At 39.1% G+C, this 72089-nt stretch overlaps 4 protein-coding genes across 4 annotated transcripts; 2 read left to right on the forward strand and 2 right to left on the reverse strand.

The window, feature by feature from the left end:
• The first annotated feature begins 35145 nt into the window (after positions 1–35145).
• On the forward strand, positions 35146–36982 carry LOC130728063 (transcription repressor OFP1-like). The gene has a single exon (XM_057579395.1). The coding sequence runs from the start codon at positions 35482–35484 to the stop codon at positions 36628–36630; it is 1149 nt and encodes a 382-aa protein (XP_057435378.1). The 5' UTR covers positions 35146–35481; the 3' UTR covers positions 36631–36982.
• Positions 36983–44271: 7289 nt separating this feature from the next.
• Positions 44272–44772, forward strand: LOC130713282 (uncharacterized). Its single transcript, XM_057563063.1, has one exon. The coding sequence runs from the start codon at positions 44272–44274 to the stop codon at positions 44770–44772; it is 501 nt and encodes a 166-aa protein (XP_057419046.1).
• Positions 44773–57217: 12445 nt separating this feature from the next.
• LOC130728065 (uncharacterized) lies at positions 57218–59913 on the reverse strand. The gene is made up of 2 exons (XM_057579396.1): positions 57602–59913; positions 57218–57353 (listed from the first exon to the last, which is right to left on the reverse strand). Exons 1-2 carry the CDS (start codon positions 58833–58835, stop codon positions 57328–57330), a joined length of 1260 nt encoding a protein of 419 aa, XP_057435379.1. The 5' UTR covers positions 58836–59913; the 3' UTR covers positions 57218–57327.
• A 124-nt stretch (positions 59914–60037) lies between these two features.
• Positions 60038–64044, reverse strand: LOC130728066 (uncharacterized). The gene is made up of 3 exons (XM_057579397.1): positions 63168–64044; positions 61217–61544; positions 60038–60608 (listed from the first exon to the last, which is right to left on the reverse strand). Exons 1-3 carry the CDS (start codon positions 63614–63616, stop codon positions 60384–60386), a joined length of 1002 nt encoding a protein of 333 aa, XP_057435380.1. The 5' UTR covers positions 63617–64044; the 3' UTR covers positions 60038–60383.
• Between the last annotated feature and the right edge of the window lie 8045 nt (positions 64045–72089).

The raw sequence follows: 72089 nt of genomic DNA on the forward strand, positions 1-72089 counted from the left end.
CACTTTATGACGTCTTAAAAGATGAGACAATTATGTGGGACAAAATCACCTCATTGCCACTTTATAACGTCTCAAAAGACGGGACAATCACGTGGGACAAGACTACCTCATGCTATTTCACGTGGAAAGGTAGGAAAACTTAAGTTTTCACGTGAAATTGCCCAAGTTTCACGTGGGAAAGCTATGAAAGCTTAAGTTTCATGTGAAATTGTCCAGGTTTTACGTGGAAAGCTAGGAAAACTCAAGTTTTCACGTGACCATTTTCTTGGTTGGGGATGACCTACCGAGGTGAACGTGTGTTCAATGCCAAGTTCTGCGCAAAAAAAATTTCATGAGCTGTTATCAAATTGTTTCCCATTGTCGGTAACTAAGATCTGCGGTGCCTCGAAGCGGCACACAATAGACTTCCAAACAAAGTTATTGGCCAAGTATCACGTACGTGGAAAACTAGGAAAACTCAAGTTTTCACGTGAAATTGACCAACAAACCAAGTTTCACGTGGAAAGCTAGAAAAACTCAAGTTTTCACGTGTAAAGTTAGAAAAATTTAAATTTTCATGTGAAATTGCCCAAGTTAGTGATCAAGCAAAATATATAGAATATTATTGTAATATATTATCGTGTTATACATACGTTATGTATCATTCTAGTTTATGTTTGGTTCAGTTATTGTTGGTAAATCCGCAAGTGTACGGAATCCACCCCGTTTTAAATATCGAACCACAGGGATTGTGAGTGAATAGATTCAGTTTAAGCTTTGAGTTTGAAGGTTGGTTTTATTGAATAAGAGATATGTTGAAGTAGTAATAAGGAAAAAGGAAAATAAAAAGACAATTCAGAAAATAACATGCTTTGGGTTCTTGTTCAACTAGTCAATTTAAGCACATCATTCTATGCACATGTTCTCATGGATCTCTCCTTGATGATATAGCCTAGTTACTCACTTATTGATTCCTCACATAAGCAATTCTCTCATACTAAAAGCTAAGCCCAATTCCTTGTGTACTTAGTCATTTATATGAGGTTTTAGATCATGCAATTTCAGGCCATCAAACCCCAACCCTTCCTCTATTCCTAGTAGCAAGTATAGAAGGGGTAATCCCAAATCGGTTCCCTAATCTATAACAAACTTCCGTTCTGATTATAGAATAGTATAAAGCAAGCATGCATACAAGCTTAGATTGAAATTCAGAAAATGGGATTCAAGGGAAGAAGGAGAACATGTGGGAAAGAACTTAAGATTATAACTCAAATATAAAAAGTCTTACAAAGAAATCCAAAGCAAAAGAAGAGAGATTAGCCAAGCATGCTTGGCTAAGAACCTGAATTACAAGCTTAGAAGCCCTCTCGCACTCTCCTAGATGCTCCTCTACCTCTGAGTTTATGTAAAAATGAAAGTAGTATCAAAGATTACAAAAGAAAATGACTAAAATCCTATTTATAGGCAAAAATCCCAAATTTGGGCTGTTCCGGGCGCTCAGGCGCCAATTCAGAGCGCCTGAGCGCCAATTCCATGCTAAAAATATGGCCCCTGGAGGTAATTGGCGCCTAGGCGCCAATTAAGCACACCTAGGCGCCAATTCCAGAACCCTGGAAAAAGCAATTGGCGCCTAGGCGCCAATGGAGCACGCCTAGGCGCTCTGACTCGCTGGAAAACCTTTTGATCTTCATTTTAACTCCTCTTTAAGCCCCTTTAAGCCTCCCTTCAATTCTCCAAACCTCTAGACACTCCATCTTCAGCTGTTACAACCTGAAAACTTGGTGACAAAGCTAGGAAAATATCTAGAAATTCAGAGGTTAGTTTTGCACAAAGGCTCCAAAACAAGTGGAAATTGCCTATGACTCTTAAACTCTAATCAAATGCAACTAAAGCCCTTATAAAACTACAAAATTACTAAACTAATGCAAATGCACAAATAAAAGTTAAAATGCATGAGAATGCATGAAACACTACATGAGACATAAGAAAAAGACTCAAAACTAACAAAGAAAAACCCTAAAAACATCATATAAACCCGGGTCATCCGTTATCAAACACAACCTAAGTTTAATAATATATAAAACTTAATTTTTTAGATTTGAACTTTGATGTTTTCCGGAAGTGTGTGACTCCAGTATTATTGTATTCAACCATAATTGGTAGTTGGGAGACAATTTTATTTTTTGTTTCACCAGTATTACAACTATTGTTATTAAAACGAAAGCTACCTATAAATAACAAACAACTTTTTAATGTAGGATATCAGTTACCTTTAACTCTAGTGTGGATCACGCAGCATGCTTGCATGTATATATTCAGATTAAACAATGAATAATGTTACCTACACACCTCTAAGAGACTTAGAGGTGTGTAGAGGTGGAAGGAAGAGAGAGATAGGAAGAAAAGAAAAAGTAAGAGAGAGAAAGTATGAGATGTGATAAATGATAAGAGGAGAGAGATAGAAATAAAAATAGGTAGAAATTTTTTTTTTGAAAGTAAACATGAAATATATTAAACGCCAACTGGCTCAAGGTTTATTACATCAGCATCAAGCAACGGGAACGCGGCTAAAGGAACCTCTTCCACCCAAACCATATTGGCATAAGTGTCCGCGTTCCGAGCTAAAAAATCAGCAACGGCATTACCCGTACGACGGACAAAACAAAGAGAAACAAACTCAAAAGCAGAAATTAACAAACGACAATCTCTAATAAGAATACTCAAATAAGACCGATCCTCCTCAATCATCCTCCAAGCGTTAAAGAGATTCAAGCAATCCGTCTCTAAGATAATCCGACGAAATCCCAAATCAATTGCTAACTGCATCGTCCATCGCATAGCCATAGCTTCCGCCAAAAGAGGGGAGCTAATAGGGACAGGAAAAGAGCATGCTGCAGCCATTGCCTCGCCCTCTAAGTTGCGAGCAACCATGCCAAGGCCCGCGGTGCCACCCCCTCGGAAAGAGGCATCAAAATTGCACTTTATGGTACCTGGTTGTGGCCTCCTCCACCGTGCTGGCCTGGAACCCGTCCGTGGACCATCGTCGCTCTTTTGAGACGCACTATTCATGGCAGCAACGCGTTGGAGGACACCGGTGACAGAGAAAGTGCGCTGTTGGAACTGCACCTGGTTTCTGGCCTCCCATATTGCATAAATAATCGTCTGGACGGTGGAAATGAATTCGGAATCGCCTTGCTCGACCACCCACGTCCAGAAATCTGCAAAAGCAATGAAGCTGTCGACTCGAAGAGACAAGGAGGACGCGTACCAGACCTGCTTCGCTGCTGGGCAAAGCATGAAAAGATGCTCCGCGGTCTCGTTCTCACCCGAGCACAAACAACAACCTGGATCAACATCAACGTGTCGCCGGAACAGCCTATCTCTCAGAGGCAAGTAACCCGAGACAGCTCTCCAGCATGTCTCCTTGCATCTAGGCAATGCAGAGGTAGCCCAAAAACCTTTCCAGAACCTGGGACTAAAGCCAACCGCCGTGGACGAGGAAGGAGCCTCAATGCTTGCTAACTTTCTCAGAAAAACATACCCAGCCTTGGATGTGTAGTGTCCATTGGAGGCTTCTGGCCAATATAAAATATCACGACCCCCATTAAAGCTCAAAGGAATGGAAAGGATAATCTCCGCTGTGCTTGGACTAAAGACCAACTCTACCAAGTCCCTCCGCCAACAGTGCCTCTCATGATCAATCAACGATGCAACTTTTGATAGAGCCATCACATTAACAAGATCATGTCCATAAACGAGGGGTGCTCCATTCGGCATCCATTTATCAGTCCAAATATTGACCTGTGTTCCATCACCAATGCGCCACATACCTCCCCGTTCAAAAATCCAACTAGTCTTCATAATGCTTGTCCATGCAAAGCTTGGACGGTAACCTTTCTTAGCCCCACGAATGTCACCACTATTAAAATATACCGCCTTGAAGACACGGGCCATCAAACAATCCGGATGTGTATAAATTCGCCACCAATTCTTGCCCACTAAGGCCAAATTAAAAGATTTGAAATCTCGAAAGCCAAGGCCACCTTCCATTTTTCCTTTACAAAGATTTTCCCACTTGGTCCAATGTAAGCTTTGGCGAGCTGGATCGCCGCCCCAGAAAAATTTGGAAATCATGCGGTCAATATCTGCACAAATACCATCAGGCAAGACAAAGCAAGACATAACATAAGAAGGAATTGCTTGTGCCACAGATTTAATTAAAATTTCCCTCCCAGCTCTTGAAAGAAACTTTTCCTTCCACCCTTTAAGCTTTTTCCAAACTCTTTCCTTGACAAAATTAAATATTTGTGTTTTGGACTTACCGATAATGGTCGGTAAACCCAAATACTTGTCATAGCCTTCAACCGCCTTAACATTCAACAGCTGCTTAAGCTCATGGAAACAATTATCATGCACATTTCGGCTCACGGAAAGCATAGACTTATCAAGGTTGATCATCTGGCCAGAAGCTCGTTCATAGGTAGCAAGGATCTGCTTCAAACACTGGGCCTCTTCCACCCTCGCACGTGCAAACAACACACTATCATCTGCAAAGAGCAAGTGTGAAATAACAGGAGCACGCCTACTAATTTTAATGCCACTAAGCTGAGAGGACATAATAGATTTTTCAATCATGGCTGAGAAAACCTCGCCACATAAAATAAACAAGTATGGGGACAAAGGATCCCCTTGCCTCAGCCCCCTCTGCGGGGTGAAGCTAGGCTGAGGGTTCCCATTCAGCATAATAGAAAAGGACACTGATGTCACACAATTCATAATTAAACTTACCCACGCTGCTGGAAAACCCATACTCTTAAGAACCGACTCCAAAAAGGACCATTCAATACGGTCATACGCTTTGGACATGTCCAATTTAAGCGCCATAATGCCATTGCGGCCAGTGATTTTCTTCTTCATAAAATGAAAGCACTCATATGCTATCAAAGCATTATCGGTTATCAGACTTAATTTGTGAAAACCAGAGTGCCTTTGTTATAGGTAGAAATTAAGTGTTTAAAAAGGAGGTGTGTATATATCATTACTCTTAAACAATATCAAGATTGACTAATAATACACGTAAGATTGTTAAGGGAATATTAAATTTTTACTTTAGAAAATGTCCCAACCTACTAATGAAGAGCCTCTTCTAGTCTTCTAGTCTTATTATATATAGGGTCGCATACTGTTTAGAACCTACAGAGACACAGACTGAACGGTTTGATCCCATATCCTTTTTTATTTTTGTTAATATATTTTAGCAAAATAAAATATGTTGCGGGCGAAAAGTATGTGAAGATTGTTTTTAATAATTTTAATTCAAATTTAATTATAATGAAACTATTTAAAATATTAATACTCTTCTTTACGTATGTACCAAAAGAATACTCTTATTTACGTTTGAAAATTCTTTTGATGCTTTGGAAAACTACTTTTGAAGATTCTACCCTGAATTAGATGTAAAGGTGTGGAAAAAAAATTTGTTAGAAGAAATTTGTCCACTTAACGTGATCTCAAAGTCTCGAAGGATTAGTCGCATGACTGTCGGCTGTGGGATACCTTGGGAAACCAAAAGATATAAAGGTGAAAAAAGTTATTTAATTTATATCTAGTTGAGATTTATCCACAGAAAATTATTGTTGTTGTGGTAGTTGTTGTTTTGACAAACAAAAAATTATCACAATGAACAATGATCTTGTAACGGCATATATAAGGAAAAACATTATCCATCACATGCAAAATGTAACTATGATTGGACGAATACAAAGAAAGCTATTAATAAATACATTTTTATGATAGGTAAGAATTGTTGCGAGTTTCAAAAAAAATAAAAATTTGTTGCGAGAAGAGGAGTTCCATATTGCATATGATAATCCAATTAAAAAGGTATTTATATGAATAGCCTAGGTAGGGATTGAGAGAAGTACGTATTCTGAATAGTTAATTATATCTTTTTTTATTTCAACTCATTCTATTTTACCTGCTAGTCAGGGGGAGTAGGTTGGGAGATTTAACTCACCAATTCACCCTACTTTAATTCACTAACTAGCAAGATAGCATGGGCGGCCTGTCCGACCATCATTTTCTTTAGAAAATATAAATTTGTTAAAAAAAAGTTTTGATCTTTAGTTTCGATGAGCTAAATTTTAAATTATATTACCTTTTTTTTAATTTTCTCGTGGGTCAATCCGCCCTTAAGGAAAAGGTTACATATCTCAACCCACTCTCGCGATTAGGTCAATTAACCATGTCCTACTTAAGGTACGTGGTTTAAAAATGGGTCAAAATGAGCCAACTCATCATTTTTTTCACGCATACATCTAATACTAGGAATATTGTAGATGATGAATAACTTATATTAGTGCTAGATAATATCAATTAATACTTTAGTTTCTCAATATATCGTACAACTGGAAACTATGATACTAGTCCTCTTGAAACTCGAAAATCATATTAATTTCTAATTTATTATAAAAGAACGAAAATATCTTTTTAAATATTTTTATCATTATATTATTTAAAGTTGATCTAATGTTTACTTATTATAAATTTATTTTCTTACAATTTTTTTGGTATATATCCAATGAGTAAAAGCATGCTACACTCTTAAGTTAGAACAATGATGTGGTTGATTACTCGACCAAGAGCTCTTCTTTCTACCTTAATATGGTGTGGATTGAAGATGTGCCGCAAGAAATTTTTGTTTAGGTTCAGAATGATGTAATTGCCTTTATGGTTCCTTGATTTCTCTTTAATATTTTGACCACTTGAAAAAGAATAAAAAAGGCTAGAACAAAGAATATGCAGTTTTTTGTTTGTCAAACAAGGAATATGCAGCTTAACACATACAAAAGCTAAGATAGAAGTTATTTGTAGCCACCATTTGTGGGCTGAGGGTAGGCCTGCTTTTGACATGTTTCTTTTTTATTTTCAAAAGCTAAGATAGGAGTTAAAAACTTAAAGTACCACTCTATCCTTCGAAAAAAAAGGGTACCACTCTATCCGGCCTGGTTTATTCTTGGACAAAAATTTAAACCTGGTTTGTTTGACCAGAAGAAAATTTCCAACCATATGGGATATGGAGACTTTTCAACTCCATTGCAAATTAGGGTGATCAATTTCGTACCACAAACTTTTTATTTCCAACCGCACTTTAATGTGGTAATTTTCTAAATTGTCATTTTTTATTTTGCTTTTTCGGTTTTTAAAATGAGGAAATATATTTTAACATGCTAGGATTTAAAATTTGACACCCTGAGTGCGTGTTTCTTAACATATCAATTACAGAAAACCCTGAATGCATTTTTAATATTTTGAGATTTTAAAATCGGATTTGTATTTTTTAAAATCTAGATGTAGAATAGTGAATGCATTTTTAATGTTGTTTTTTTTATAAGGCCATTTTTGAGTTTTTTTTTCCCCTAAATATAAGTCCATTTACAATATCAATGGAGCATTAATTATTTTTTTCCAAAACTATCCTCATATTTAATATGAAAGAGACAATGAGATTTCGAAATAATAACTTGGAGATAAAATTTTATATGAAATTAAATAAGGGTAATCTAGGAAAGTGAATAAATTATTTTACAAATTTATTGCTTGTAACTACTTTTCTTAATCTAAGAGAATTAGGTAAAATTGTCTTATATATAGGAACGGAAGAAGTATGTATTATTGTTGACTGTTTGATTTTTCTTTAACCGATGTGGGACTTTCAATGCCCCTTTCCAAGGACTAAGACACCAACTAAGGCCCCGTTTGGAAGAGTTTATTTGAGTTTATCTGATAACATAAGTGCTTATGCCAGTGTTTGGGAGAGCTTATGCAAACAACTTATGATCTGCCATAAGCTGTTTTGAGGTTATTTTCATAAGTTATTCAAGATAGCTTATGAAAAAGGGCTTATGCTTATATATAGCTTATTTTCAATTTATTTCAATAAATTTTTTAAAATAACTTATGAATAAGCGCTTATGATCATAAACGCTTAATTAAGCTGCTTTTCCAAACGAAGCCTAAGGCCCCATTTGAAAACACAGCTTAATTAAGCGCTTGGTGTCCACTGTCCATGAACCTACCAAGTTTTAAATTAACATATTTTTATAAATATTTAGTTTGTTAAAAGTTTAAAACTTAATCTTTTCCTTCTTTTCATAAATGAGTACTCCCTTCGTTTTAATATACTGTAAATGTTTAAAAAGAGAAGAAATACACATATTAAAAAATGTAATAAATATTGTTTACTTTTAAAATATATTAGTATTTATTTTTCTAGTTTGGCCCTTAGAGCATCTATATCCATCATACTCAAAAAATATCTACACTACTTTACTATAGTGGATCAATCTAGTAGTAACTTTTTTACTCCAACTCAATAACTCTTAAAAGTTTCTATAGTGGATCTCACCATCGACATCACATTTGTATATTTTATTATTTATCATTATTTTAATTAATTGTAAGTGGTTGTAATAAATACAAACTCACTTTTCAAGTCTAATTTAGAGTATCTATTCCCACACACTCATCTTTGGCATGTTTGAATTGAATATGTACTCCAATGGTAATAGATACTCATATGAGTATGTATTTAACACTAGATACTACCATTGGAGATGCTCTTAAAGTGAGTTTTTAAATATCTCTCTTCATTTATTGTTCTCATATGGGTATTATATGGAAAAACATCAATTATGCAACATTAGAATTTCAAGTGCACATTTATTTTGAAACAAATATTTTTGCTCTAAGTCAAGACTTACATGAAACGGAGGGGGTATTATTTTGAAAATTTGCATTTTGTTTAATAAATATTAAAATTATGTAGACATTAAATTAATTTTAATTTAGTAGTACCAGTAATAAATAGTAAAAAAATTAAACAAAAATATTTCTGAAATATTTTTTGGTACATCAGAAAGTTAAATTGCACATGTCAAAAATTGATCAGGATTGTTATAATATAAAAGTTTCTTATATAAATTTGTCTACTTTTCAATCATAAAATTACATGAATAGAAAAGTAATTTTAACTATGTAATAGCCCGTCAAAGAGAAAATTAATCTAATTTTACTACTACTAAAACATTTTTAAGTTATTCTTTGGTCAGGCAGGTGCAATCTGTTCGAGTTGGGAAAATCCATATTTTTGTGGAACTAACTTTCCTATTAATTTTTTTTTTCATCCATAAGACTTGAGCCTGAGACATTAAATAATTATCAATCTAGTTGAATCAACCACATGTTGGTGAAAGATTAAGCAATTAGTCTAGTAATAAACTGTTACAAAATAATATTTTTATTTATTAACAAATGACTTAAATTGAGAAATACAATTATTTGATTTGTGCATGTAGGAAGATAAATTTTCCTATATTTACATTTGTTCATTATTATAGAAAGTTTGGGTGAGTTCAATTTCGGTCATTATTACGAATTATGATATGTCTTCTTAACAGGGGAAGGAAAAAACAAAGGTTTCAGGTTGTTGGCTCTGATGTTGGAGAGGCATCAGGTGTGTCTGACATTGCGTCCGATAGAGTGGATCCTGTGGGTATGTCTCCTTCTCAGTCCCAGGATTGTGTTTATGAGCGCGCTCAGAAGATGTGGAAGGTTGGCAAAGAGTTAGCTCTTGTTTGAGATGGTTTTGATGAGGAGGCCATTAAAGAATGTGTGCAACATCTCAGACGTACTCACCTTGATAAGTATGAGTCCCCGTGAGGCTTTAGTTCTTTGTGGTTTGTGTTGTTTTTCTTTCGCCTTGTTTGTTTCAGTGGTGATGGTAGGGTTGTTATTGTTAGATTATTTTGGTTAGATTTGGGTTTTTATGTCTTATTGGTCAGGGTTTTGCTTATGGGGTTTCAAAGGCACATTCAGGGGATGTTGTACTATTTTTCCTTCTCTAGAGTTTTTTCACTGGGTTTCTCCTAAGAAGGTTTTAATGAGGCACATGTCCTAGGTGTGGCCTTTTAGGGTGGTTTTGTTTGGTTGGGTTTGTTGGTTATGTCATACTCGTGAGAGAGTTATTCTCATGATATCTTATTCAATAATATATATCTTTTGCTTTAAAAAAAAAATTCTCACCAACACAACCTCATATCGATAAAGGGCTGATAAAATGCAAAAGAAATAATGACACTGACCCATTAGTGAGTTGAGGCTTAACCTCTTTATCTCATTGAATTCAGATCCATTCCGCTGTTGCACTGTTCAACAAGTATAGAGGAGAGATGATATACATGTAATCATCATTTAGTTTTTTCTTAAATTAATTTCAACCATTGGATTGTAAAATTAGTGGCCCAAAATGTGCTAGAGGAGCCTGTGAGAAAGAATAACTCAAGACTCAAGAGGATCCAATCATCAACCGACTTTAATTAATTACTAAATTAACATGTCAAAAATAAATAGAGGTAAATTATCATACAAGCTCTCTTTATTTCTTAACTTTTTTAGAGTCAAGATAACCAACATTTATTTTTTATAAGCTCAAGATAACCAACATATATCTTATATACCAGTGTGCTAAATTTAGTAACTTATCCTACTTTGATATGTCAATTGTTTGTTGTTTACAGTTTTTAAACGTGTAGACCCGCTATGAACCTACAAAATATACTTCCCTTGTTGAGGGGTCTCAATCTTTTTAATTTTTGACGTGTAAATATTATTTAAAAAACTGTAGCAGTCATTTTAAAAGATATTACACTCATTCTTATTTAACTGTTTAGAGAGAAAAAAAAACACATATTAAAAAACGTAATTAATTTTATTAATTTTCTGAATAGTGTTGACCATTTACAATGGTTCAACACTTTCAACACCACTTTTCCTCTTCCCAACACTCCACATAATTTTCTCTCTCCAATTCAACACTCATTCAACTTTTACCCACTCCAATGGTTTTTCATTCAACACCCTACCCTTCACTTTTTTATTTCATATTTTTATTTAATTTTATATTTTTGTTTTTATGATTACATAAAATTACAATTATAGATTTAAATTAAATTAAAACAATAAACACTTAACAATTTAATTTTTTTTTTTAAATATAGACAATAATTTATTTTATTTAGAAGAATTCTGGGTGTTGAAATGGTAATTGTTGGGATCCATTTCAAAACAAAGGCTAATAGAAAGATAATAATAATAGTGAAAAACTTGGTTTTTTTTTCCTGTGTCCAAATCAAACGAACCAAGTCTCTATTTATAGAAGAAAAAAAATAATGAATTTTGGTTAAAAAAAATTTCCAGAAATTTTTTTTTGCAATGAAATAATTGAGTTCAAAAGATTAAGATGATAAAAATTCAGACATCCAATCACACGTTGCCACGTGTCCCAACCTTAGCAGATTCAACATGTTGAGAGTTTTCATCACCTCTCTCCACCACATCATCTTTCAACAAACCATTATACCCATTCAACCCCAAATTCTTCCCCTTTCAACACACCATTGTAAATGGTCTTACTTGTTTTTCTATTTTACTCCCTAAAATATATTTTATTTTTCTTCATTTATTGCTCATACAATGACACTATTAGGAAAAATATTATTTAATGCTCTCTTGAAATGTTAAGTGACAGATATAAAGAAATACATTTTCTTTTCTTAATATAGTTGATAGTTAATAAGGAATATAGGTAGTAATTATTTATTATTTCATCCGTTCTTTTTTATAAGAACCAAATGAAGGGTGAAGATTGTTTCTTTTTATAAGATCCAGATAAAAATTTGTGTCATATTAATTACGTTCTCACAATTTTACTCTTATTCAATTCTAGAAATATGGAAATGCATTAATGATAAAAATTGATTAAAAATAATTACACCCTCCGGTCACATATATAAGCAAAACACACATTTTAGGTTCATTCATTTAATGAATGAATCTAAAATGTCATTTTTGCTTATATATGTGACCGGAGGGTGTATGTTAAGGATAACTTTGGATATTGAATAGATTATGGACCAGTTTTTTTGGTCTATAGTTACACCACCTGCCTTTTAACCTGCTATTGCAGGTTTCTCGGTTTTTTTTTTAAATAAAAATACATATTTATTAATCACAAAAATTAATTTGTGATAATTTTAATTAAGTTAATTGAAACCTAATTTCCCATAATCTCTCCTTTCACCTTCATCTTCTACCTCCCAATTTCAGAAATCAAAACCTCTCATACTCTCATCATCCACCCAACCACCACTGCCCCCACCCTACCGCCCAAGCCACAACCCCCTCCGGCACCCAACCACCACTGCCCCACCACCACCACCCATTGGTTCGACCTTCACCCCCCAGATATGAAACCCAACTCACCAAACACGATTTTGTGCTCGGTGGTCGGCGTCGATGGAGGTGCGACTCTGTTGCTGGTGGGTTGGGGTTTCGTGGAGGAGCTTTGGTTTGATCTGCAGAGGGTGTGTTACCGGTTGCAGAGAAGTCGGCGAAGGTGAGTGGAACGCGCGAGAGCGATTGTGGGTCTGCGTTTTCGTCGCCGTCATGGTGGTAGTAGTGGGTGGTAGTTTGCAACTTCGTGATTTCCTCTCAGGATCTCATCCAAGCTGGTTAATTCATGTTGGGTTTGATTTTAAAAAATGTTGGCAACTTTTTAGGTTTCATTTCCTCTCCAGATCTCCTCCAAGCTTGCAACTTTCTGGGTTTGATTTTTAAAAGATAATATGGGTTTGTATGTGGTTGGGGTGATGGTGCTGTGTGGTTGGGGGTGTTGGCTGGGGTTTCAATATGGGTTGCGGGTGGGGTGGGTTGTGATGGGTTCTGGGTGGGGGTGATTTATGTGGTGGGTTGCGGGTGAGGGTGGGTTTTTGGGTGGGGGTGGGGATAGGTTTCTGGATTTTTGGGATTTTGGTGGTTGGCGGTGATGGTGGGGGTGGGTTGCTGATGACCCGGGATTTAGGGTTATTTTTCTAGTTTATTTGCATGCATTTTAATATATTATTTATGATATTTTAGTCATTTTAGGACACTTTAGGTTTATTTCATGCATTTTAATGTTTTTATTTATTTTTATTATTTTTCTAAGTTTATATTATTTTCTAGATATTATTAGGATTTATTTCGTTTAATTTAGGCTTAGATAAGTTTATTTTAAGTTGTTATCTTATTTTTATCTTTTATTTATTTCATGTTATTGTTATTTTAGGAGAAAATATGAGGAGAGAGAGAAAACCAGAAAAAAAAGGAAAAAAAATAAAAATTCGTAGCTGGCAGGAGGTTTTATTCAGTGCATCGCGGACCCAGCAGCTTACCGTGTGCCCGCTCAGTAGATCGCGCCACGTGTCGTTTCCAGTGATCCAATGCGCAAGATTCGTGAGCGTGCACAGACTTACGGTGCGCGCGGCTGCACTCGATCATAAACAGCATCAGAAAAAGACGAAAAACGCACAGAACACGAAATTCACAATAAAATCAGTTTTTAACCTATTTTTTGAGATCTTTTCATCTTTTCTTTTCTCCTAAACCTAATAAACACCTTTGGGAGACTTGGAGGCAATTTCTTGGAGGAGAGGAAGGCTAGGCCCTTAAGGGCCGGTGTTAGGGCCATGGAGGAGGTGACAGCTTCTCCGGACGTCCATGACTCCGTCTTATTTTGGGTTTTGTTTTCCTCTTTACCTATTTTTGTGTTGACTCTCTTTTGGTATTTGGAATGACTTAATTTGATTTTCTTTCTTGTTCAATATATTTTTATGCAATTATAAGTATGAATTTTCATTATTTGGTGTTTCTCTCTATACTTAATGCTTCAATTGGTTAATTGGTGATTTAAAGAGTTCATATTAATTCGTAAATAGATTGGGAAATTGATATGAATTGATGTAGCTTAGTTCATAGAAAGGAGAAAAATTCCTATGTCTTAGGTTATTAATTCACTTTGCGCGTTCAAGTATCTTTTGCCAATATGATGCTTTTTAGGATTTGCATGACAATCGAGAAGTTGGTGTGAATTTAGTTAATGAGAGAAACCACCATTGCATCAGTCATTTTAAGAAAGGCATGTCTTAGGTAGGGTTTAGGTTTTCTAGGTGACAATAGGAAACATTAACTCTTAGGTATGAATATCATGAGTTGGAAAAGAGATCTATATCGAGTGACAAGTCGGGATACTCACCTCTCTATGATATGATTATCTAGTAGGAGCTGTTAGGATTTCTTGAGTGACAGTCAGAGATTCTATCCACTAGGACATGAACTTCTTGGGTTACGAACAGAGCTTGGGAATGTCTTAATCGAGTAGGTATGTGCTATAATGCTCCTTTTATGATCACTAGGGCTTAAGAGATTAAGGCTAGGTTCTTAATGGGTAGATTCGCTTAGCTAAGAAATTAGTGGGTGAATAGCTCTTATCGGCATCTTAAATGTCAATTTCATCTTATAAGAGTATATTGGTTGAGAATAAGTTGTAAATCAAATGAACTCATTTTCCAAATACATTTTCTTCTTTGTTTGCCTCTGTGAAACTTCTTTTATCGCTTTAATTATAGTTTTTCCTTTATTTAAATAAACCCACATTTTACTATTTAAGTCATTCATCCAACATCTAGCTAGTAAGATTAATACGTAGCAACACAATCCTTGTGGAGACGACAAAACCCGATACTATACTACGATTGAGTCTTGAAAGGGATTTGATAGTAGTTAGTGGAGGAAAACCTCTTCATTAAATATCCTTTCATCAGTTGCGATGGTGATGAGTGTTGGTTGGGCGGTGGAAGTGGGGGCGGGGGGGGGTTGTGGTGGTTGCAGACTTGCGGGGGATGATAAGAGGTTGAGATGGTGAGATGTTGAAGATGATGACAGGGTGAGAGATGATGAAGATGATGGATTGCAACCTCTGATTCAGTTTTCTAATTTCATGAATTAATTGTTGGGAGGCCGATTTGACTTGAACAGGGCTCAAAACAAAGAGGAATGGATGAGAAAAAATTGGTGTTCTAATGGAATGAAAAATAAGGACGATGAAGATCTTGCTTTTTGGGATGAGTATGCAGATGGACGTGAGGAAGGTCTACTTATTTCTCTGCAAATCCAGTGGATAGAGAGAGGGGTTGTAATTAATTTTACCTAATTCGACTAACCTAATAATTAACTAAAGATTAAGAAAATATGTTTTTTGATTTTTTTTTTAAAACTTGCTATTGTGGGTCAAAAGGGAGTGGTGCATCTTTGCACCACACAAAAGTGGTCCATAGTAAATTTTCCCATTGAATAGCTTTTGAGAACAAATTTAATGCAAGAAACTATACTAGTAACCAACTTTCTTAAGAGGTGTGCCAAGTTAATTTGTTTCTTATAAAAAGGAACGGAGGAAGTACTATTATATCTTACCGCTAAGTTTCTAGAACAGTTAGTGGCCTAATTCAAGTAGACTAAAATTTATTCAACTATCATTATGATATATGCTGTGAGGTTTTGACACATGTATCAAGAAATTGTATTGATGTCTTGTTTATTGTTAAAATTACCTATAACTTCCTAATTTATCCTTCTATTGATTTTGACTCTTCAATTTTCTTTTCAATATAAATCATATAAAGTTAAGGGTATAATTGGTAAAATATATTAATTTTCTCTTCAAATTAGAAAAGTACAGATAAATAAAAACAAAATAACTCTTAAAATAGTGACGGATGTTCTCTGCTATTTTTTCCAAACCTTTTTGTGCACAATTATTCTGAATCTGTTTTGGGCCAACAACAACAATGTTGTAGGAATCACGATATAATAAATGGGCCAAGAGGTGGAATTCTTCATCCAAGTCTCATCCAAGTCCAAACTTAAATTTACATGTGTAACAAAAAACATCCAATAATTCAACCAAAAAACAATCCAAAAGTAATTAACATTGTATTTTCTGGCATCAATCAAATATCACTCTTGTTTGGTGCCTCTGTGCTTGTGATTGACCTCGTACTGGAGAAAAAATTGGGTACTCCGGTAATACTGAACACTTGAACTAATTCTCACGTATAACATAAGTAGTAACTGCATTCGATTATTTGAATGCAGGAGTACTAAACACTTCATTATACAGAAGGACCATATATGAATTTTTTCCTTGTTCTGATAGAGTCACTTGGTTCCTAAATATTGAGTTTTGAAGAAAATGTGAAGGACACGATGTAAGAATATGATTACCTAAAGACATAGTTTAATCAATGAGGTAGAATACTTTCCCTATGTAGGGGATCTAGATCGATAAGATAGTCTTCCATAAGAGTTTTTTTGTCTTCCAGAAGAGTTTTTTTCCCTACTTATTTAGTTACAGTGTTTATCCTCAGAAAAAAACGAGACGAACCATTTAAGTTGGGAAGTTTGATTGAAGATGATTTATTTGTTTGCAAAAGTTTTAATTTTTGTTTAGTTGTCCCGTGGTATGCACTAAAACAATGATTTACCCCTAGATGTCCAGTCAACAGGATTTTAGGGAGAACTTAGCTAGCCCTGAGTTCGAATGACATTTTTCCCCTAACCACAACTTATCTGTTGATTCTTCAACAACGTAAATTGAATTTTACACTTGAATATTTTCTTTATAGACAAAAAATTAATGCAGAAGCCTTCTCTGTTTAAAATAATTTTTTTTAAAACATTTTCTGAACTTACACTCGAATATTTGGTTTGATAGCCTGCTACTAATTCTTCTTCCGCTTCAGACAAATATAAAAGGTAATCTTTCACATTTCAGTTAAAGAAGAAATTAGAAAAAAAGGGCAAAACCTATGTTGACGCCACAGATTCCATATCCAAAACTTATTTTTTAAATCTCACTAATGACTTTAATCTAATTACCATTAAAAAATTGTTGTCTAAATCAGTTGTGATTTTTTTTTTTGGGTTACAAGAGGAAATTTAATAGAAGACCAAAACTAACTAATAGCATCTAGATACATAGATGCATAAAGAAAGGAGGGAGGTGTAGCCCAAACTTGAATCAGTTGTGATTTAACTGCACCATAGGTATCCGATATAATCATTTTTAAAAAATAAAGAAAATATCATGAAATTATTTATCTTAAATATTATCTGTTCACATAGGATGAAGTATAAGATAACCGAAAAAAATAAAAATGAATCACACACGGAAGTATGAATAAGGGCTAGCATTGCATTACTGGCAGGCCGTATAATACCAATAAGAGGTACCCAACAAGGTGGATAATATAGCACGAGGTACATCCTGTCCTTCCTAAAAATACAAACAGTCTCAAAACATTTAAATCATGAAAGAAACACTCTTTGGTCCCCCCCAACGGCCATGCCTAAACCCTCTTTCTCTAATTAACTTGAGTCCAGTTTAGTCACGCACACACCATCACCCTAAACCGTTAGGATCATGACCTTTCCACAGTCCATGGAGGGGGACCAGTTATGACCATGTTCAACCATTACTCCCCAAAGCCAAATTAAAGGCTACAACACAGCCACATCTTCTGGGTGCATGTTTGAATAAACTGTGAAAAATTTCCATGAGTTAAAATCTCTATTGATAGAAGAAATCTATCTTTTCCTACTGTCCATAATGGTTTTAGTATGCATCCAAAGTCCAAACATGTAGACATAGGAAGAGAACATTGGATGTACCTCATCCATAACATGATGGTGCCCATTATATGTTTATGTTGTTGAGTGAAGCAATAATTGTGTAAATTACGTTCCCAATGCAAATTTAGAAGATTATAGTCAGCAGCATTAATTTCCCTGGTACGATTCATGTACAGTGTGTACTAATATCAATCAAACATCTACGGATATCTTGACCAAGAAAAGAAAAGCCCTACGGATAGGAATTTATCAATTTCAAATTATAGTCTTGTGTTTTGTTTAGATGATAGTATGATACTACTTCCGTTTCTATTCAACTGTTTAGAAAGAGAAGAAATATATATTAAAGAGTGCAATTAATAATTATAGTATTTATTTTCCATTTTATCCTTTAGAATGCATTTTATTTTTCCTCATTTATTATTTCCACAAATGTATTATTTGGGAAAACATTATTTAATGCTCTATTAAAATTATAAGTGGACAGACATATATGATAAAATAATCTTCAAAATGGACAATTAGTAAAGAACGGAGGTAGTATATAGTTTCCTTACTATGATTTGATAAATGAGATAGTAACTTTTTTTCCCTTTTACTTAAGTATAGATTCAAAATCATGTTAAGAATGAAGTATCATTTGCTAAATATATCTTTGGTGGATAGAACTCACTTTAGTCACTTTTGATTAAGGTTTGTTAAAAGCTTCATCTCCCTTGATGGTGAAGCACTAGCTTTCCGGCTCTATTTTTGGCTTTTGATTTATGCTTTTGACTGTTTGTTTTGAAATTAATTGTTTGCAGTTGTTTGAAGCTTGGAACCATCTTCAGTATGGATCTTCTTATTTTAATTTTTTTGTTACAGGCCGTAGAGACCTTGTTTTGCATTTTGATTATCTTGCTTAGGAATGTTCGCGGTTCGGTTTGGACCGGTTTTAGGTGAAACTTGTAACACCCCGATTTCGGTGGCGTCACTTTAGTAACCAAAAGAAAATACTTTAAGCGGAAAAACGTGAATTATTTTTTTTTCGACAATATAACTAAAGACAGAAAGCAATAAAACTCCCCAACAAAAGATAAAAGGAACTACTATACAACTATATATACATGCCTCGCTAAATACTACCACGTCACGAGTAACCTCCAGTGACGGGTGACAGAAAAGAGTAACGCCCGAAGGCAATATGTACAGTCCAAGATAAAGATACTGTGTCCGCAACACTAAACTACAAAATCTGAGAGCAAGTTGGCCCAGCGGCCTAAGAAAAGACCCCCCTAAATCCAACCAGCTCTCTGTGATCACCATAGGAAACCACACAAAAGCTACCGGTAGGAAAACTACCCTGTCCCCAAAAACGGAAGCATGACGGTCAGAGCATCGACACTACTCCTACACTATCCCTACCCGAGGAGCCCACACTAGCACTCGATCCTACACGCTAGCGCGGTCGTCATCCGAATCTGCATCCAGGACTACTAGGTCGACGTACTCAACACTGCCCTCTCTGTCCACCCTAATGCGCTCCCGCACTGGACTCTCGGGCTCAGGGCCCGGAACGAGATCCGCGACGACAGCAGCAGCAGTAGACGGACTAGACTCCGTCGAAGCCCCACCTACTGGCACCTCCTCAGAAGGGTCCTCATCATCTGAAGGAGATGGTGGCGGTGGAGGTACTCCCAAGCCGGGTCCACAGTGTACTCCTGGAGGCAGGTTGAAGCTCACTATGTGCCTCCTCATCACTCCCTCCGTCAAGCGTCCAAATCGATCGACACGGTCCTCCATGATCCGACCGGTGTAGGTCGCACGGTGGCCCTCGGGATCGACCACCCATGCACCTGGGTCGTCTTGGTCAAGCATCTCGTACCTGGTCCCCCCCGATGGGCTGACCATGGTAAACCAATCCCCCATACTCATCTGACAAATGGCGTAGTCCGCCCAAACACACACAGCAGACGCGAGGGTCAACTCCAAAGAATTATATAATTAATAAAACCAGATATAATTATAGGATAATAAATACTCGCCTCTCAGGCTTATAAGTTTTGGGATAGCTTCCTAGGGTTGCATGTATCACAATGAATATAAAGAGCCATAAAAACAAGTAGCATGCCTCAAAAATAGGATAAACAGTTACCAATCACACTCAGCAACTAAGTTAGCATGTATGTTGCATGAAATGCAATGCTGGGTAACAAAATGCATTCCGGAAGAAGGATGGACATCAACGAGGCGGCCCTAACACCAGCCACGGTGGGTACCTTCCTGCTCGCGTGTCTCTTACACCACACAAAAGTAGTCAGATCAGCAGTGAACCCGTAGGTCTGCCATTCCGTCTGCTACTGAGGACCACCGTAGTGTCCTAAATATGGAAATCCGGGTCTTATGACCATTTTGGAATCCACCGAGGTCCGGTATCACGCCGTGTATTAACCTCAAAATGAGTGCATGAATGCAAGTGATTAGCCAAACAACGTCTCCGACCTCACCCGACACGTCGCCACGTGTTCTAGATAACTTAAAGTCTCTAAAAGAATACCCTAAGGTAAATGTCGATTCTGCGACAAAATACAATTAATCATAAACAAAAGAGTGCAACCACTCACGACAACTCTTCGAGTCATCAATGCTCTCACGAAGTCTCCCGCTTCTGTGGAGTCTCACACATTCACAAAGTCTCACGCTTCAGTGAAGTTTTATGCTTTCACAAGGTCTCACGCCTCAGTGAATTTACACACTTGCACGAAGTCTCACGCTTCAATGAAGTTTCATGCTGTTCACGAGGTCTCACGCCTCAGTGAAGATCCATGCTTTCCACAAGGTCTCACGCCTCAGTGGAGTATCACGCATTCACAAGGTCTCACACCTCCGTGAAGCTTCTCGGCTCATCCCTTGGATGGCTAAACAAACTGCTCCCAGAGCGAATGAGTATCAACATACCCAAAACTCGAAATCTTCCCAACACTTGGATCCGACGACACTTCTCGTTTTCCAAAACTAAACTTCAATCCAAAGCTTGCATCCGAGATTGTTATCTTTATTTAAAGGTTTAGAGGTTGTTTAATATCTTATGAATTTCTTTATAAAAATAGCTCTTTTTAGTCTTATCGTATTCCCTATGAGTTTCAAAGTTCCCATAAACCCAAGTAATTCCCTGAGAAGGTCTCGATCCATTGGAGCATGACAAGGTCCGAACTCCGTTCGTCCTTTTAAAACTCTCTCAAAATCTCATAAAAATTCGGCATGACCTGCCCGTAATCCTCACTTTCCGGAAACATAGGCACGAGTGGAATAGCATCATTGAAACAGCTCAACCAAAAGACATAAACAGCATATTCCAACACATCCTAAGTTAACCATGTAGCACATAGCATGTGAATCATTTAGCACACAATATCATGGCATCAAGTACTCAACAAGTTCGGCCGAAGCCTCAGAAATCATTTCAGACATTTAGCAATTAGGTGCATAACACATAAATCAAGTCGAATTTCATCGACACCTAAAGCATTATCTAGTAATTCAGAGAGTAGCCCTCACCGGTGGGTCTTCCAGCTTCTTCCTCAATATGTTCTCCAAACTCTTCTCCTTGATTTCTTGGAATCTCCTCAAACGAACCTTAAGCAAAAATCACAGAAATCAACACCAAGAGTCAGAAACTCAGCAATCAAAGGGTCCTAGGGTTACACAGTACACTACTACCTCCTTGGTACGACAATCTAACGCGTTAAGACAAGTTTTCGAAAAATCGGATTCTCCTCCCCCCCTTGATATAGCTCTCGGCCACTTTCCTTAATTGGGAGGGTCGATTTTTCTTCGATCAAACTTGGTTCCTAGGTTAACATAAGCCGTAACTAAGACGGTTCTAGGCTCGGAAAAATTTTCGGATTGAAAACTGATATAGGGGCAGTTTGGTCATTATTTTTAGCTCAGAATTTCAAAATTGGATTTTTGAAAAACAAATTGGATGGGGACGTCCACAACGACGTTTATGACGACAAATCCTACTAGCACTAAGCCAAGTCGATAGATTAGAGCGTAAAGGTTGCGACTTTGCCGAAAAATGGGTATTTAGGGTAGAAATTGATCCCGGCGGCATTTCGTCGACATTTGACAAAATCTAATCCGCAGAACACGCTCAGGAGCATGCAGGGAAGGAGTTTAGACGCTGAAATCAGCTGATTTGAACAGTTTTTCAAAAACCTCAAAATTTTGAACTCGGAAAGTCGCAGGAGAAATGGACAGAAACGACGATTCGAAGGAGAGTATAGATTACCTACCTCGAGGTCTTCGATTAGTGACGAACGGTGAAGCAAACGGGCAAGAAACGACGAAGATCCGGATCTCTCTCTCTCTCTAGGAACTCGCGGTTTTGGGGGTGGGGAAAATGGGTTTTTGCAAAAAAATCTAATTTTTCAAGCTATTTATAGGTTTTGGAAAAAACGGAAAAATGATTTTTTTGCGATTCCGATTTTTCCTGCGCGTTCCTCTGCGCATTCTAAGATAGGTTCTGGCGACAGAATTCCAGAACTCAAAATAGAATTCTTGGAATTAAACCAAAAGATCCAAAATCGGCATAAGTCGGTGTAAGTCGGTTTATCCCGAAAAACTACTTTTTGCAGTGATCGTCGGACGAGAAAACTTCCTTCTGAAGAAAGATTAGGAATGATGAGAGAAGTAGGTGAACGCGGGTGGAATCTTCATTAGAGTTTCCGGATAGAAAAAGTCTTCATCGTCTGTCGATCTTAGGTTTTTCGAACTATCAGGGATTCCGTTTCGGCAAACTTCCGAGAATTGGAATTTGACGTTCGTACTTTCCAGGATTTCGCATCGAAATGGTTGTTTAAGGACGGAAAAGAGAAGTTCTAACATTTCTCTGAGGATTTTTGGAATTAGTTTCCATCGTGTCCTAAAGCGTAAATTAACTATTCACTAATACCTTCGACCTAGGATTAAGCGTATGTTAGTCGTGCTATAACTCTTTCGGTTTTTCGATACATTCTTGGACTTTTCCTGAACCTCTTTCCTTCCCAAATTTATCTTAATCAAATAACTCTTTTATTTTATTCACTTATCAAAAGCGTTAAAACTTGGGCCTTACATTACTACCCTCCAAAAAGAAAGTTTCGACCTCGAAACTTAAGGGTCAGTAAAAAGTTCTGGATACTGTTCCTTGATCTTTTCCTTCAGCTCCCACGTTGCATCGCCGGTGTCCTTGTTCCAAATAACCTTCACTAACTCGATCTCTTTACCCCTCAACTGCTTTACCCTTGTGTCACCAATGCTGATTGGCGGTGTCTCGAAAGACAAGTTATCCTTCAACTCAATGTCATCCAGCTCGATGACGTGCGTCGGATCAGCAATATACTTCCGCAGTTGTGACACATGGAATACATCGTGAACGTTTGATAGAAAAGGCGGTAGTGCGATCTGGTAAGCTACCGGTCCTACACGACGAGTAATCTGATAAGGTCCAATGAACTTTGGCGTCAGCTTTCTTGACTTGATTGCTCGACCAACTCCTGTAGTCTGGGTAACTCGCAGGAACACATGATCTCCTTCTTCGAATTCCAGGGTTCTGCGCCTTTGATCTGCATAGCTCTTCTGTCTACTCTGAGAAGCCTTCATCTTCTCCCTGATCTGTTTAATCTTCTCAGTTGTCTGTTGCAGAAGTTCCGGTCCTACTAACAAATTCTCTCCATCTTGATACCAACATAAAGGTGTTCTACACTTGCGGCCATACAATGCCTCATACGGTGCCATACCTATGGTCGTATGAAAACTGTTGTTATATGTGAATTCAATCAGTGGCAATAGGGTGTCCCAACTGCCCTTATTGTCTAACACGCAAGCTCGTAGCAAATCCTCCAATGATTGGATAGTTCTCTCAGTTTGCCCATCAGTCTGTGGATGATAAGCAGAGCTTAATCTCAGCCTCGTTCCCAAAGCCTCATGAAGAGCTCCCCACAGATGTGAAGTAAACTTCGGGTCTCTATCGGAAACGATACTTGTTGGCACTCCATGAAGTCGCACAATCTCAGCTATATAAATCTCTGATAGCTTATCCACGTTGTACGTAGTTCTCACCGGTATGAAATGAGCCGACTTAGTCAGTCGATCCACGATTACCCAAATCGAGTCATATCCTCTTTGAGTTCTTGGTAATGCCACGACAAAATCCATCGATATGCTATCCCATTTCCATTGAGGTACATCCAAGCTTTGTAGCATACCCGCAGATTTCTGATGTTCCACCTTCGCCTTTTGACAGGTCAAACATGCAGCTACATATTCTGCCACTTGTCTTTTCATTCCTGGCCACCAAAAATTCACCTTCAAGTCCTGGTGCATCTTTTTCATTCCAGGGTGAATGCTCAGCTTACTTTTGTGACCTTCGTCCAGTATCAACCTCCTTAGGTCAGGGTTGTTGGGTACGCAAACTCTACCCTTACACCGTAGGATATTGTCACTTCCTACCTTGAATTCCGGGTCCTTACCCTGAATTACCAAATTCTTTTTTCCGAGTAAAAATTCATCTTGTAACTGTTGGTCTCGGATTTCTTCCATCAATCCATTGGTAATCCTGATCATCCCGAACCTCAGTTCTCCCTCGGATACTCTTACGTCCAAACTCAAATCTCGGAATTGTTCCAGCAGTTGTAGCTCCTTCACCATCATTGACGAGATATGCATTTTCCTGCTCAATGCATCAGCAACAACATTAGCTTTTCCAGGATGGTATTGTAAGGTAAAATCGTAATCCTTGAGAAACTCCATCCAACGTCGTTGTCTCATGTTCAACTCCTTCTGGTCAAACAAGTACTTCAAGCTCTTGTGATCGCTAAATATGGTGAAATTGCATCCATATAAGTGATGTCTCCAGATCTTCAACGAAAACACAATGGCAGCAAGTTCTAAGTCATGAGTCGGATAGTTCTTCTCATGAGTCTTCAGTTGTCGTGAAGCATAAGCCACCACTTTCCGATGCTGCATCAGCACACATCCCAAACCTTGATGCGAAGCATCACAGTACACTTCATACGGTTCCTCTGGTTGCGGTAAGACGAGTACAGGTGACGTCGTCAAACGTTCCTTCATTGTCTGAAAGCTAGTTTCGCACGCTTCGGTCCATGCAAAAGGTTGATCCTTTCTCGTAAGTTGAGTCAAGGGTCCAACGATCTTGGCGAAATTCTCAATGAAGCGACGATAGTACCCCGCCAAACCGACAAAACTCCTGATCTCAGTCACGGTCTTTGGCCGTTCCCATGACAACACCGTCTCTACCTTTGCTGGATCCACAGCTATACCTTCTTTAGAAATCACATGGCCCAAGAATTTTACCTCTTCGAGCCAAAATTCACACTTAGAAGGGTTGGCGTACAACTTTGTCTCTCTCAACACTTGTAAAACCTGACGCAAGTGCCCTTCATGATCTTCAGCGTTCTTTGAGTAGATCAGAATGTCGTCGATAAACACCACGACGAATCGATCCAAGAACGGATGGAATGTCCTGTTCATGTAATCCATGAAGATAGCAGGTGCGTTTGTCACCCCAAATGGCATCACTAGATACTCATAGTGTCCATAACGAGTCCGGAATGCCGTCTTCTGGATATCCTCAGTCTTTACTCTGATCTGATGGTAACCCGACTTCAGGTCTATCTTTGAGAATATCGCAGCTCCTCGTAGTTGATCCATCAAATCATCAATTCTGGGTAGCGGATACCTATTCTTGACGGTTACTTTGTTCAGTTGTCGATAGTCGACACAAAGTCTAGATTTCCCATCCTTCTTTTTCACCAATAAGACGGGTGCTCCCCAAGGTGAAACGCTTGGTCGGATGAATCCTTTCGACAGAAGATCCTCAAGTTGAGACTTCAACTCCACCAATTCCGCAGGTGCCATCCGATATGGTGCAATCGAAATCGGTCCTGTTCCCGGTACGATGTCAATAGCAAACTCAATGTCGCGTACAGGCGGCAAACCAGGTACATCGCCAGGAAAAACATCCGCGAAGTCCCTCACAACTGGAATATTACTCACTTCCGAATTTCCTTTACTCTCCAAGCTCAACAAAACTGAATACTCTTGAGATCCTTCATTCAGAGAGACATTAATATGATTGGCGGATAGATACTCGGAAAGGTCCGAGTCAGGAAATACCACTCTCTTTCGGCTACAGTCCAGAAGACAATGGTAGTGGGACAACCAGTCCATCCCTAGGATAACATCTAGGTTCTTGAGAGTTAGGCACACTAGGTTAGCATGGTAAACTTTATCCCTATAGGTTACTGGGCAATACATGCATGCAGTATTGGCAAGCAGAGTTTTGGCAGGTGTGGTAACTATAAGATCGAAACTCAAAGCAGTAACGGGAAGTTTTAATCTAGTAGCACATTCCCTAGAGATAAAAGAGTGCGTTGCTCCGGAATCAAAAAGTACAGTTAGGAGATTACCGTCAATCTCGCAATCTCCCCTGATAAGACCATCAACCCCTTCAGCTTCTTCACCATCCATGGTGTAGACTCTTGCCTTGGCAGCAGGACGCTTCCCACGAGCAGTGTTTACAGCTGGTTCTGTCTTGGGTGCTCTGCATTGAGCAGCAGTATGCCCCAACTTGTTACAGTTAAAGCATTTGGGCCTCATGTCAGTACAAGCATTGGCATAGTGCCCAGGCTGCCCACATCTGTAACAGGTCATCTCCCTGTTCACAGTCTGACCTCCAGAACCTCCAGCAGTACCCACCATGGGCCTATAAGATCCTGAAGCAATTCCTCTACCTGCAGGACGTTGATACGGCTTCCTACTCTGAAATCTCCCTCTGCCTTGAAAATTTTGAGAGCCCGACCTCATCGGCCCTCCTGTCCCAACACGGTTCAGTCTCCTGTTCTTCATTATCTCCACCTCAGTGGCTTTCTCAACCAAAGTCTGAAAACGAGTGATCCCCAACGGTTTCACCGAGTCTTCAATATCGGGCCTCAGCCCATTCACAAAGCGCTTGCACATGTAGGGTTCATCGACCCCATTGCGGAAGAATCGAAAGTGCTTGGCCAACGATTCCAGCTTGGCAGCATATTCCGGGATGGACATGCTACCCTGACGAAGTGTCAGGAATTGCGACTCACGCTCGTCCCGCGCACTATCTGGAAAATACTTTTCCAGAAAAGCAGCACGAAACGAAACCCAGTTCACTTCCAAGTTGTTTGCTTCCATCATTCCTCTGGCGCCTCTCCACCAGTACTCAGCATCACCCAACAGTAGAAAGGTTGCCATTCCCACCTTGGCCCCCTCAGCAGTCTGCAATACACCGAAGATCTTTTCAATCTCCTGGATCCAGAGATCCGCTTTGTCCGGGTCCGTACCCCCCGAGAACTTAGGTGGATCCTGTCTCCTAAAATCATTCAGGCCTCTGTTCTGATCCATTGTCACTTCCCTCTGGCGTTGGTGCTGATCACGTGCCTCCTCAGCAGCACGCCTCATAGCATTATCGTTTGCCTGTGCAGTCACAGCTTGGGCCATAGTGGCCATCATCTCAGCTAGTTGGTTAGCGTTCACCATGTTCTGCTAAATTAACAAACAGTTAGTGCCCATCATAAGATAGCATCCAATATAACTATACAATATGATTAAGCAATAACTTCAAACAATTCTAAGCGAAAAATCGCTTGGCAGACAATCAATTTTTACTCTTTGCAGAGTCACACAACCTAGCACAGAAGACCTATTCCCCAAAGACTCCCGAAGGACTCGACAAGCTCTGATACCACAAATGTAACACCCCGATTTCGGTGGCGTCACTTTAGTAACCAAAAGAAAATACTTTAAGCGGAAAAACGTGAATTATTTTTTTTTCGACAATATAACTAAAGACAGAAAGCAATAAAACTCCCCAACAAAAGATAAAAGGAACTACTATACAACTATATATACATGCCTCGCTAAATACTACCACGTCACGAGTAACCTCCAGTGACGGGTGACAGAAAAGAGTAACGCCCGAAGGCAATATGTACAGTCCAAGATAAAGATACTGTGTCCGCAACACTAAACTACAAAATCTGAGAGCAAGTTGGCCCAGCGGCCTAAGAAAAGACCCCCCTAAATCCAACCAGCTCTCTGTGATCTCCATAGGAAACCACACAAAAGCTACCGGTAGGAAAACTACCCTGTCCCCAAAAACGGAAGCATGACGGTCAGAGCATCGACACTACTCCTACACTATCCCTACCCGAGGAGCCCACACTAGCACTCGATCCTACACGCTAGCGCGGTCGTCATCCGAATCTGCATCCAGGACTACTAGGTCGACGTACTCAACACTGCCCTCTCTGTCCACCCTAATGCGCTCCCGCACTGGACTCTCGGGCTCAGGGCCCGGAACGAGATCCGCGACGACAGCAGCAGCAGTAGACGGACTAGACTCCGTCGAAGCCCCACCTACTGGCACCTCCTCAGAAGGGTCCTCATCATCTGAAGGAGATGGTGGCGGTGGAGGTACTCCCAAGCCGGGTCCACAGTGTACTCCTGGAGGCAGGTTGAAGCTCACTATGTGCCTCCTCATCACTCCCTCCGTCAAGCGTCCAAATCGATCGACACGGTCCTCCATGATCCGACCGGTGTAGGTCGCACGGTGGCCCTCGGGATCGACCACCCATGCACCTGGGTCGTCTTGGTCAAGCATCTCGTACCTGGTCCCCCCCGATGGGCTGACCATGGTAAACCAATCCCCCATACTCATCTGACAAATGGCGTAGTCCGCCCAAACACACACAGCAGACGCGAGGGTCAACTCCAAAGAATTATATAATTAATAAAACCAGATATAATTATAGGATAATAAATACTCGCCTCTCAGGCTTATAAGTTTTGGGATAGCTTCCTAGGGTTGCATGTATCACAATGAATATAAAGAGCCATAAAAACAAGTAGCATGCCTCAAAAATAGGATAAACAGTTACCAATCACACTCAGCAACTAAGTTAGCATGTATGTTGCATGAAATGCAATGCTGGGTAACAAAATGCATTCCGGAAGAAGGATGGACATCAACGAGGCGGCCCTAACACCAGCCACGGTGGGTACCTTCCTGCTCGCGTGTCTCTTACACCACACAAAAGTAGTCAGATCAGCAGTGAACCCGTAGGTCTGCCATTCCGTCTGCTACTGAGGACCACCGTAGTGTCCTAAATATGGAAATCCGGGTCTTATGACCATTTTGGAATCCACCGAGGTCCGGTATCACGCCGTGTATTAACCTCAAAATGAGTGCATGAATGCAAGTGATTAGCCAAACAACGTCTCCGACCTCACCCGACACGTCGCCACGTGTTCTAGATAACTTAAAGTCTCTAAAAGAATACCCTAAGGTAAATGTCGATTCTGCGACAAAATACAATTAATCATAAACAAAAGAGTGCAACCACTCACGACAACTCTTCGAGTCATCAATGCTCTCACGAAGTCTCCCGCTTCTGTGGAGTCTCACACATTCACAAAGTCTCACGCTTCAGTGAAGTTTTATGCTTTCACAAGGTCTCACGCCTCAGTGAATTTACACACTTGCACGAAGTCTCACGCTTCAATGAAGTTTCATGCTGTTCACGAGGTCTCACGCCTCAGTGAAGATCCATGCTTTCCACAAGGTCTCACGCCTCAGTGGAGTATCACGCATTCACAAGGTCTCACACCTCCGTGAAGCTTCTCGGCTCATCCCTTGGATGGCTAAACAAACTGCTCCCAGAGCGAATGAGTATCAACATACCCAAAACTCGAAATCTTCCCAACACTTGGATCCGACGACACTTCTCGTTTTCCAAAACTAAACTTCAATCCAAAGCTTGCATCCGAGATTGTTATCTTTATTTAAAGGTTTAGAGGTTGTTTAATATCTTATGAATTTCTTTATAAAAATAGCTCTTTTTAGTCTTATCGTATTCCCTATGAGTTTCAAAGTTCCCATAAACCCAAGTAATTCCCTGAGAAGGTCTCGATCCATTGGAGCATGACAAGGTCCGAACTCCGTTCGTCCTTTTAAAACTCTCTCAAAATCTCATAAAAATTCGGCATGACCTGCCCGTAATCCTCACTTTCCGGAAACATAGGCACGAGTGGAATAGCATCATTGAAACAGCTCAACCAAAAGACATAAACAGCATATTCCAACACATCCTAAGTTAACCATGTAGCACATAGCATGTGAATCATTTAGCACACAATATCATGGCATCAAGTACTCAACAAGTTCGGCCGAAGCCTCAGAAATCATTTCAGACATTTAGCAATTAGGTGCATAACACATAAATCAAGTCGAATTTCATCGACACCTAAAGCATTATCTAGTAATTCAGAGAGTAGCCCTCACCGGTGGGTCTTCCAGCTTCTTCCTCAATATGTTCTCCAAACTCTTCTCCTTGATTTCTTGGAATCTCCTCAAACGAACCTTAAGCAAAAATCACAGAAATCAACACCAAGAGTCAGAAACTCAGCAATCAAAGGGTCCTAGGGTTACACAGTACACTACTACCTCCTTGGTACGACAATCTAACGCGTTAAGACAAGTTTTCGAAAAATCGGATTCTCCTCCCCCCCTTGATATAGCTCTCGGCCACTTTCCTTAATTGGGAGGGTCGATTTTTCTTCGATCAAACTTGGTTCCTAGGTTAACATAAGCCGTAACTAAGACGGTTCTAGGCTCGGAAAAATTTTCGGATTGAAAACTGATATAGGGGCAGTTTGGTCATTATTTTTAGCTCAGAATTTCAAAATTGGATTTTTGAAAAACAAATTGGATGGGGACGTCCACAACGACGTTTATGACGACAAATCCTACTAGCACTAAGCCAAGTCGATAGATTAGAGCGTAAAGGTTGCGACTTTGCCGAAAAATGGGTATTTAGGGTAGAAATTGATCCCGGCGGCATTTCGTCGACATTTGACAAAATCTAATCCGCAGAACACGCTCAGGAGCATGCAGGGAAGGAGTTTAGACGCTGAAATCAGCTGATTTGAACAGTTTTTCAAAAACCTCAAAATTTTGAACTCGGAAAGTCGCAGGAGAAATGGACAGAAACGACGATTCGAAGGAGAGTATAGATTACCTACCTCGAGGTCTTCGATTAGTGACGAACGGTGAAGCAAACGGGCAAGAAACGACGAAGATCCGGATCTCTCTCTCTCTCTAGGAACTCGCGGTTTTGGGGGTGGGGAAAATGGGTTTTTGCAAAAAAATCTAATTTTTCAAGCTATTTATAGGTTTTGGAAAAAACGGAAAAATGATTTTTTTGCGATTCCGATTTTTCCTGCGCGTTCCTCTGCGCATTCTAAGATAGGTTCTGGCGACAGAATTCCAGAACTCAAAATAGAATTCTTGGAATTAAACCAAAAGATCCAAAATCGGCATAAGTCGGTGTAAGTCGGTTTATCCCGAAAAACTACTTTTTGCAGTGATCGTCGGACGAGAAAACTTCCTTCTGAAGAAAGATTAGGAATGATGAGAGAAGTAGGTGAACGCGGGTGGAATCTTCATTAGAGTTTCCGGATAGAAAAAGTCTTCATCGTCTGTCGATCTTAGGTTTTTCGAACTATCAGGGATTCCGTTTCGGCAAACTTCCGAGAATTGGAATTTGACGTTCGTACTTTCCAGGATTTCGCATCGAAATGGTTGTTTAAGGACGGAAAAGAGAAGTTCTAACATTTCTCTGAGGATTTTTGGAATTAGTTTCCATCGTGTCCTAAAGCGTAAATTAACTATTCACTAATACCTTCGACCTAGGATTAAGCGTATGTTAGTCGTGCTATAACTCTTTCGGTTTTTCGATACATTCTTGGACTTTTCCTGAACCTCTTTCCTTCCCAAATTTATCTTAATCAAATAACTCTTTTATTTTATTCACTTATCCAAAGCGTTAAAACTTGGGCCTTACAAAACTAAAAATCGATCCAATCAAAATTCATTGGTTCGGTTTCTATCCATTGTTAGCAACAATGATTCCAAAACCAAACCAAACCAATGATGAACGATTTGGATCAGATCGGTTCATGGGTTTCACAACATTAGTGTGGTCAATATCAATACCACAACTTTAAATAAATAACAATCACATATAATTCATTACTTAACAATGCATAAAAATGACAAATTAGTAACTCAATCATAGTTAATCACAAATTCATAATGCATAATCAACAACTTAAGTACTTAACAATGTAGAAATGATTAAAATAGTGTTTAGTATAAGTATCATTACAAATTATCAAAGTTTTCAATCAATAAGAGGGTGCTTTTATTGTAAACAAAAACATTACCAATTAATAATAGAAAACAAAACATAATAAGTATAACTAACATAAACAATATTTCTTCAAAATATTTCTTTAATATATATATATATATATATACACATATTTTATAAATAAATATATATCATCAGTTCGGTTCATCGGTTCATTGATTTTTAATTTTTCAAACCATGAACCGAACCAATCTTCATTGGTTTTTATCAATTTGGATCGATTTAAAACCGAATAATAAAAAAAATCAATCCAATTGTTTTAGTTCAGTTCGGTTCGTCGGTTTCATCGGATTAATCCAATCCGATGAACACCCTGCTTATCGTTGAGCTGGATGTAATGCCTCATGACCTTCTTAGTTTCATGAAATAATTTTTTTACAATAATACCAATATGAGTCAATTTTTATTAATGAAACAATTTTCTAGGTATTTTTGGTTTGATGCATTGAAAATTCAACTTTTCTAACTTACATTTATGCAATTTTTACAACTATTGATGAACTTTTTTTATAAAATAAAAGTGAGTTGGCTCACCAAATTCACCACCAATTTGTGGTGGGTTGAGCCGGATCATAATTTCAAAGTCACACCATTTATAAAAGTAAGTTAGCTCAACTCAACTCATTTTTCTTTCAATTTGTGGTGACCCAATTTGAGTAAGTCAAATTGACGCACTTTGACATGCTTGATTATAACTATTAATATTGATTCTTCAATATCAGAGTAAATATTTGGGTGTTTGGATGATTCTTTTCTCAAATAGGAATTCTAGCCACAACTCTAACTTTTGGGGAACATGTGAGATTTCACAATTGAGTTTACAATATTACCAAATAAAAATGATTTTCTTATAAATATATTCAAATATAAGTTATTTCACTTTCATTCAACACACTTTTATCATAATCAATTTTACTAAAATCAAAATTTTCACAATTAATTTTGGCAAATGCTGATCAAAACACGATATCTTAGTCATCTGGAAAATTTCATGTGTGCAATTTAAGGATAAAATTTAGGTACAATTTCATGTGTGCAATTTTTTACTGTTGCCCAATTAAAATATGACAAAAAATTAAAAAAAACTAGTTCAACAAATTATTACAATTAAGTTAACGGGTAACTTGATTTTCCTTTTAGTTTGAGACTCAAAATTATATCCAAAAATTTCATAAAAAAAACTATATCCAAAAATAAATTAACATAATTTTGTCAATGAAACTCGATTTTTATTTGTTTAACATAAGCATGCTCTTTGAGGTAATTAATCTCGTTTGGCCCAAGTATGGTGAAGGGTGTATGTCTCTCTAAAAATGTGATTATTAAAAATATCGAATTTTCAATTTTAGAGGTTCAAGTAATCACTATAACCGGCACCCATTGGGTGAATGACACTCGAATAAGATACTTCAAAATGAGATTTATTAGTTGGGCAAATTATAATTCTAAAATCCACCTTGTCATCCTGTGACCTCAATCCATTCTGAATTTATCCTTTACTTTTTCATTTTGCAAAATGGGAATCTATGATATTTGTCCTGGTTGAAAATTGATTCCTTTTCTTACCTTAAGAGACATGGTGCATCAAGAGTTTTCCATGAAAATGATGGATACACACTCATAGGGCCGAACTCAGACTTTCTCACCACATACCAAACCCATGTTAAATTTCTAAAAACGTGAAAGAGAAAACAATGATAAGAAAGAATATCTGAATATAGACCAAAAAAGCAGAGTAATCCAAGATTTCACACTCTCTATAATAAGATGGGCCACTTGAGATTTTCCTTATTGGATTGGTGCATGTAATCCTGACCCACGCTACAAGCTTCCAATTCCTGAAGCTGATCTCTCTCTTTTTTTCCCTGCCACTGATGATCATGATGTTATTTTCATCAGTTACTATCTCTGTGTGTTCCTTTTCCACTTTCTAATCAGATCATGTTTTTTAACCAAAATCGCGTTGCTTGCTGATTGCATTCAGCCAACGAACTTTCAGCAAAATAGCACATCTTCACCACTTACAAAAGTATAGTGCTTTTACTTTACATGTAAGAACACAATTCATGGGTCTGTCTTGGTCAGTTTTTCTTTGTGTTAGTGTCTGCGCTCAGGTTTCAAGCACTAGCAGGGAAAGCACTCTAAATATTGCATAGGCCATAACAGAATCAATTGTGTTTGTGGGCTATCTGTTTTTTTTACTGTGACTTTATTATTTATATGTCATCTAATCCACTTGGAGAAACAAAACCGTGTCTTAAACCAAAAGGGCAATTGCTTATGGGTAATTGTTTCAAATGGTTCATGTTTGATTCGATTAAAATAAGGTATTAGATTTGAACATATTTTATGGAAAACTCTCATTATAAGAGTTAGCTCCGCTATAATATACATATTTAAGACTCGAACAAGAACCAAACTAGAAAAGTCTTAACGGACAAAAAATTAACACATTAAGTAACATTAATAGAGCTTATTTGGGAAAGACAGTAAAGAAATTTTACAGGAGGCCAAGCAAAAATAACATTAAACACTATTTATTAAGGATTTTTTTCTCTTGGGTAAGAAACTGCCTCATTTTCGTTCTATGTAGTGATCTCAAATAAAATTGTCTTCTATGCATAAAAAAACTCCCAAGGATGTAGGCAAGGAATACGGTGTTTAAACTTAAAACTCAGTTATGATACCAAACAATAGAGACACTTACATCGCAAATATTTGTTTAATTCTTTTCTTATCACTTTTTCTTTTGTTCTTTGATCACCAGTCTCCACAGGGAAAAGGGGTCTCACGTGACTAATCTGCCTCGAGATACAGTAGTGATGTCACTGACCACAAATGTATTATTTTTTACCTCAGAGGGGATCGAACCCAGACAAAAAACCTAGGTGAAATCCCCTAAGGAAATACACATTCACCACTTGAACTTACCATATATCACATCTTACCATATATCATATTCATTATTATATCTTTATTTTTTAATCCTTTCTCACTCTAAGTGTCTAAGCTCATCGGGTGTCTACCCCAAAATTTTCCCTTGAACTTACCTTCGTGACCTTCTTATTTTGGTAGTAAAAAACCTTCTTTTTTATTTTAAAAAAAAGAGAGGTAATATAGTGTCATTTACCAGCAAGGTAATTCACCAGGGGTGGGAGGGGTAACTCATTTGGTTGAGTTAAAGGTAAAAATAAGTGTTAGAGATAAAAGTACAAGGTTCAAACCCTGAGAAGTAACATTTGTAATTACTAACAGTACTAACCACAAACATTTGCTTATAAAAAAAACCACCTCAACCCAACTCAGTTTCTTGTATGCCATCCTTTTTGTTCTCTTGTGTGGACCCGAAAAACCCTCACCTCCAATTCCAAAAGTCTCCCACTCTTTTCTACACATCTCACAATGCCAAGAGTGCCAAAGAGGCAGTGACAGTAATCCCCACCTCCAATTCCGTTAGCCTCCTCCTTTTCTTTTCTATATATCCCACAACACCAATAGTGCCAAAGAAACTCTGATGGAGTTACCTGATGTCTCACTCTCACCCCTCATTCACCACAGAGAGAAATAGATAGATAGCACCCAACTACTACTTTACAAACAATCAAAGGGAAAGTAGGGAGAGGCCTAGACACAACAGATTGAGAGAAAGATGGGCAATTGCAGGTTCAGATTATCAGATATGATGCCCAATGCTTGGTTTTACAAGCTCAGGGACATGGGAAGAGCAACAAAGCAAACCCCAACAACACAACCCAGGAAGAAAAAGCAACCTTCACCAGTCTCATTCCCACACTCATCAAAACCAAAGCAACAACCTCACCAGTGCACTCCCAGAAAGTCTTACTACTTCACAAGAGAACTCAACTCACCCAACAACAGAATCCACACTTCACCAGCAAAAAATAACCAAAATGTTCAAGATTCCAATTACCCTGAATCACCCAGAAAATCATCCAAACAAAGGACCAAGAGAAGAACCACTTCTTCACCTAAGCTTGTAACCCCTTCATCTGCTAATTGCAGCTGCCACAACAACCTTGAATCACATTCCCCACTTGAAAGCTCAGCAGAATCAGGATCCCCTGAACCAGAAAACAGAACAGACAACGTTCTTCTTCCCACTCAGACGGTTTCAGGGTCCAACACTTGTGGCTGCAAGCTGCACTGCAACAACAACACCAATGACATCATCATCGATGTGGACAACAATTCCATAGTCAGAAAAGATGATAAGCTAGATGCGTATGAGTATGACTCAATTTCACAGCAACCAGTGCTTCCACCAATCTTGACCAAACCAGCAAAGTTCAAAGACATTGTGGTGGATGCAAAGAAGAAAGAAACCAAACCCAGAAGCAGAATCAGAATCACTGCTGCAAATGAAGAACACAATGTAAAAGGGTCACTGAAAGTAAAGATTTTGAAGGAACAACAACAGATGAAAACCCCAAGTAGGAGATTCTCCTTAACTTCTTCTCCTGGTGTGAGAATTCGGATGAACTCGCCAAGAATCGGAAGCCGGAGAGTTCAGGGACATGGCCGGAAAAGTGTTTCCTCCAGCCGCGGCCGCGGCGGCCGGAGCAGTTTCTCGAATAGTTTCGCGATTGTGAAGTCGTCGTTTGATCCGCAGAGGGATTTCAGAGAATCAATGGTGGAGATGATTGAGCAGAACAACATCAGGGATTCAAAGGATTTGGAGGATCTTCTAGCTTGTTACCTTTCTCTGAACTCAGATGAGTATCATGATCTCATTATCAAAGTGTTCAAGCAAATTTGGTTTGATTTAACTGATAATTAGTAGAAGAAAAGTATCCAAGGAGATTCTAAATGAGTTTCTGATACACAATTTTCTGTTCATATGTGATTAATATGAAATTTGTTTGTTAAGTTTAATTAATATTTAATGGACTAATTTGGTGCTAATTGCTAAGCCAATATTTGAGCTAAGATTCTGAAGTTTACAAATGCTTCTATCATGTTTGGATCATCTTCTGTGGCCTTAGAATCAACCAGAACTTAGAAGCTACCCATAGAAGTATCTTCTTATGATTGATTATACCTTTAGAATTGAAATTGAATGCAAAATCCATGAGCAGGTTTTGTACAAGTAGCAGCACAATTGGTAGATAGCTACACTTTTTATGCATTTAGTCGAGAAATTTATCCTTGAATGATATATTAAAAGAAAGATTTAGTGGAAGATTCCTACCCACTTAATGTGATTTTTGAACTTCTGATAATTAGTTTCATGGCGGCTGTTGGCTGTGAGATTGGTAATAAAAAAAAATGTCAGAGGTTTTGTGATGGAATTGAACTGATATAGAATGAAATTTACTCTGCAACTAATGGCTTTGGTCGATAGGAAAAAAAAAAGGGCTTAGGAATTTCAGTCAATTTTTCATTGATGAGGTGAAGAATTCATATTGCATGAAATTTTAAAGTGTGAAATGGTTAGTTCTTACTTCTTACATCCATTTGTACCATTTAATGTGTGTAAGGAAAGGCAAAAAAAGTTTTCCACTATCCTGCATTGTTAGTTTTTTTGTCATCTTCCTTAACAGAACTTGGAGCACAACATTTGCTTCTGAATTTCAGTACCTTCATGGACCCAAAGTGGTTTGGGAACTACACGTAACTGGCACAAAATTGTATAAATTGTTAATATTTTAAGGGACAGGAAACAGAACCAGCAGCAATAACTGACACCTTCTTCCATTAATCTTTGGAATTTTTATCATTATTTTTTGTATCCCCAAAAGAAATTGCCCTTTTCAAGTACAAACTCTTGGGTTCGTGTCTTGAATCCCAAAGATTTGAAGGGCTTATATCCTAGCCAGAGTATACAGCTTTTAAGATCTTGGATGCCACCTCAACAACACACATGACACAGGTACTCAGGAAAAAAGCAATGTTTTTAATTTGCAAGAAAACTTATTATTACATGTACTTTTTTTTTACATTTTTTACACATCGAGAAAATGGTACATGTAAATATGCAGCAATTATCACTCTCCTCTTCACAACGTTTCAAAAGAAGAAAAATGCTTTCTATATAGTATGGTAATTAAACCCGAACTCGTGGTACCTCCAATCACAATCCCGATTTTCACAAAAAACCTACATTCACCAGGCTAAGATAAAGACTGAACCCAAACCCAAAGAGCCGAGGATGGAGATGAGTTTTGGGATGCTGGTACCCGCCTCAAATTTGTGCTCGAATGTGCCCAAATGTAATAATTAGATTTTTTGGGTTGAGAATTCAAGTGCGGAGTTAGAGTCTCACATTGGTTAAGTATGAGTGAGGAGAAGGCTTTATAAGAGATATGACCCATGAACCTAATGCCTTAAGGTTTTGGGTTAAGATGTGACGTCGATATCTATTGATATCTTGCTCCTCGGCCCATGAGCTCCCATGTCTCCCCAACAGTTTTAATTCTAAATTGTTTAGTTTATATATTTTGCATATATACTTATTAATTATTTGAATTAAAATATATTTTCTACACAATTTATTTAAAAAATATACATAAAAAATAAGATTAACAAAAAAGTTTAAAAATAATGAAATCTTAAATTTTCTGTAGGTTTTCCCGAGCCTAATGAGTATGAGGTCCAGCATCATAATTTTATCATCACTTTCATAAATCATAATACCCGGGGTGAGGAAAATAGACTTTTAACTATCAAATCCACACATATGCACTTAATTACCGAGATTTAAACATTGAAATTTCAAATTACTCCCTCTGTTCCTATTTATAAGTCACAAAAAACTAATTCTCTTAGATTAAGAAAAGTAGTTAGTAATAATAAATTTGTAAAAGAAATGATTACCCGGGGTGAGGAAAATAGACTTTTAACTATCAAATCCACACATATGCACTTAATTACCGAGATTTGAACATTGAAATTTCAAATTACTCCCTCTGTTCCTATTTATAAGTCACAAAAAACTAATTCTCTTAGATTAAGAAAAGTAGTTAGTAATAATAAATTTGTAAAAGAAATGATTACCCGGGGTGAGGAAAATAGACTTTTAACTATCAAATCCACACATATGCACTTAATTACCGAGATTTGAACATTGAAATTTCAAATTACTCCCTCTGTTCCTATTTATAAGTCACAAAAAACTAATTCTCTTAGATTAAGAAAAGTAGTTAGTAATAATAAATTTGTAAAAGAAATGATTACCCGGGGTGAGGAAAATAGACTTTTAACTATCAAATCCACACATATGCACTTAATTACCGAGATTTGAACATTGAAATTTCAAATTACTCCCTCTGTTCCTATTTATAAGTCACAAAAAACTAATTCTCTTAGATTAAGAAAAGTAGTTAGTAATAATAAATTTGTAAAAGAAATGATTAGCTTTCCTAGACTACCCTTATTTACTTTTCTATAATTTTCTCTCTCCAAGTTAATATATCAATAGTTCATCATCTCTTTCATATTAAATATGAGGGTGAATTTGGAAAAAATTATTTAATGCTTCCTAGATATTAGAAAGTGACTTATATTTAGGAACAAATTTTTTTCAAAAAATGTGACTTATAATAAGGAACGGAGGGTTTGAAAATGCTAAACAGTCCCATCTGCGTTAATAAACCCTATGAACTGTGAAAGAAAAATATAAAAGCTCTCTAATTTGCCAAAGCTTGTCTAAAGTGTAAAATTTGATTTTAAAAAGCTAAAGCTACTTCGTTTATTACAAAAGTTATTTACAGACTTTAACTAGGGACATAGGCTCATCTGGTGAGGACCTTGCCGTGTGCCCATATGAACTTCCAAAGATTTGGTGAGATGAACAATTCACAGTCACACAGTGTGCTATAAATCGTGTCCACACTTTTCCCCTTTTGGCTAAAATACAAATATATGCCTAGAAGTCTAAATCTAATTTCAGTCTGTTTTTTTACCATTGCGTGATACTAGTTAGAAACTACAAACTACAACAAATTCAAATGGAAGAATAGGTTATCTTAAAACATTTAAAGAGTAGTTAATAGTTAAACAAATAAAATGATTCAGTGAATTTTTAGAAATCTTCTACCAAGATTCTAGAACCCTAATCAATTTTTGAGAAAAAACTTTTGTACGGTAACTCCTGAATATGTGGTGAATGTAAATTAGTTTTTGGCTTTTTGCCTAGCTAGCTAGTTTAACTCCTCATATCTCCGTTGACTTTTATATTTATGAATATATCCCAAAGTCTCTTTGCTCCCGGACCAACGGAGAAATAAATAGAACCTATGTAGTTTTTTTTTTTACATTGGAAAATAGAACCTATGTAGTTTAACTAATACTACTATATATGAATAAAAATTGTGAATATTGAACAGTTGTAGAGTTGTAGTGTACAAAAGATTTATTTTGATAATGAATAAAATAAAATCCAAAGCAAAAAGCATCCTAATTCCTTTTTCTTTTACTCATCATGGCTACATTTTTATAAATCTTGGTTCACCTATCGCTAGACCCCAAGTGAAATTATATGTGGACATAAAGTGTAATTCCACATTTGAAAGAAAGCTCCCATTCATAATGTTGTCTCTTTCCATGACAAAGGAGATGTTATAGCTTGACAACCCTACCAAAAGATGACTAAAAAGAACAAATTATATAAATAGTTCATCCTTAATTTTTCCTGAAAGTTTACTGTGATTTTTTGTTTTTGCAGTGCCAGTTCTACTAATATATCACATTGAATTGACTATAACTTTTGTATGGACATCCATAGCTCTCCAAAATATTTTAGTAAACTAAACCCGATAAAATTTGGTTGACAAAATATTATGCAGACTTAAAAATAATAATAATAAAAAAAAAATCGTTACGGAATATTTTTTTTTTTTAAAACAGAATTATATCAAGTAAGAAGAAATGGTACGCAGTGAGGTGATCAATACATCACAATCAATGAAAGATATGTGACGAGATTTTCTCTAGTCAAACATAATTCAAAAACGATAAAGCTCCCTATATTAGCAAAACAAATTGCTGACACAATTATCAGTTTTACAAGTGATTGGGGAGAATCCAACAAAATCTACCCAGGAGGGGGTAGCAAGAGGAAGGGCGGAAGAGTCTTGTGGGTTGGAGAGGAAGAAAACGCCGGAAGACTAGCGAGCGGGTAGCGACGATCCCTAGTAGTGGAAGGTGAACCCTGGAGAGGGTCTTGCAAGTCACTCCGAAGCTGAAGTTAGTTTTCGTTCCTGGTAAAGGTATTTCTTTGTAGAAGATGGAAGATAATGAAATAGTTACCTTGGTCCCTCGCGGTGAGGGACCTTTATATATCAAAGAGGGGGGCTAGAGTAGTTCCTAGGGATGATGATAACCTAGGATCTAGAGAGGATCCCCATCGTTGGATCTGTCTGCTACCTTTGTCAACTCCAGTAATCTAACGGTTCAGGGACTCTAGTAGCTGCTGACTGGGCCTCGAGTTCTGACTCTATGTCACAGGCCCCAGGGATGTTACAACTGAGTTGATTCGAACCTTTCCTCCCGTTGTGGTGGGCTGTCGGTGGTCATCTGGTACTCGGGTCAATCCCTGGTCATCCCGTGTGGTGGTCAGGTAGATGTTGTCAGGTCGTTTCATGATGTTTCTTGTCGTTCTTTGCTATGGTGACCCCTCGTCGCTCTGATCAGCGAAGAAATTACTAGTCGTCCCATATAGGGCTGGCCCTAGTCGTCCCGTATAGGGCTGGCACTACTTGTCCTGTATAGGGCTAGCACTAGTCGTCCCTTCAAGCTACAGGACTAGTCGTCTCACGTGGGGTGGGCTCATGTCGTCCTGTGTATAGTGGCGGGCTAGTCATCTCATGTGGGGCTGGGGCTCGTCGTCCCTCTCGACCCATATGGGTGCTCGTCCTGTTCGGATGTAGGAGGGGGTTGGGTATTTTACCGACCCCCAGAACAACAAGCAAAAAGAAAATTGACAAAATCAAGCTAACAAGACCTCCAACAATGGAAGATATGAGCTACTAGTAAAGCTCCACTTCCAAGTCTCAAAGACCTTCAAATAATCAATTTCAAGAATAACCTTCCGCAAGCAAGGATAGTAAGCACTAAAGAAAATCACGAAATGGCGTTGGCCAAAACCCGACACTATAGCTGATTTAGCGTTGGTGTCGAGGCAGACGTTGAAAGGGTTGAAGCTAACACTAAATGAAAATATTGAACTATTGATGGTCTAGAAATCATCAAAAAATCTTGTTGGGCCGTTGGTAACATGTTTAAATTTTAAAAAATAACTTATTGGTAGAAAAAGTCGTCGGTAATTAATTTGACCGAATTTTTTTTTTTGCGGGATTAGTTACCGCAAAATTACCGATGGAAAAATTCGTCGGTTATTTAAAATTTGAAGTTGATGTCTACTGATAACTTGACGCACTTTAAAAAAATTGAAAGTTTATTACCGACAGAAAAAAGAGTCGGTCGGTAATTTTAAAATTTAAAATAGACGCCTGCCAATAACTTGGCGAATTCTTAAAAATTGAAAAATTTATTAGTGAGGGAAAATGTTGTCGGTAATTTCAAAATTTGAAATTGCCACCTACAAAAAACTTGGCCGACTTTAAAAAATTAGTTATCAACAGCCAAAACCCTCCGTAATATATAAATATCTTAAACAAATCGTAACTTTCCTGAGATATTATCAACAACATTGGTTGCTCTTTGATTTTTCTTCACAATTTGTGAAGATTTAATAAAGTCGGTGATAATCACGTTCTCTAAGTCTCTCTTTCTTAAGGTTTTTTTTTTAACAGCTCTCTTTCTTAAGGTTGACTACAAAATAGGTGGAAATTGTTAATTCTCTCTAATCTAGCTCTATTGTATCAAATGAAGTGATAGAGAAAAAAAAAAAAACTCACTTTTTTCTTCAAATTGAGGACATACATTAATTATCTCCACTTTGATTCTCTCTCTCACTATTTAACCCTCTATCATAAACAAAAAGGTTAATGAGTCAAATCGCTATGTTAGAGATCAACTAATTATTTTTTAATTTTGACCCTTTTCAAAATTTAGACATACATAAAAAAAAACTCTAAGAACTATATATCATGATGATGAAGGACTAATGTTTTGTACCTATTGGTACTGTGTTCATATGAGAGATTGTTACTATCACAAGCAAATTATAGAGATTTGGGCCATTAATTTGGCAGACATATATGATCCCAAAAATTGTCAAAGGACAATAACTGGTAAGAGTCAGATCAAACATAACCTTACGGTCCTACCTATATGTAGCGTCGCCTTAATTAGCACTTGCTATTATGTATATATATAATATATAGGCAGCATGAAGTAAACACACTAACTATTATTTGATGAAAATCTGCAAGATTCTGGGTCTTGCTTAATTTTCGCTACGGGTATATTGTCATGTCGATCTTTTGTCTTGTTCCAAAGTTTTCTTACTTTGATGGTGAAAATGAACCACACCAGATAGCATGCAAATCTAGACAGCAATCACTAGAAACAAAAACCAAAAAGAGGAAAGAAAAAGCAATAAAGTTTCATTCAAAAACCAAAAATACTTCCACCTAATAAGAAATATATATAAGAATAAAAAAATATGTGAAATAAGAAGGAAGAGGAAGTGATGCATGAATGAATAATACCCGAAAAGAAGAGCAAAAAAGTGATAGAATAGGAATATGTCAATTATTCTATATTTGTTTACCTGTAATTACTTTGTAATTAGGCTTAGCATTTATGCATTAGTCAACTATACATTGTATAAATATTGTAACATTTCATCAATAATATTCACAAATTCAATTATCTTACATGGTATCAGCAGCTTTTCTGATCCAGACCTAGCCTCCGTGCGTAATCACTGTCGTGCCCCTTTCTCTTTTCCTTGCACCGCCTCACGCACAAAGGCCCGTGTCGCCGCCGCCGCGCTTGCTTCCGCACTTCCCACTCTACGCTGCTGCTTTCTCCCTTGCAGCCGCAACCCACCCTCTCCAATCCTTCTTCCCCACCGCTGCACAACCTCTGCAGCCACCCTCTCCAATCCTTCTCTCCCACCGCTGCAGCACACCCGCAGCCACCCTCTCCACTCATTCTCTTTCCCGATCTGCACTACAGGCCGCGCCACCATCTCGACATCCTCCTTGCGCCGCCAGTTACCGCAGCCAGCCCCGCACTCCTCTCTTCACGCCACTGCAACACGACCACCGGCCCGCAACGCCATTCTGCTTCTGTTGCTTTGACCTGCAACGTCCTTTTTCTCCAGATCTGCACTTTGAACGTGCTTCTGTGAGATCTGTTTCTTTGTTTGCTGCCCGGTTCAGCACTTTAGTGACCCGGTTCACCCAGACCGGTTCTGCCTAGACCGGTTCGCCCAGACCAGCTAGCAACCTTCAAATTAAAAAAAAAAAAACCCTATTTTTCTTCCCTCTCGGCCAAACCCTTCATCGCCATGTCTTCTCTAGCCTCATCGGACAACACTCCTGTGCCCGTCACCTCTCCGACTACAGCCCCCCCGGTGGCTCCTCTCACCCCGCTGGCCAAGCCTGATTTTCACCTGGCGCTTGTTGTTTCAAACATTAAGAATCACATTCCTATTATGCTTGACATGGAGACTGATCGCTATGGCACCTGGGCGGAGCTTTTCTGCATTCATGCTCGTTCCCACCGCGTTCTGCATCACATTGTCCCTGCTGCGGACAAGCCTACCCCGCAAGTCACAGACCCTACTTATGAGCCATGGGTCACGTTGGATGCCACGGTCCTTCAGTGGATTTATTCCACCATTTCTATTGATCTAATGTCTACCATCATGGAGCCTGACTCCACTACTTTCACTGCTTGGACGCGTTTGGCAGATTTATTTCAGGATAATCAGAACGCCCGTGTTGTCACCTTGGAGCAGGAGTTCTCTACTGTTCGTATGGAGGCATTTCCGACCGTCGCCACCTAATGTCAGCGTCTGAAGACGCTTTCTGACCAGCTCCGTGATGTCGGTGCTCCTGTGAACAATCACCGTTTGGTTTTGCAGCTCATCTCCGGCCTCACTGATGCTTACCGGGGTGTTGCCACTTTGATTCGTCAGAGCAATCCGCTCCCTTCCTTTCATCAAGCTCGCTCTATGCTCTGATCGTCGGTCCTCCAACCGTTCTCGATCCCACAACTCTAAGGGTCGTGGTGGGAATCGTGGCAACGGTGGCGGATCCCGCAGTGGCACCTCTCAGGGCTCCTCTCCTCCGATGCCACCTCAGCCGCCGTATTTCCCGTACCAGCATTGGGGATGGACCCCACCTCCATGGGCCATGCCTCCGTGCCCATACCCTACCTCTCAGTGGACTCGTCCCTTTGCTCCTCCTCGGCAACCCGGCATTTTGGGCCAGCGCCCTCAGGCTTATGCTGCTTCAGCCTCACCCGTGCCCACTGACATTGCCACTGCCATGCACACCATGACACTTGCTCCTCCGGACAGCACTTGGTACATGGACACTGGAGCATCTTCTCATGTAGCAGCATCACAAGGTAATCTCATGTCTTATTCTAATTTAAGTCATCTTAATCAGAAACTTTATGTTGGTAGCGGACAGGGTATTCCAATTCAGGGTTCTGGACACACCACCCTCCCCACCTCCCACAAACACAAGCCTTTTACCCTTTCCCATGTCTTGCACACACCACAAATTGTTAAAAACTTGACTTATGTGCGACAACTCACTACTGATAACAATGTTTCTGTTTGTTTTGACCCATATGGCTTCTCGGTTAATGATTTTCAGACGGGGATTCCACTCATGAGATGTAATAGTCCTGGCGACCTATATCCAGTCACTCCGTCTTTTCCATTTGCTGGTCTAGCTCAGAGTATATGGCACAATCGTCTTGGTCATCCCAGTTCTTCTGCCTTGCAGTCTCTTCGTAGTAATAAGTTTATTCGTTATAAGTCTTTAAATTCTAGCACAGTTTGTCAGTCTTGTGTGTTTGGTAAACATGTTAGGTTGCCATTTGTTTCTTCTAATAATGCTACTGTGATGCCTTTTGACATTTTACATAGTGATTTATGGACTTCGCCTGTCTTATCTTCCGCCGGTCATCGGTATTATGTCTTATTCTTGGATGATTTTACAGATTTCTTGTGGACTTTTCCCTTAAGTAATAAATCGCAAGTTTTTGAAATGTTCACTTCTCTGTCAAATCAAATCCGCACCCACTTTTCCCAAAATGTTAAATGTCTTCAATGTGATAATGGGCGAGAATTTGACAACAACTCTTTTCATGCTTATTGTGCTGCTCATGGTCTTCTTTTTCGCTTCTCCTGCCCCCATACATCATCTCAAAATGGCAAGGCGGAGCGCAAAATACGTACCATTAACAACATGATTCGCACTCTTCTCGCTCATGCGTCTGTTCCACCGTCCTTTTGGCATCATGCCCTTCAAATTGCTACCTATCTACTTAATATCGTTCCTCGGAAATCTCTGTCTAATCTCTCTCCCACTCAACTTATGTATCGTCGTGACCCGTCTTACACACATCTACGCGTGTTCGGTTGTCTCTGTTATCCTTTGGTTCCTTCCACTATCATTAATAAATTACAACCACGCTCATCCCCGTGTGTCTTTCTAGGGTACCCACTTCATCACAGAGGTTATAAGTGTTTTGATTTGTCGCACAGAAAACTCATTATCTCTCGACATGTCATCTTTGATGAGACTCAGTTTCCCTTTGCCACCATGACTACCCCTCCTCCCTCCACATATGACTGTTTTTCAGCTCCTATACATCCCTCTATCATTCTCCAGTGGACTAGTCCTGACCCTAGCCCTACTCCATTGGTGCCTCCAACCGTGACCACACCACAACTCCCCACGACGTCTTCCTCTTCTTCTGATTCCCTACCATCTTCTCCTTCACCTCCTTCGTCGACTCAGCCTGTACCTCCTATCCGTACCATTGCCACTCGCAACATGTGTGGTATCTACAAACCCAGAAAGCTCTTCAACCTTTCTGTAACCATTGATGATCCCACCATCTCACCTATTCCCAAAAACCCGAAGCTAGCTCTTTCAGACCCAAATTGGAAATCCGCAATGCAGTCTGAATTTGATGCTTTAATTAGAAATAAAACTTGGGATTTGGTTCATCGTCCTAGTGATGTTAATATCATTCGCTGCATGTGGATTTTTCGTCATAAGACGAAAGCTAATGGTTGTTTTGAGCGTTATAAAGCTCGTCTTGTAGGTGATGGCAGGTCATAGATTGCAGGTGTTGATTGTGATGAGACCTTCAGTCCTGTGGTGAAACCAGCGACCATTCGCATAGTTCTCACCATTGCCCTCTCCAGGTCTTGGCCCATTCACCAGCTAGATGTTCAGAATGCTTTTCTCCATGGTGATCTGCATGAGACAGTCTACATGCATCAGCCCCTGGGTTTCCGTGACCGTACTCATCCTGATTATGTGTGTCGCTTGCGGAAATCTCTTTATGGGTTGAAGCAAGCGCCTCGCGCTTGGTACTAGCGTTTTGCCGACTACGTCTCCACCATCGGGTTTCAGCATAGCACCTCTGATCACTCTCTTTTCATCTACAGACGAGACTCTGATATGGCTTACCTCCTGCTCTATGTTGATGACATCATCCTCATCAGCTCCTCTCATGATCTTCGCAAATCTATCATGACCCTTCTTGCCTCAGAGTTTGCTATGAAGGATTTGGGACCGCTGAGCTATTTTCTTGGCATTGCCGTCACCAGACATGCAGGTGGACTTTTTCTTAGTCAGAGTACATATGCACGTGATATTATTGCTCGAGCCGGTATGGCGTCGTGCAACCCTTCTGCCACTCCAGTTGACACCAAGCAGAAACTCAGTACTTCTGCTGGTACTTCGTGTGATGATCCTACTTTATATCGGCGTCTTGCTGGGGCTTTGCAGTATCTCACATTCACTCGTCCTGACATCTCTTATGCTGTTCAGCAGGTGTGTCTTCACATGCATGCCCCCCGCACAGAGCATATGTTTGCATCTCTATCCTTCTCCTATCGAGAAGCTTCTTTCCTACACTGATGCCGATTGGGGTGGATGTCCTAACACTCGTCGGTCTACTTCTGGCTACTGTGTGTTTCTCGGCGACAACCTCATTTCTTGGTCGTCTAAGAGACAACCCACGCTTTCCCGGTCCAGTGCTGAGGCTGAGTACCGAGGCGTTGCTAATGTGGTTTCCGAATCATGTTGGCTACGCAACCTGCTTTTGGAGCTTCACTTTCCTCTTTCTCTGTCTACTTTAGTCTATTGTGATAATGTTAGTGCCATCTACTTATCCGGCAATCCTGTCCAGCATCAGCGCACTAAACACATTGAGATGGACATTCACTTTGTTCGAGAGAAGGTCGCCCGTGGTCAGGCACGCATCCTTCATGTTCCTTCACGTCACCAGATTGCAGACATCTTCACTAAAGGCCTCCCTCGAGTTCTCTTTGATGATTTTCGGTCCAGTCTCAGCATTAGTGAACCTCCCGCTTCGACTGCGGGGGCTTGATAGAATAGAAATATGTCAATTATTCCATATTTGTTTACCTGTAATTACTCTGTAATTAGACTTAGCATTTATGCATTAGTCAACTATACATTATATAAATATTGTAACGTTTCATCAATAATATTCACCAATTCAATTATCTTAAAAAAGTAACAGCCATGTCCATGCATATGTAGCTAGAATATAGGTTCATCCCTAGCTATATCTACTTGCCTACAAAATATTAATGTTTTTCAATTATTGCTGAGGATACCACTACCAAACTCTTGTGTGTGTGTGTAGCTATGACAACCCCTCATTTTTGTTGCACGCATCACATTTGAATAGCTTGGCCACACCCTGTCAAGACGCAATTAGGATTTTCTTTATGTTTATATATTTTATTCTCTTTTTTTTTTTGAAAAATGGCTTAAACAAATTTTATACTGTTATATTTCCATTTGATTGAGATGTATAGATTTTCAATGATACGGGAAAAATGAAAATCTTGAGCTTCACATAACCCAATATATATGTAAGCATGTCTCGCATGGATATATGATGATCATTTCATTGTCATCAGTATGAAATTCAGCAAGTGGAAACAAAAATATATGAGATATATAGCAACTCATGATATATTTCCCCCCTCATTTTATAATAACAAATTGAAAAAATTATGAAAGCTCGTTTTGTTGCTATAAGAAAGTGAAGGAAAATATATATGCAGGGCCAAGGGCACGCGCAGAGACAAAAATCTTGAAAATCTTGTCTAAATGACTAATGATAAAGTTTGGGTTAAATAACTCATCATCCAATCACATTAGAGATAAGTGAGTTGGAATTTTTATTTATTAATTTATTTCCAACTCATTTATCTTCAATGTGATTGGATGATGGGTTATTTAACCCAAACTTTATCATGGGTCATTTAGACAACCCCGGTTAATTATATTATACCGAAGGTTGTATACGCTAATCAAGTTGACTATTGTGTACCATTAGGTTGTAATATGCTAATCAAGTTGACTCTTGTGTACCATTAGGGTTGTATATGCTAATCAAAGGGAAAATCTCTTTAGGAGTAGTGGTCATGTTATACCGCGGGTTGTTTATGCTAATCAAGTTGACTCTTGTGTACCATGTATCTCTATAAATATGTGGATATAGCTAGATTAACGTGCACTATTTTACATCAAATTATGCATTGGATGTTTCATATTTGATTTGCACGGGTCAGGCTAGTAATGACATATTTCATACATTTTAACTTTTTTTTATATCACATTTATTATTTATCTATAATTTTTCCAATCTCGCTCTTAGTATTTAAATTATTTTAGCGACCACCGATTAACATTATGGTACAAATTAATTATATTGTATATCCAATTTTAAGTGGTGCAGAGTAGGATGAGTCTAACCACAAGGAGTGACACAAGTGGTGAATGTACATTTTCTTAAGAGATTTGGCATAGGCTTCTGGCCCGAGTTCGTTCCCATCTGAAGTAAAAAATAATACTTTTGTCGCATAGACATTACTACCAGTGACGGCGCTTCACCAAAATCTTTGAAGGGGCCGAAATAAACATACTTGAAATAAATTTCCTAGAGTGTAGTACAAGAATGTTTTAAGAATTCAGAGAATTTTTAATAGACAACTTCTAACCTTTAATTTATTGAAAATTTTCATCAAGAAAATAAAGATAGTAAAACTGAGTTAAAGTCGCTTACAAAGATCGAAAGTGGAGAATCAGAGAAGCTTGTATAGAGATAGTGAGTGTTGTTCAAGTTCAATTGGTTGCAGCATGAGGGAGAAATACTCAATAATTAGAGTTTAGAAGATTTAATCTAATTCAACTCAAGCTATTTGATATCATATTATAATTTTAGAGGCCTAACTCAATCTAAAAGCTAGTTTAAAAATTAATGATTGTTCTACCCTTCGTAAAAGTTATCTATGTACGCCTCAAGGTAATGTGAGACCTATTACAATAGAATGAAATAGTGAAAACAAGCTGATAGGTGAAATATGATTAACATATCCAAAATTTCAAGTATAATGAAATAACATCAAATTTTTTTAACATGAAGGGGCAAGGCTCCGAAGAGCTAAAAACAAGCTACGATGCAGACATGTTTAGGCCCAACAAAGCTTCAAATGCGTCTTGACATAATAAAAACCTGAGTTATGATATATACACATCTCTCCATTCTTTTTCTACCTTTATTTTCTATCTATTTCCCTCTTACTATCAATCAAATCATTTATCAAATCTTTACTTTCTCTCTCTTTTCTTTCTATCTCTCTCTTCATCCACACCTTAAAAATGAAGTGTGAAGATAGAATTATTCTAAAAACCTACATTCTATAAAGGAAGGGGGCGAAACATAGGTACTTATAACAAAAAAATATGGGCTTTTCGAGCTATCCAATCAACAACTATTAACTAATTTTAATCTTTTCAAAACTACTTATTCGGCCTTTGATTGAGGTACATTTGAAAGATTGTGCGTTGACACCAGGCTCAGCAGATAAATAACGGTTCCTTTTTTACTTTATCACATGTTCTGTAGAATCTGTACTCTGCATTCAGAATCTTACTAGCACTTTGCTGAAATCTGTAACCAAACCCACTGCCAAAATATATATTTGCCTTGTGTTAATGTCACATCCACCTCCCTAGGTAGTAGCTTCAAGCCTTCAACCATCATGAGGGTCCATGTTTCCGTGCAAATTCTTTCCATCCAACAAAAATAAGTATCAAAATCACACAATTTCACTACCCAGCAATTTACCTTAACTAACAAGACCCAACAGCACCAGAACATCAATCTAGCTAATCTTTATTGTGGTTCAATAATGGAGTTTAATTTTACTTGGCTTAAGATTTAAGAGCCTTCTCTCTTGTCTGATGTGATGTTTTTCTGAGTTATCACTGATTAGACAATAATCAGTTGTAACTATGTATGTGTGTCTTTCGTAATCTTTCAGAAAGATTATGATGGGATGGTGTTTTCTATAATACCCCGAATATAGAGCAAGTTCAAGGGTATGTTTGATGGGTAGAAGAAAAGTAAGAAAAAAAAATTGTAAAAGAAGAAAGAGAAAAGAAAATGATAGAATTAATAGAAAATGAAATGGTTTTTAGGTTGTTTGATTGAAAAGAAAGTTAAAAGAATATATGTTTGTAAATTACTATAAATATCCTTTAGAAAAATAAATATGATAATTAATTTTTTGATAAAAAATATTATTTAAAAATGTTATTATTGTTATTATTAATATTTTTTATTTCAATTTATAAAATATAAAATAGAGGGTACTTTGGTAAGTTCAAAATAATTGGGGTTCCTTACCTTTTTCTTGCCGGTTATGCAAAGAAAATTGAAATGATGGTACCCACTAGGGGTGGAAATAGGCCAGCCGGCTCGTCAGGGGCCTATGGCTCGGCTCGTCTAAGGCTTGGCCCGGCCTGGCTCGTTTATTAAAAAGGTCAGGCTTAGGCTTTTTAAAATGCCTATTTAACTAAAAAGGCCAGGCCTAAACAATTTAAAAAATCTATTTAGCCTGATAGGCCGGCCTACTTATATATTATTTTTATTAATAATATAAATAAATATAATCTAATTATATATAATTTAATTTTTTTTAAACTGATGTATACTTTAGTATAAAAGAAAACCCTAGGTCCCTATCCTAACCTAGATTAGAAACGTTCCAAACATATTCAACATAGCACATCCTCAGCCACACAGGACGCAGGCTGCAGCTAGCCGCCACTACCGATCTACCGCTGCCAAGTCCACCTCTCCTCCAATGATATAGGTTTAGTTTTTAAAATGCAATGATACAGGTTTTTTTATTTGAAAAGAAAGTGCAATGATATATAAAAGGCTTATTAGCCCGCAAGTCTAATGACCTTCTTTTGATAAAATTGTCTGTTAAATAGGCTTTTAAGAAGACTTGTAGGCCAGGTCAGGCCCTAGAAAAGGCCAGGCCAAGCCATAAAATTTGGCCTATTGATAGGCCACAGGCCAGACTTGAGCCACGAAAAAAAAATGCAGGCCACGCAAAGCTTAGCTCGGCTCGGCCTATTTCCACCCCTAGTACCCACACATGTTTCTTCTTTCTTCAATGATTTCATCTCAAACCAAATAAGAGAAACGACTTTGAAATTTATGTTTTCTTTGATGATGTTCTCTCTGCCATTTTGTGATTCCAAACGTAGTCTAAATGTAGATTAAATAATATTTATTGAAGATTATCCAATACTTTTTAGAGTGAATAAATTTTCAGGTGATAAGAGATAGAATACATATGGGTTGGATAGGGATGTCTAGTAGGGATGACAATGGGTCTTATACCTATAGGGTACCCGTAAAAAATGCCCACTATGGGTAGGGTAAAAACCCGCTAGATGAGTATGGGGTTGGGTATGGGTACTATAGTACCCAATCCGCCCCATAGCCGCACACACACATATTATTATTATTATTATTATTATTATTATTATTATTATTATTATATGAACAAATTAACTTAAGCTATAGCTTTCAAACTTAATTATTTTAAAAAATAGGTGACTATTTAAAGTATTCATAATCATTGCTAATTTACTCCCACTTATTTTTAAAATTAGTAAATTAATAACCTACAACTTTAGGACTATATTATAAATCCAAAATTAAAAATTAAGTTATATCTTTGTTGCTTATTCGTTCTAAAAAAATATATTCTTAGTTGAATGATTTTATTTATTACGTAGATAATCTTTTGTATTTATATTAGTGTTTTTTTATTTAAAAAGTTAGTTGTATTTTTTGTTTTCTATTAACAAAAATAATGAAAAATATATTTTGGTTAGCTAAATTGCGGGTAATGGGCACAGGTACGGGCATATAGGTACCCAGAGGGTACGTGGACGGGCATTCAAGTTGCTACCCACACAGGTATGAGGACGGGTACGGGTAATTTTTTAAAACGCGGGTATGGGGATGGGTACTATAGTACCCTACCCAGACCCTACCCATTGCCATCCCTAATGTCTAGGGATCCGGATGCAATTATTTTATAAAACAAAACCAAAGTTTTAATTTTTAGTTAGAATCTTCTTAGCCTCTAACTACCACTTGATTGCCATTTTAACCACAATAGTAGTGCATAATTTTCTTCTATTGTTTCAAGTACATTATATTTTGTAACTACTTCATCTGTTCTAAAATATATGTTGTTTAAGTTTATGTACAGATATTAAAAACTCATCATTTGATAAATATTTTGATTAAAATACCAATATTTAAAGTTAAGTGCATAGTGAGAGTTGTAATAGATGAAAATTAAAGATGGTAGGAAAGAGATATAATATTAAATAAAAATATAGAATAAAGAAAGTGAGAAAAATCACCTTAAATTTGCAAAATAACTTATATTTTAAAACATAATAAATAAATTTATATTTTAGAACGGAATGAGCAATATTTTGAGAAGTGACATATCTGATCATGCCAAAAGAGAATGTTGACTAGGACCACAAAAACTACCATGTGTGTGCTTGGATCCAAGTAAAATGAATGTAGAAGGACAATTCAAATTCATTAGAAGAATTTAGTGAATACTTTATTATCTTTGGTTAAAACCAAAATCATATTTAAAGTTAAAATGGAACCAAACATAACCTCAAGTTTTATTCCCTAAAGTTTGAGGTGGAATATGTACCCAAAAAAAAGATTTGGAATAGAGTAGTGAAATTCATTCATTTTGGACCAAAAGAAGCATTGGGTCTTGAAATTGAATTGGGTGAATTGAAACTGAATGGGGTCAACTGGTCCAGGGAACTCTGCAAACCTCACCCCTCAATGAAGGCCTGATATTTTAGGCTATGAATTTATGGACAAATATTTGCTTTGCACCCTACGCTGCTGCATCTTTTTGGATCAAAAGAGAGCTTCCACGGCCCAATGCTCAACTTTTTCCTTTTGGTAAACTGCTTTATAAATTTTAAGAAAGAAACTACTCGCATCTTCTTCGACCTACTTGTTTGAGAAAAAAAGAGAATGTATTTGAGAATTTTGAAGGAAATCAATTCCGTGACTATTATTGATGAATAAACCTCTATTTATACAAATACAAAGTTGACTAATAATAAAGGCTAAATCCTAATTACATGCATAATTACAGAATAATAAATATAAGAATATTATATTCTATCACACCCCCGCAGTCGAAGCGGGAGGTTCACCGACGCTGAGACTGGAACGAAAATCATCAAAAAGGACCCGAGGAAGGCCCTTAGTAAAAATGTCTGCAATCTGATGACGGGAAGGAACATGAAGGATGCGAGCCTGGCCACGCGCGACCTTTTCCCGAACAAAGTGGATATCCATCTCTATATGTTTGGTACGCTGATGGTGCACTGGATTTCCAGAGAGGTAGATGGCACTAACATTGTCACAGTGGACCAATGTTGCCTGAGAAAGAGGAAAATGAAGCTCTAGAAGTAAATTGCGGATCCAACAGGACTCGGAGACAACATTAGCAACACCCCTGTATTCAGCTTCAGCACTAGAGCGAGAGAGGGTGGGTTGCCGCTTAGACGACCAAGAAATAAGATTGTCACCGAGGAAAACACAATAGCCAGAAGTAGAGCGTCTGGTGTCAGGACATCCCCCCCAGTCAGCATCCGTATAAGAAACAAGTTTCGCAATAGGGGAGGGATACAAGTGAAGACCATAAGTCAGAGTGCCACGAACATAGCGTAAGACACGCTTGAGAGCAAGCATATGCTCGGTGTGGGGAGCATGCATGTGCAAGCACACCTGCTGAACAACATAGGAAATGTCAGGACGAGTGAAGGTGAGGTACTGTAAGGCACCAGCAAGACTCCGATACAAAGTGGCATCCTCACAAGGAGTCCCAGAAGAAGAACAGAGCTTCTGCTTGGTGTCAACCGGAGTAGCAGAAGGGTTGCACGACGCCATGCCGGCGCGGGCAATGATCTCACTAGCATAAGTGCTCTGACTGAGGAAAAGGCCACCGGCATGCGGAGTGACAGCGATGCCAAGGAAATAACTCAGAGGACCCAGATCCTTCATAGCAAATTCTGATGCAAGAAGTGCCATAAAAGATTTGCGGAGATCATGAGAAGAAGCAACGAGGATGATGTCATCAACATATAGCAGAATATAGGCAATGTCAGTACCCCGCCGGAAGATAAAAAGGGAATGATCTGAACAGCTGTGTTGGAAGCCAATAGAGGAAACATAGTCAGCAAACCGCTGATACCAAGCACGAGGCGCCTGTTTCAGACCATAAAGAGACTTTTTCAGACGACAGACATAGTCCGGGTGTTGAGAGTCGCGGAAACCCAATGGCTGATGCATGTAGACAGTCTCATGGAGATCACCATGCAGAAAGGCATTCTGGACATCCAACTGATGAATGGGCCAGGATTTGGAGAGAGCAATGCTGAGAACTGTCCGTATGGTAGCCGGTTTTACCACAGGGTTGAAAGTCTCGTCACAATCCACACCTGCAATCTGAGACCTGCCATCACCTACAAGACGAGCCTTATAACGCTCAAACAAACCATTAGACTGCTTTTTATGGCGAAAAATCCACATACAGCGAATAACATTGACATCATCACAAGGACGGGGAACCAACTCCCACGTATTATTTCTAATAAGTGCATTAAATTCAGACTGCATAGCGGACTTCCAATTGGGATCGGATAAGGCTTGTTTTGGGTTACGAGGCAAGGGTGAGATGGACGGATCATCAATAGAGACCGAAAGGCTAAAAGGCTTTTTAGGTTTGGAGATGCCGTGCATGCTACGGGTAGTCATGGTCCGTACGGGTGGTGCAGGTGGGACCGGAGGCAAAGGCAAAGGCGAGGGAGAAGCAGGAGGGGAGACGGGAGCTGATAATGAAGGCGAAGAGGCCGTGAGCCTCGACGGCGGGACCGGAGGGTCAGGTGGTCGGGAGGACACAGTTTGCCAATGGTGAATCAAATAAGGAGGGAGGTCCTCGGTGAAGCACTCATAAGAAGGGGCAGGATTCAAGGACAGGTCGGCAAAGGGGAATCGGGTTTCATCAAAAATGACATGCCGCGATATTATAACTTTTCTGTTTGACAAATCATAACATTTATAACCTCTGTGATTCATCGGATACCCTAGAAAAACACACGGAGTCGATCGTGGTTGTAATTTGTTAATTGTAGCGGAAGGAAAGAGAGGAAAACACAGACAACCAAAGACACGTAAGTGTGAGTATGAAGGGTCACGATGATACAACAACTGAGTAGGAGAATCATTCTGAAGAGTCTTGCGGGGCAGAATGTTCAGAAGGTACGTTGCCATTTGAAGGGCATGATGCCAAAAAGAAGGAGGAACAGACGAATGCGCTAGAAGAGTGCGGATCATATTGTTAATGGTGCGGATTTTACGTTCTGCTTTGCCGTTTTGAGAAGAAGTGTGAGGGCAAGAGAAGCGAAAAATAAGACCATTAGCATTACAATACTGGTGGAAAGAGGCATTGTCATATTCACGTCCATTATCACATTGGAGACATTTGATATTTGCGGAAAATTGAGTTTTAATAAGTGTAGCAAGAGAAGTAAATATTTCATAAACTTGAGATTTCGTACCAATTGGAAACGTCCATAGAAAATCAGTGTGATCATCCAAAAACAAAACGTAATAACGATGACCAGCAGTGCTTAAAATAGGAGACGTCCATAAGTCACTATGCAAAATATCAAATGGCCTCAAAGTAATAGTTTCAGAGGAACTAAAAGGCAACCGAACATGTTTGCCTAAAACACAAGAATCACAAACAGAACTAGAACTTGAAGGTTCGCAAAAAATAAGTTTATTATTCCTAAGGTGACTTAAAGCTGAGGAAGCAGGATGACCAAGGCGATTGTGCCAGACACCAGAAGCAAGACCAGCAAAAGGAGAGGAACGGGTGACTGGGTAGAGGTCGCCAGGGCTGTTACATCTCAGGAGAGGCATCCCCGTCTGGAAGTCCGACACCGAGAATCCAAAAGGATCAAAAGAAACAGAAACATTATTGTCAGTAGTGAGTTGTCGCACAGAAATTAAGTTTTTAATAATTCGCGGAGTGTGCAAGACATGATTGAGTGCTAAAGGTTTGTATGGGGTAGGAATAGAAGTGTGTCCCGAACCCCGAATTGGAATGCCCTGACCACTACCAACTATCAGTTTCTGATTTAAATGACTTAAATTAGAATAAGACGTAAGAGTACCTTGAGATGCCGTAGTATGGGATGAGGCGCCGGTGTCCATGTACCATGTGGTGTCTGGAGGAGTCAAAGACATGGTATGCATGGCAGCAGCGATATCAGTGGGTGCTGGAGAAGCGGTAGCGGTGTAGGCCTGAGGACGCGGACCTAGAACGCTGGGTTGCTGCGGAGGACCCATGGGACGCGACCACTGAGATGTCGGGTAAGGACAGGGAGGCATGCCCCAAGGGGAAGGGGCCCAACCAGGGGGAGGAGCCCAACCCCAGGGATTCCAGGATGCCTGCGGAGGTGGGCGCCATGGTGGAGGAGATGCAGCAGAGGAACCAGAAGAGCCAGAAGATCCATGATGACGAGAGCCACCTTTCTTCTTAGGTTTACCAGAACTACCCTGATAATTGCGATTGTGCCCTGACCCATAACGATGGTTGGAGTGTCCCTGATCGCTACGGTAGGTGGGGCGCTGCTGAGAAGAGTCAACGGAGGCCTGTGGACGGGAAGCAGAGGTATGCAAAACAGTCTGAGAGGCATGGCCGGACATCTTGGCGAGACCCGATTCCTCTAGAATCAGCATGGAGCGGACCTTGAGGAAAGGGGGCAAGGGCTCGCTCTGACGGATCAGGGTAGCAACACCACGAAAAGGCTCAGTGAGACCAGATACCAACTGGAGAACAAGACGATGGTCACTGACTGGGGCACCAACATTCCGCAACTGATCAGAGATTTGTTTCAGACGCTGGCAGTAGGCCGAAACACTAGGAAAATCCTCCATGCGAGTGGAGATGAAATCCTGGTCGAGAGCGACGGCACGAGAATTCTGATTGTCCTCAAACATAGAAGCTATACGGTTCCAAGTAGCCATAGCAGTAGAACCTTTCTCCATAACAGTGGCGAGAAGGTCAAAGGATATGGTGGAATAAATCCACTGTTTGACAGTAGAGTCAAGAGTGGCCCACCGGGCATAGGAAGCATCATTGCGCGCAGGAGGCTCCATGCCAGCTTGAGGAATGATGTGGTGGAGCACCTGAGTGGCGTGAGCATGAGTTTCAAACAATTCAGCCCACATAGCATAATGATCCTTGTCTATCTCGAGTTTGAAAGGAATGTTGTTTTTGATATTGGTGACAGCAAGGGCCGGATGAAAATCCGACTTAGCAGACGCCGGCGGAACTGGTGGAGTGACCATAGTGGTGGCGGTGTCACTGGTGGGGGCGCCGTTGGTAGAGCCTGAATCTGCCATGGAAAATAATTAAAAAGAAAATAGAATGAATTAAGGAACTTTGTTTTTTTTTTTTTTAAGAAAGGGAGAGCCGCTGCTGGTTGAACCGGGCGGCTGCTTTGTTGAACCGGTCTGATCTGGGTTGGTCGAACCGGTTGTGGGTTGGACCAAACCTAGAAACCAAACGGGTTGGTTTGAAGACCCAAAGGAGGATGGGTCGGGTCTGCCTTCTGCAGACGGATCTGCTGCAGATGGTGGTCGTAGGCGGCACGACGGGAGCGTGAGCGGCGCAAGGAGGCGGCGCGAGGAGGCGGCGCGGCCACTGAGGAGGACCGGCGGCGAGAAAGAGCAGGAAAGGAGCACTGCGGGGTCTTGCAAGAGAAGACGCACGCGACCGGTGCTGGTGCAGAACGGATCGGTGACGCGCAGAGGGGGGCACGCGACGTGCGGGCGGCGCGGCTGAAGGCGCCGGTGTTGGGTCTGGCGGCGGCTGGTGGCGCGAGGGAAGGAAGCGTTGCCGGCGGCGGGCTCAAGAGCCAAACAGAGAGGGGCGGAAAAAAAATAAGGGAATAATAATTAAAAGAAAAGTTAGGTCAGAAAAGGGATCTGAACCTGCTCAATGATACCATGAAGGAAATCAATTCCGTGACTATTATTGATGAATAAACCTCTATTTATACAAATACAAAGTTGACTAATAATAAAGGCTAAATCCTAATTACATGCATAATTACAGAATAATAAATATAAGAATATTCTATTCTATCAAATTTATTTATCTTGTTTTACTACTAAAAGAAGTCGTGTAAGAATGGTATGTGAGAACATGAATCCTGTTGTTTGTGCAGTGTTTAATTCAAAGAAAAAGAGGGGAGGTGAGATATTTTGATGGAAGAGGATAAGATACTAGTACGTGTTTGAAGAAATGTGAAATGTGAAAAAAAGAGAATATCACAAATTGAAAAAATTACATAATGTGGCGGGAAATTGCATGCAAGAGGATAAGATACTAGTGCGTCATAACTAGTTTCAGGGTTTCAAATTGCATTATGCAATTGCAATTGCAGCCTCAACATAAAAAGTTTTAAAATCCCAGCAACAACATCATTGTTTCGCAAGGTAACTATGACCACAACTGCAATTTAAAACCCTAAACAGTTCTGTTATATATAAATGCTCTTAGCATGAATAGTCCGAAAGTTTATACAGCTTCACACACAATATTGAATTTGGATTTGAATCCAAAGTGTCTCAACAATCACCATACTAGTTATACAAACTTTGATCAATCAATTCCAACTACCAATAAGCATATCTTTACTTCCTGTGTCTATGCAACATTCCCTATGTATGCATACAACATTTTTGCTAAGAACAACATAGCATCTAGTATTTTAACCAAAACCCACAACCTTTACACTCAAACTGTACGTCAAAATGACTGCTGTAAATAAATTGAAGAGAAACAAAAGGCAAGAGAAAGAATGGTGCCAATGGCTAAGATCAACATCATGACCACTCACAAAGGGCATCAAAAGAAAAGAAAATGGTGCAACCATGTTCTGAGGATCAAGAAAATATGAAGTATAAAAATTTGCATAAGAATGCAAGGGAAAATACAATAAGGATTTGATCAGTTAAGGATATTATCTTTTCAGAAACTTTTAAACTTTGATTTAGATTTAAAGAGGTCGAGCACGTAAGCTCTATGGAGAAGGAAGCGTCACTACCCTGGATACTCGGCATGAAAATCATTTCCCCAGGAACACATTTGAATACACCACGGCTCCACTCCTATATTCATAAAGTAAAATCTTTGTTAAGTTTCTGCTCGTTACATATCATATCACTAAATATCAAATAGAAGACCCTTTCTAATTAGATAACTGGATTTTTAAGTTCATAGCTAATACTTGATTTTTCTAATACTTGATCTCTTTCCTGATTATTTGCAGCACCAGATCATGTTACATTGAGTGACTCTTTCAAAAAGAGCAATTATAGGGTAATACAACAATGTTAACTTCATTAAACATATGGAACTGTTTTTATCTGAATTAAATATAAGGGTTTAGTTTTCATATGTCGTTAATGTAAAATTAAACTGATTTTGGGTTCCTTCCCTCAGAACAACCATAAACTCACATATTTAAGTAATCTGAGTCATTCCATTAAAATCATGGTGCTCATATGTTCTACTAAGATTGAAACCATCCAATTTTAATCGAAGCACTCAGATTCCCTGAGTGTGTGAATTTAAAATTTGCCTAAACACACGGGATCCAAATTTATAGTAGTATAAAATACTTCACACTTAAGGTGACACATCAGTTTCAAACTCAAGGTAAAAAAATACCCACATGCATCACTGAATTTTGAAACAAAAGATGAAACTAAATTACCTCTAGCTGTTTGCCAACTGTGACAACTATATTCTCTGGACCTGCATCAAATGACAGGGGACCTCTTTCAGTTTGGATGTAAAATATGCAATGCTCCAAGGGAAGGTAGAAGCGCAAAGCATGATCTTTTAAACTGTCGTTTTTCTTATCTGAGACGCCTTCATTTTGTTTGGGGGCATTGTCGTGCGGATACCTGCACAGGCAAATCATAGACTCTGTCTCTTGAATCCGCTCCTTAAACTCTTCAGATTTACTGTCCTTTTGTAGAGCCAGAGTCACTTGCTCCACTATACTATCCATTCTACTCGCGACATTCCCCATGTGAACCCTGCATGTTATTTGAAACAAATTAGCATGCACCTTGTTTTGTCTCAATTGGATACAAGAATTATGTTCTTCTCAAACAAGTTGGTACCTTCTTCCCAATTAGATAAGTAACTATAGATGTAAAAAATATATAATAAAGTTAAGTAAACCAATTCCTACTACACTTGACTATCGAATTAGTTATATAGCAATTTCAAACCAACAGCCCAATAGGATCAATAATGAACTACATCATCAAACAATGTGATTCAGCTTTATAAAAAATCAAGGTCTTTTTAGTTTGATGTATTTGTATCCTCCAAGTGTTTAGGCTCATTTCTATCTCAACCTATAAGATAGGTAAACCCACCCCCACCTATGGTATTTGAATTATTATATGAGAAGAGAAATGCTACCAACATACGATTTAATACATTTTGTCCAATACATTTTCTTTTATTAGCTAAAATTCATGTGTCATCCATTAAATTATATGGGCCGTCACACTTCTAACTTAGCGGGACAGACATGAATTTTAACTAATAAATGAGAGACGGATAAAAAGAGTTAAAGTGAGTTTATTTGGCACTTCTCTTTTAAGAATTTTATGATAATGAACATATTAATCACTAATTAAAGACCTAGAGAATTTATTCTCAATATGTGTGTGTGTGTGTGTGTGTATTATGTGTGAGTGTGTGTGATTCTTAATATATACATTCTAGGGAGTATCTAGACCTTCCTTGGCCTTTTGGAACTTACAAGCTAATAAACAGAGAATGATGGACTTAAAATTTACAATGTGTTTGTTATGAAAGAAATGCTCAAGAGAGAAATTCCAAAGGCGAGATAAAAGTGAAGGACCACTTTCACCCGTGTTTGGTTTCTAGGAATAGTTAAAGAAGAGGGAGTTTTAGGGTGGAGAGAAAGTTGTACTCTATTGTGCTTTACACTTCTATCCTTTGATCAACAGTTTGCATATTTATATGGTAAGGGGCTAAAATGGCATTTTACATAAAAGAAATCTTCTCCTTTTCCTTTCTCTTATCAACAAAACAAAGCATAGAAATTTCATCTCATTCATTCTCTTTTCCTTCTATCATACCAAACAACCTGCAAAATCTACTCTATTTCTAACATCTTTCTCTCTAGTCTCTACACATATTCTTTCTTCTCTCTTTCTCTCCTCAACCAAACAATACCTTGAGAGAACACACATATCTATACATTTGCTACAACTGGATCCATAAGAGTAATGCTTGGTTAACAACCTTCATAACACACAATATCTAACACTAGAGTGAAGAAAAACAATCAACAGTACATGTGAGAATATATTCAAGTTATCAAATAATAAAACCTGATTAGTTGAGACTTGAGAAGTGATTTGTGTGTAACATTAATTTCATACAAGGCTCATTGTTAAAAAAAATTACAAGTATTTCTCAAGCATATAAGGTAACAACAATAAAGTATTTCTCAAGCATATAAATTTAATATACTTCAAAACCACTAGCCCACTACATGAAAAAAATATGCAAACACGAAATAGTGAATCGATTAAAAACCATAAGAACAACAAGTGAAAATTCAATGCATATGTATAAAATCTGCAAAATCAGAAACAAAACGAGAGTTTATATACCAAAAGTTCCGATGCGTTTCGTCTCCGAGATTCTTGTGAGCGGTGAATTCAAGCGCTCCTTTGTTAGACCGAACACAGGAAATCATCTCTGCGCCGACTCCGTCGCGTTCAACGACGTCGTGCTCCGAGTCGCGGAAGACGCGCTCGGCCTCATCCGCCACCGTCCCGAGCTCATTCCCGGAGATCCCGTGGCACCGGATCCGGAATGCGCCGAACTCCTTCGCGGAGCGCAGAAGCAGATTGGCAGAAGCGCGCGGGAGTGACCAGAGATCAACCTCCGCCGGTGCCGGCGGTAGTTGAGGTCCCGGTAAGGTTAGCTCCGGCAGCTGAAGCGTCTTCTCTAGAAACTCGCTGAAGATCTCGTTGGCGGCGGATCGCGATCCTCTTCCGGTTGGAACCGGCGACGGTAGCGGCACCGGAATCTGGCTGTTGCACCGCGCGATCGGCATTACGAATGTGACCACGCCGTCTAACCGTTTTGTTTCCGGTGAAAATAGTCACCGTTTGCGAATCGGATAAAACTGCCCCCGAAACGACGTCGTTTCAGCGCATCAGAGAAAACACAGATTAGAAATTTTCAAAAACGGTTACAATGGTGGCAACGACGTCGTTTGAGTTTGTTTCGCTGAATTGTTACTTGGATGAATCACTGAGAATTTCAATGAAGAAGATAGAATACGAAGAAGGGTGACGACGTCGTTTGGAAATGGTGATTGTGAGAAAGGAGGTTTTCTTTTTTGGAAAACTTTGGAAGGTGAGGGACCCTGTGGTTGGTGGGTGCACTCTAGTTCGCGTGACGCGCAAGACTGCGAGTTACGTGCTTCCCTGCAATGGAAGTTATCTTGTGTCATCCATGCGCCACGTGTATGTAGGGAATAGAATTCAGTTGGTAATGGTTATGGTTATGGCAATGTGAGGAGGATATAATATAGTGCAGAGTCAGAGAAGGAATTTCATAATGCGAACAGTATGTTATTCAAATACCTTTCTATTATTTTATCAAAAATAGGGAATATAATTAATACTCTGAATATTTTTAATACTGCAGTTATTTAAAAATAACAGTATTATAATTACGTACAAAAAAGAACAAAATTACAAATTTTCAATGAAAAAGACAAATGATAAAAAAATTAAAAAGATGCAGTTTTACTTTTATGCTTGTTATACTTTTCCTTTCCATTTTATGGGCTAGCGAGCTAAGCCTGCTTTGTCCATGTGAATATTTCTCACTTTATTGCTGGTTCCATTTGGCATGGGCCACCCAAAAGCTGTTATTGTTTGGCAATTGGCATGGAGTATATATTTAACCAAAAACATCAAATATTGTGAAAGTATTATAGTTTCTTTTCATTTTTACCTAAAAAAATAAGCTTTCGATTTCAGATAATTAGCTGTTAAAAATTTGTACGTTTATTAAAAAAAGATTTTAAATATAAAAAAATAATTTTAAGTGGAAGTATATCTAATCAAATTTATATTTTTACTTGATTAATTTTTTTAATTCAATTTGGCGGATAAATCTCTACAAAAATACTAACATTTTGTGGCTGTTTCACACATTATACATACAAAAAGAGGCTTAGACAAACGTATTTTAGTGATACAAATTGAATGAGATAGAAAAGATAGGAAAATTTAGCTTTCTTATAAGAAGTATTTACAAATTAAAAGATCTTGTGACACTTTAACATATAAGATTGTTAACCAATCGCTACCCCATTTCCTATCAATGTAGACAAATTTTCCTGAAGTTTTTAGAAATGATACACAAATTTAAAGTTATGTGTCGGCACTCGTAGGTTAAGAGGTATATGTATAAGTCAGGCCGGCCCTAGGCTTGCACAGCCCTAGAGCCTCCAAAAAGAAGGGGTTCAAAAAAAAATTCACATTAAACTTTCCAAAAAAATAATTTAGTTATAACAATTAATGTTCAAGATGTTATTAATGACTTTAACTGTTCTAGTGGTTAGTAACTATTTATGTTACTTGGCGGGTTGCAAGAGGTCTGTTGCCAAACGAACCAACATAATGGTTTTGATGAAGTTTCGAACGTTAAATATACAACAGTATCTGACAGTTGTATCTCTAAGAGATAATTCTCTTTATTAGGGGTCCATTTATATTATTTGCCCAGGGCCTCCAAAATGTCGGGACCGGCCCTGATATATAAGTTATATATATATATATATAGAGGATGTATCTTATGAGAAAAATAATCTTATGTGAGAAAATGAGAATAAATCACGACCGTTAGATCTAACCATTAACGGTCAAGATTAAAACATTAAGTCATGTGACTTTTTTAAGTGATCATGTGTGTTAAGCTAAAATTACGAGTACTACGATTCTCGACATCATGGTGCAAAGGTGCGTTCTCGACAGAAAGGGTTATGGCGAAACCGGCAACTCAGCACATGGTGTTCCTCAAAGTCAAGTTAGTGAGAGCTATATCTCGACAAACTCAGCAGATGAAGGAATCTCGATCATCTTAACGGAAGAGGCAGTTACCGAGTAACGAGCAACTACAAGCACGTGCATATACCCACGATGCCACGAATAGCAACGGTTACCCACGACTCAGGACCACCCACGTGGCAATAGAGTTACGTGCGCGAAGACCACCGGCTAAACGTGGGGTAAGGCGCCAAAATTCAAAACCCACGAAGCCATCATGCATTCAAGAAAAACCGCCAAGAACGTGGGAAGAAAGAAAAACTATAAACAGAGGAAGCAGCAGCAGAAGAGGGGGTTACCAACTCAAACTCTGAAAATTCACCAAAAAGCTCCAAATGTCCGCATCAATGAGACTCAAGGAGCAAAACGTGATGATGAAGGAGTATGTTGCAGAACCAACACTTTAGTTTTCTTGTATTTAAGCTTGTTAATTCCCAGTTTCTTTATGCATTTTCCTGTCGAGATCCTCATCTCTTGTAGCTCTTGTGTTATTTTGATGTACGTGATTTCTTTGTAATTGACCCGTGCTTAATGAAATTCGGTTCTGTTTAAACCAACTCGTTGTTGTCGAAAAAGCACTTACACACACACAACACTTTGGCAAAGCGTTTTCTCAAAAGGACCCTGAATCTAAACTTCCTTTAGTCGAACTAAGAGGATATTTGTTTACCAAAAATCCATGTAAACAAATTGGCACGCCCAGTGGGACCGTTTTTGTGAAAACTAAGTTTTACAGAAGCGTTTTGTGTGTTTAGTTTATTGCATGCTATTTGGTGTTTGTTACTTGCCTTGATTGTGATTTATATGCACCTGAGAAGTGGTAAGACTATAAGTATGACAAGCAATCGAGGAAGAACCTCCCCCCAAGGGTCTAACGTGGGCAATCAGGGTAGCCCCGGGGGAAGTAGTGGTAATAATAACGAAGAAGTGTCTACCGGGATGGGACCTGGCACCACTATGCCAACCCAGAATGTGGCAATCTCTGCAGTTGCAGAAATGCCTGTATCTACATCAGTGCAGGCACAAATTGTTCCAACGGTTACGAGGGAAAACATGCCTTATGGTATGCCTACATCTATGATGCAAGGCATACAAGGCACGTATTCGACGTTCCCTGCAAATGTTCCCCCATTCAGCATACCCCCTTTTGGGGCAAATGGAACAATGCTAAATTTGGGGAGTCGAGTTAGCCCTCCTATTCCTGGATCTAGTCCACAAATTTATTTATCTACAGGTATGAATACTGGTTCACTTCAAGCCATTAGGCAGCAAGTAGATGATAGTAACCATGAAATGGTTAACATGTTATCGCGACAGATAGGTGAACTAATTAACCCTGTGCTCCAAAATAATAATGTCAATTATCAGCATTTGGCACGTCAGATGGATCGCTTGGCGACAGCCCTGGGGGCACCAGTCGAAATCCAACCGGCACCAGGGGTTAATCAAATTCCAGTGCCTAACCATGTCCCCGCTCCTGTGCGCTATCAAGCGCCACAACACCAAAACATGGGGGCAAACCCTTTGTTTGGGGGAAACGAGGTAGTGCAACCACCATTACATAATGTGTACATGGTGAATAGGGACGAGCACGCTGATGGTGTACTAGAACGAATTCGACACCAGAATGCTGGGGGGCAACAAAATGTTGCTGTTGTAGTGGAACAATTGTTGAACCAACATGGTTTCAACGTGGGTTTCGCGAATAGACCCCATTTTGTGTCGGCCTTTACAGAGGAGGTCCTCGAATCAGAACTTCCTCGAGGCTGGAAGGTCCCCAAATTCACTAAGTTCTCGGGGGATTCAGGAGAGTCCACTGTAGAACACATAGCCAGGTACCAAATCGAAGCAGGGGATTTGGCCATCAACGAAAATTTAAAAATGAAGTACTTCCCGAGTTCTTTAACTAAGAATGCATTTACCTGGTTCACCACCCTCGCTCCTAGGTCAGTCCACACATGGGCCCAGTTGGAAAGAATTTTCCATGAACAGTTCTTTAGGGGAGAGTGCAAAGTGAGCTTGAAGGATTTGACTAGTGTCAAAAGAAAGCCAGCAGAATCTATTGATGATTATCTAAACAGGTTTAGGATGCTTAAATCTCGATGTTTCACTCACGTCCCTGAACACGAGTTGGTGGTCTTAGCCGCTGGTGGTTTAGAGTATTCTATTAGAAAGAAAATCGATACTCAGTACATTCGAGATATGTCTCTGCTCGCAGATAGAGTGAGACACATCGAATTGCTAAAGGCCGAAAAGTCTGAGGAGAGGGCCAAGACTACTAAGTGGCCAAAGAAGGAAAAAGTGGCGTACATAGATGCTGATCCAGTATGTCAAAGTCCATGTGTCTATCGAGAAGTTCCTGAAGACGTCGAATTAAATGATGTCAATCTGGCTGAACTCCAGCCAGGCGATCCTTATGTTTGTAAAGCATTGAAGCCACGTGAAAACAAACTTGGGGAGGAAAACCCCAAGAACACGATTCCTGCTGTGAAAACTTATACTTTTGATGTGACCAAATGTGATGCAATTTATGATATACTTGTGTCTGATGGTTTGCTTGTGGTCCCTAAAGACCAAAAACTTCCTTCTCCTGAACAAAGGAAAGGGAAGAAATATTGCAAATATCACAACTTTTTTGGCCATTGGACCTCACAGTGTGTTCGTTTCAGGGACCTTGTGCAAGGGGCATTGGACTCAGGAAGACTCAAGTATGATGAAAAAGCCAAAAGTCAAATGAAGATCGACTCTGATCCACTGCAGATAGCTGAGGCCAACTATGTAGAGCCTTTCTACATTGGCATGGTCGACATTTCCGAAAAGCTAGGTCTGGGCTTGACGCTTGGAGAGGCAAGAGAAGAAAACATAGCTTTCGAAGAGCCAGAGGTCGAGAAAGAGGTGAGCTTGGAAGAGGTTTACCCCAAGGCTGGAGAAACTCTTGTCGAGTTTCTATCCCGGAGCAAAGATGGCGAGAAAGAAGTCATGCTGTGCCCTCGATGCAGCGCTGTTTTCGACAAATCCGCAGCCAAGGCCTACCAAGATTCAGAAATGAAAAGGCATTATCAGAAGAAAGCTCCTGTATCCAGGAGACTGAAGTACCCCACGAGGAGTGGGTTGAGAGAGATCAAGAACTCGATGGCCATAAAGGCCAAAAGTTAAGAAGTAAGGACAAGACTTATGTCCCTGATGCTGGGTTACCAAAAAATCAATGGTTTAAGCCAGCACCTCCAAGGCCAAAACCATACCCCAAGTGGCAGAAAATCGACTTAGGCCAGGGGTCTTCTTACATCAACAATTCCCGTGTGTCGCGGAACTATTCCTATGGCTCTGGGAACTATTATGCTCCTGAACAAATGACCAGAACTCAGTTCAGACGTTTCCTGAGGAAAAGGAAAGCGGAAAGGGAAAGGGGTGGCAAGTTCCGTTCATTATGGGACATAAAGCCAGAAGACAACCCGCACAATGAACCTAGTGTGGCGTCAATCATTAATCAACTTGACCACGCCATCAAACAAGGAGCAACCGTGCCACCAAATCCAGCTAAGGAAAAAGGGAAGGATGTTGTCGAGGATGAGGATGAAGACATGCTCGAGGATTTCGATGACAGTGAGGGGGAAGATCTTAACATCATCTGCATAGTGTCTATCTTACCCGCTGAATTCGACAGAATCTCGGAGGTCACCGAGAATGAAGAAGACTACTACGACGAGGAAGAGCCAGATGACAACCCCTTGTGCTACTACGTGATGCAAAAAGGATCCGTCGAAGACGAAAGAGCTATTTTCCAGAGGCCAACGGAGCAGATGAAAAGCCACTTGAAGCCGTTATTCGTTTGGGCCAAAGTCAACGAAAAAGGAGTCAATAAAGTTCTTGTCGACAGAGGGGCCACAATCAATTTAATGCCTAAGTTTATGCTCAAGAAGTTGGGCAAAACTGAAGCAGACCTAATCCCTCACGACATGGTCCTTTCTGATTACGAAGTGAAGACAGGTTCTTCTTTAGGAGCAATTATGTTGAACATAACCGTAGGAACGGTGGCCCGTTCCACACTGTTCATCGTGGTGCCCTCAAAAGCCAACTACAACCTGCTATTGGGGAGAGAATGGATCCACGGCGTGGGGGCAGTGCCCTCAACCCTACACCAACGTATCTCCATTTGGAAATCAGATGGGGTCGTCGAGAACGTGCAAGCAGATCAGAGCTACTACTTAGCGGAGACAGGTTACGTCGGCAAAAAGAATTTCGAGAAAAGTTTAGCCACAATTGCTCCTCTAGACACAGTGGCCTCTCAATATTTCAACCCGTACTCGGAGTACTCGGTGACGTTGGATCCCATCAGGGGATTAAACCTTAATGAAGCATACAAACCTGATGCCATGAGTGGATGGCACAGCGATGAAGAAAAGGACGCCACAACTGAGTGGCAAAATGAGGTTAAAGATGATTAATTCGAGCCTAGCTCGAATTTCGGCTTACGCAGCCGAAAACAGAATAAGGACGGCCTTAGAGGCCGCAAGAATAGCCAAAGAAATGGCTACTGACGAAGCCAATGCCTCAATTCCGCCTGTCGAAATGACATCTCAGGAGGAGGCAACAACAAATAAGGATAACACGTGCATAGAAGAAAACGAGCAGAGTGTCGATGAATGCGAATTCGATGACCTTCGTAATTCGAGGCTAGATTGCATCTACGACGACGGTCCATTAGGTTTCGAGAAGCCAGTGGTCGACGTTTCCAAGAAAATGGAAGCACAAGACCCTTTGGAAGAAGTGGACTTGGGTGATGGCTTAGAAAAGAGGCCAACATATATCAGTGCGCTTATCGACCCGGAATTAAAGGATAAGATGGTGAAACTACTCAAGGAATTCAAAGACTGTTTCGCTTGGTATTACGATGAAATGCCTGGCCTTAGTCGAGAATTAGTGGAATTGAAGTTGCCCATCAAAGAAGACAAGAAACCAGTCAAGCAATTACCCAGGAGGTTCCATCCAGATGTGTTGGTGAAAATCAAGGAAGAAATCGAAAGACTCCTCAAGTGCAAATTTATCAGAACAGCTCGATTCGTGGATTGGTTGGCTAACGTGGTCCCAGTGATCAAGAAAAACGGAAAGATGAGGGTTTGCATTGACTTTCGAGATCTTAATGCTGCCACTCCAAAAGACGAGTATCACATGCCCGTTGCCGAGATGATGGTGGATTCAGCTGCCGGCCACGAATACCTAAGCCTGTTAGATGGTTATTCAGGCTACAACCAAATCTTCATAGCAGAAGAAGATGTGTCGAAGACAGCTTTTCGATGCCCTGGTGCCTTGGGGACATATGAGTGGGTGATCATGCCATTTGGACTGAAAAACGATGGCGCGACCTACCAAAGGGTAATGAACACCATTTTCCATGACTTTATTGAAACTTTTATGCAGGTGTATATCGATGATATTGTGGTGAAATCCCCATCGAGGGATGACCATTTAGCCCATTCAAGGAAATCCTTTGAGAGGATGAGGAAATATGGCTTGAAGATGAATCCCCTTAAATGTGCCTTTGGTGTTATTGCAGGTGATTTTTTGGGTTTTGTGGTGCATAAAAAGGGCATCGAGATCAACAAAAACAAAGCTAAAGCCATTCTCGATACAAGTCCACCAACGAGCAAGAAACAACTGCAATCATTATTGGGAAAGATTAACTTCCTAAGGAGATTCATTGCCAACCTCAGCGAGAAGACCAAATCATTTTCCCCACTTCTTCGACTTAAAAAAGAAGATGCGTTCCGCTGGGAAGCAGAGCACCAAAAAGCGTTCGATGAACTCAAAGTGTACTTGTCCAGCCCACCTGTAATGGCACCACCTATAAGAGGGAAGCCAATGAAGCTGTATATCTCTGCCACGGATGGAACCATTGGAAGCATGTTGGCTCAAGAAGATGAAGATAGCAAGGAAAGAGCCATATTTTACTTAAGTAGGGTGTTGAATGATGCAGAAACTCGATACACCATGATCGAGAAATTGTGCTTATGCTTGTACTTCTCTTGTGTAAAGCTGAAATATTATATAAAGCCAATCGATGTAATGGTTTTTTCTCATTATGATATAATAAAGCACATGTTATCTAAACCTATCTTGCATAGTCGAATTGGTAAATGGGCTCTGGCCCTAACCGAATATTCACTCACTTACGCCCCACTAAAGGCAGTTAAGGGGCAGGCAATTGCTGATTTCCTAGTAGATCATACTTTGCCTAAAGAAATTGTAACTTATGTGGGCATCCAACCTTGGAAGCTATTTTTCGACGGTTCCAGCCATAAAAATGGCACCGGAATCGGGATGTTCATAGTATCCCCAGGGGGCATCCCCACGAAATTCAAGTTTAGGATTAAGAAGAATTGCTCGAACAATGAGGCCGAGTATGAGGCATTGATATCAGGCCTCGAAATCTTGATAGCCTTTGGGGCAAAGAATGTTGTCGTAAAA

This window comes from Lotus japonicus, chromosome 1 (genome assembly GCF_012489685.1).
Source record: "Lotus japonicus ecotype B-129 chromosome 1, LjGifu_v1.2".
Lineage (NCBI taxonomy): Eukaryota > Viridiplantae > Streptophyta > Magnoliopsida > Fabales > Fabaceae > Lotus > Lotus japonicus.

What these genes read in the sequence shown, in the direction of transcription:
- LOC130728063 (XM_057579395.1), top strand. Translation starts at nt 35,482, where the DNA reads ATGGGCAATTGCAGGTTCAGATTATCAGATATGATGCCCAATGCTTGG.
- LOC130713282 (XM_057563063.1), top strand. Translation starts at nt 44,272, where the DNA reads ATGTCTTCTCTAGCCTCATCGGACAACACTCCTGTGCCCGTCACCTCT.
- LOC130728065 (XM_057579396.1), bottom strand. Translation starts at nt 58,835, where the DNA reads ATGGCAGATTCAGGCTCTACCAACGGCGCCCCCACCAGTGACACCGCC. An exon ending in CCATACTACGGCATCTCAAG is followed by an intron (nt 57,354 to 57,601) that starts GTACTCTTACGT and finishes TCGGACTTCCAG; the next exon opens with ACGGGGATGCCTCTCCTGAG.
- LOC130728066 (XM_057579397.1), bottom strand. Translation starts at nt 63,616, where the DNA reads ATGCCGATCGCGCGGTGCAACAGCCAGATTCCGGTGCCGCTACCGTCG. An exon ending in GAAACGCATCGGAACTTTTG is followed by an intron (nt 61,545 to 63,167) that starts GTATATAAACTC and finishes AATAACATGCAG; the next exon opens with GGTTCACATGGGGAATGTCG. An exon ending in CAGTTGGCAAACAGCTAGAG is followed by an intron (nt 60,609 to 61,216) that starts GTAATTTAGTTT and finishes TTATGAATATAG; the next exon opens with GAGTGGAGCCGTGGTGTATT.